The sequence below is a fragment of the Neomonachus schauinslandi genome, chromosome 2 (genome assembly GCF_002201575.2).
Source record: "Neomonachus schauinslandi chromosome 2, ASM220157v2, whole genome shotgun sequence".
NCBI classification, from domain to species: domain Eukaryota; kingdom Metazoa; phylum Chordata; class Mammalia; order Carnivora; family Phocidae; genus Neomonachus; species Neomonachus schauinslandi.
This window is the reverse complement of record NC_058404.1, coordinates 195836509-195908597: the sequence shown is the minus strand read 5'-3', so window position 1 is coordinate 195908597 and position 72089 is coordinate 195836509. Positions and strand designations below refer to the sequence as shown.

Genomic DNA, 72089 nt, shown 5'->3' with positions numbered 1-72089 from the left:
AACTCACTTAGTCCTCCAAGTGACCCATGAGTTAGGAATGGATATTCTCATTTTTCTCATATAATTAAACAAAAGTTCACAAGAGTCAGGGTGTCTGAGATTTCACAGCTGGGAAATGTTGGAGCCCATTTACACTCACTCTGTCTCACTTGCCTCTGGAGAGCAGAAGGGAGACTGAGGAAGCATCAGAGCCCTGTGTCATCACAAAGAATGAAAGAAAGTACTAGAGGGGTTCTCTGGAGTGAAGAAGTCTCAGATAGGATACGATGGGTGTCTGCCTTCAAGTTAGACAAAACAGGTAACAGCAGAAATGCTTTGGTTAAAAGAGGATAGAAGCTGTTCCCCTAAAAATTCCCCAGAGCAAGTCAAGCCAGTCACTGACTCAAGGCAGGGTAGCTCAGTGAGCAAGCAGGTAGAGCCTTGAGTCCAGCTGCCTGGGATTGAGCCCCAGCTTTGCCAAGCCCTGGGCCTATGGTCTCAGGCAAACCCCTGAAACTCCTAGTGGTCAAGTGTCTGTTTGGGTCCACTGAGAACATGATGCCAATATGGTATTCGACGTGTGAAGACATTTATTGAGGGAGTGTATTAGTGTCAAGCTGGGGTTGCCATAATAAACTACCACAAACTGGAAAGCTTAGGCAACAGAAATCTATTTTCTCACAATTTCTAGAGACTGCTGCGTCCAAAATCAATGTGGTGGGCATTCAGGTTTCTGGTGAGAACACCCTTCTTGGCTCTCGGCCACCTTCTCGCCATATATTTACATGACAGAAAGAGTGTGATCTCTCTCTTCCTCCTCCTCCTCTTCTTCTTCTTCCTCTTCTTTCTTCCTCTTCTTCTTCCCCTTCTTTCCCTTCCCCTTCTTCTTCTTCTTTCTTCTTCTCCTCCTCCTCCTCCTCCTCCTTCTTCTTCTTCTTCCTCTTCTTCTTCCTCCTCTTCTTCTTTTCTCTTTCCTCTTCATACAAGGGCACAGTCCTATTGGATTAGGGATTCAATTAAATATACCATTGATTTTATTGCTTTGTAAAAATCATCCAAGGAAAATCAACGTGGATGCTAGAAAAGGTTATTGCTCTATGAAAGGGAAAAATAACTCAATTTTCCTGACTTGAGGCTAGTGATCATATTATGCAATTGCACTTGTGTAGTTTCAAGTTACTTCCTTAAATCTTAATTACCTCCTAAAGAGACTATTTCCAGATACCGTCACATTGCAATTCAGCACATGAATTGTGGAGGGGATCCCATTTCAGTCCATAGCAGGGAAGGAATAGGAGAAAGAACCTGCCGAAGTCTAGGGGATCTGATATCTATGAAAGATGAGAAGAGAGGATGGATATTTGCAAAACAGTTTCAGGGAAGGTTTGGCTGGGCTAATAGGTATTCTTGGGCCAGTCACCCACTGGAGGAATTTTACATCTCATTGGAATGGAAGTGGAATGCCCTGCCATTCTTGGTCATTGGATTAGAAGTAGTCCAGGGAAAGTGTGGTTTTATCAGACATGGTAATGGATTCAGAGGGGCGGCAGCTGGGACTATGAGCAAATTGTACATCCCACAGTGAGAGTACCTTCCCCTGGTTGCTCTGTGCATAGAGAAGAAGGAGAAACCAACAATAGTGCATAGCTCAAAAGACCCTTGGCAGGATTAAATGAGTTAATATAAAGTGCATGGCTCAGTGCCTGGCACACGGTGAGCACTTAATAAATGTTAGCTCTTATTAAAATGTACTTATGCACTGTGGTCTTTAGGTGACACTGAAAGAACTCTAATTACATATTCATCCCAGGTTGGGCCTGTTGATCATCAACATCACTTTATACTTCAGTTAAATATACCACTGATTTTATTGCTTTGTAAAAATTTTCCAAGGAAAATCAACGTGGATGCTAGAAAAGGTTATTGCTCTATAAAGGGAAAAATAACTCAATTTTCTGACTTGAGGCTAGTGACCATATTATGCAATTGCACTTGTGTAGTTTCATGGATAAGCCCATCTCAAGTTATCCCAACTTAAGTTTGCTGTCTCTTACTGATACCCTGACTGCCATACACTGTTCCTAATAGGAATTTTTATCCAGGTGATGGACCCCTTGTTCCATCCCTTGCTGTCAGACAGAAAGGGTCTCACCTACCTTTCCAAACGGTAGCTCTTCAAGTCCACACAGATTAGATCTCAATGAAGACCTAAAAATCTGGACAGTGTCACTTTCACACTGAAGCTTTTGTGACAAATATTTTGAGAGGCATTTTGTGAAAAATCAAATTCGAACTAAGTGTTTTCCCTAAATACGCTGCTGGGCTCAACATCCTTTGTATGCCTTCCATTCAAAAAAAATCATCCAGGTCTTTTAACAACCTACTTATGTTTTCAGTCCTTGCCACTTTTTGAGAAAACACACTCCCTGTGTGCGTACCTTTGTGAGGCTACATGCTCTCCCTGAGTGTGTCGTAGCAAGCACGGTAGCCTTTAATTTGTCCTCAATTGACTGTGCTCAAGCTTCCTCTGATGATAAATTATACATCTTTAATGTTATTAAATTTTTCATTTTAAACAACCAGTAAGAAAGCCAGGAAGGGGGGTGTGGGGAAAAGGAGAAAGCAGAGAAAAGGAAAGACAGAAATCTGCAAAACCCCTCCCTCCACATATCACCTAGTTACCAGTTTTCTGAGTGATTTATAGTCTTCTTAGTGTACAGAAAAGTATTTTTTTTTACTTATTGCAATTACATACTCACTTTTATGTGCACCTTCCAGTTAACATTATAAATGAAAAATCCTCCATGCACATGACATGATACACCAGGGGGTGTCTCTGCCAAAAGCTACATAACCAGATCCTGTCATTTGATATGTAGGTTATTCTTACTTGATTTGTTTGTAAACTAGCCTGGTGATGGGTATTAAAGAGGGCACGTATTCAATGGAGCACTGGGTGTTATACGCAAACAATGAATCATGGATCACCACATCAAAAACTAATGATGTATGGTGATTAACATAACATAATAAAATTAAATTTAAAAAAAAGAAACAAAGCTACTGTGAATGTCTTTGGAAGATGTTCCATTGTCACCCTTTGTTGTTCTTTCTTTTCTTTTCTATTCTTTTCTTTTCTTTTTCAGAATTAACCCTGGCTACCAAAACATTTAAATAATCATCCATCTCAAGCACCATGGAATGTGTAAGAATTTCTGCATAATCCACATCTTAGCCAGCGAGATGCTGTCATCAATGCAAATCTTGCTAATGTTCCAATTCAGCTTTTCTGGCCTTGTTTGTGGTCTTGGCTAATGCTGAAAAAGTTATACAAACTGTTACTGACCTCAAGGCTTAGAATGTTAACAGTTTAGGGGCGCCTGGGTGGCTCAGTTGGTTAAGCGACTGCCTTCGGCTCAGGTCATGATCCCGGAGTCCCAGGATCGAGTCCCGCATCGGGCTCCCTGCTCGGCGGGGAGTCTGCTTCGTCCTCTGACCCTATCCCCTCTCATGTGTTCTCTCTCTCTCAAATAAATAAATAAAATCTTTAAAAAAAAAAAAAAAAAAAAGAGAATGTTAACAGTTTAGAGAGTGTCTTCTCCAGACCAGGATTTGTGCCAGACTCTGTGCCAGATGGGCTGATGTTTATAAACTTTTCAAACAAGATATTTCATTTTGTATATTTTATGATCAATAACATTTTTATTTTATATATAAAAATATAGCAAAATATGTCTTAATAGACAGTTCTGTTGCTTTCGGTATCACTATTACAATATTGCTTTAATACTGTCTTTGTTCATAAGTCTTTGTTTTGGGTATTACTTCCTTAAAAGGGATTCATTGAGGGGCACCTGGATGGTGCAGTTGGTTGAGCGTCTGACTCTTGGTTTCGGCTCAGGTCGTAATCTCAGGGTCGTGGGATCAAGCCCTGCCATGGGCTCTATGGTCAGCATGGACTCTGCTTGGAGTTTCTCTCACTCACCTCTGCCCCTCTCCCCCAACCCCGCATGCATGCACTCTCTCTCTTTCAATAAAATAAATAAATAAATCTTTAAAAAAGAGAGAGAGATTCATTGCAGCAGAATTAGGCAGCAAAAGACTCTACTCATTGTTAAGGACCTTAATACATATTGTTCAGTTGTTTTCCAGAATGTTCGTACCATTTGAATTTGATTGTATGAGCACTTTTTTTTTTTTTAAGATTTTATTTATTTATTTGACAGAGAGAGACACAGCGAGAGAGGGAACACAAGTAGGGGGAGTGGGAGAGGGAGAAGCAGGCTTCCTGCTGAGCAGAGAGCCCGATGCAGGGCTCCATCCCAGGACCCTGGGATCGTGACCTGAGCCGAAGGCAGACGCTTAACGACTGAGCCACCCAGATGCCCCTGTATGGGCACCTCTTAATCTATCAAGAGATCTGTATCAGTGTTACACATTACATACATCAGTGTTAAATATAAACATTATGCCTGGGTGGCTCAGTTGGTTAAGCGACTGCCTTCGGCTCTGGTCATCATCCTGGAGTCCCAGGATCAAGTCCCACATTGGGCTCCCTGCTCGGCGGGGAGTCTGCTTCTCCCTCTGACCCTCTCCCCACTCGTACTCCCTCTCTCATTCTCTCTCTCTCTCAAATAAATAAAATCTTAAAGAAAGAATAAAAAATAAACATTATATACATATAAATTACATATATATGTATATATCTAAATGAAGCATATACAATTTAAATATTTAATAATCACATTTATAATTTACAAATCATACATGCATACATAAATGACATTTATATACATAATTTGCATATACAAAACATATTTATAATAATATAAATTACATATATAAATATGTATAATATAAATCACATATATGTGTAAAATTTAAATATTTAATAATTAGGTGGAATAGTCATTCACTTTTATTACAATTAATTTAAAAATATTCCCACAGTATCTGAGCAATTATATCTATTTTTGCATGGTGATTATTTTACCTTTGGGGAGCATGCAATTTTCCCTCCTGCTCCTAGAACTACAGACCTTGATGACAAGTGTCCCTCCTCTCCTCATATTTGGCCATACCACCTTTCAGTTTCCCACTTTTCAAACTGAAGAGAATAGATAGCATGGAAACCACAGAAGGAGAATATCCAGCTTGCAGCTGCGTGGTGGTTATCGGTTCTAATGTTCCCATTCCAACCTCACTGGTGTGGTTTGTGGTTTTGGCCGATGCTGAACCAGTTACACACATGGTTACCGACCCAAAGGTTCAAGGTATCAAGTTTTGAAGCGCGGCCCCCTGGACCAGATATGATGTTGGCGGGTCTGATGCTTGCAAAATATTCAAGCAAAGTCTGAATGGAGTCAGAATCTATGAGCCGGAGTTCCAGATGCGATGGGGAGCTATTGCACCTGCATCCTTTGTTCATCTGGGCCTTATGATGGAGAACAAGAGACGGTGCTCGAGAGGGGAGACCCTGAACCCTCCGTCTGCACTCCTATGCCCGGTTCCCCCAGTTTTACACCTCCAAGAACTAGCTGTGCGGAAACGGCACTGGGGCAGAACACCTTCTCTGTCATTGTCAGTCTTTGCTCTGCACCCAGACAGAAGACCAGGAGTGTGTGCAGGGCACAGCCCAACTGAAGAGATGGGCCTGAGTGTGGGGTGTAGCAGACAAATCAAGTCCACCGCCTCTTCCAGATGCTTCCCGTGAGTCTCATCCTATAGCACCTTTTCCCACCTCAGGACTTTGCACCTCAAGTCTCTGGCTCCTTCTCAGCACTCGGACTTCAGCCTACATCTTACTTTGCCCCAGATGCGGTCCCTGGTACTGATAACCCTATGTAAAGGTATCTCTCCTGCACTGTGATGACATCATCCTGGGATGCTGTCCTCGGAGCAGTGGTCACCCCTAAAATTGTGTGTGCACGCATGCTCATTTTGCTTTCTGTGCCCCCAACTAGACTTCAAGCCCCAAGAGATCTGGAATGCCTCTTTCCCGTTCATCATTGGCTACTGATACCTCCCATGTTCTAGTAACTGTATAAATATTTGTCAAATGAATAAATGAATGAACTGACGGATGAGCTGAAGGAGAAAGCCCTGAAGAAACAGGGTGCAGGACTGAAACACTCTGCAAGGGGAAGAAGTCATGAGCGATCCAGACAGTGGGCTGTAGAGTGGGGGGAGGGGTAAGACTGGTCTATATGGAGGGATATGTTATTGCTGGCGGGGGTTAGCATTACCAGTGTATGCTAGTGATCAAGAGCAGACCGACTTCTACTTGTTTTCACTATTTTTTTAAATTTAAATTCAATTAATTAACGTACAATGTACTATTAGTTTCAGAGGTAGAGTTCAGTTATTTATCAGTTGCATATAACACCCAGGGCTCATTACATTATGTGCCTTGGCAAGGACTGGCAAGAGGAAATGAATACGTCAGGGTCTTTGGCAGGAAAGGTCCATTGTCTCTAGTGTAGTGACAGTAAAATACAATACAAAATGTGCTATGATTATGCACATATTAGATGCATATATGAAAATGATGCACGTGCAGGCACAGGGAGCAGAGCGAGAGAAATGGAGGACTGATTCAGTTTTGTGCGATACGGAGACTGTTGTAGTGGGAGATGGTCCTGGGCTCAAACCCCAGCTTCAATTTCCTCTTCTCCAGGGAGTCATTGTCAAGTTTCGAAGAAACAGAATACACCAAAGACATCAACTCTGTCTCCAAGCAAGGTCACATTTCCATTTAGTCCGTAACAATAGTGCCATCGAACCCCTAGCTTGATTGCAGGGTATCTGTTCCTCTCACCAAGACTTCCAACTCTCTCTTCCACCCCCAATCGGAGCATATCACGTGCTCCCAGTGAACAGCCCGCCATCACTGCCTTGTGGGTTGTCTGTCTGCTTAAGCTCAGGTTGTATCATACAGGTTTCTACCATAGCAGCACTCCTGAATCTCAAACGCTTTGTATGCAAAAATTTGTTGCTAGCTCACACGGAATCCACAGAGCATCCAGGGACTTGAGCACAGTTGTCCCCTACCACTTGTCCTTGCTGTCTATATGGCGAGGGAGGATAGGGGCTGGGCAGTGCACATGGAGCTACTATTTCGCTGGACCCTAAAGAAGCCCCGATCCGCCCACAATCCCACAAAATCTCTCTTGAAACCAGCTCCTTGGGCTGATGTCCTCCATGTCCCCTTTTCTGCATGCAAATCTCTGAAAACAGACTTTCAAGCACCAGCTCCCTTTCCCCAGTAATACAGCACAGTTTGCACACATCCTACATGCATTTCCTCTTGCCAGTCCTTGCCAAGGCCCTGCTGGAGACCTAGACGGTGCTGACTTAGCCTCTCCCACCGCGAAATGACTGATGGAGGTCCTGTATCAAATGAAAACCGGCTCACACTTCCAAACCATTGCTGAAGCCTCCACTTAAGCCTTCTGGATGTCGGGGGTGACTTTTTGAGAATGAGATTTGTAAATAAATGGCTCTCAGGACAGAGGCAGCAGCTGCAAAGGAGTCTTCCAGTTTCCTCATCCAAGAGCATAACAAAATGGTCACAGCTTCTCAGAGATCATTTTTCTGGCTCCTATCCAGGACGATTAAAAAAAAAAAAAAATCTAAGGTACTAATTTCAGCTAGAGCAGCCTGTTACTTAAAATCTTGGCACATGACAAAAAGAAAAAGAAGAAAGAAAGAAAAAGGAAAAAAGAGAGAAACAAGAAGGAAGGAAGGGAGGAAAAGAAAAACAGACAGGATGGAGAACAGACAAAACTCCTCTCCTTGTCTCACCTGGCGTTGGTTACAGCGTTGTAGAACTTGCCAGGACCTTCAAGATATCTAGTTCTATGACCTTTTTCAGAGAAGGAAATCTGAGCCTTGGAGAGGTGGAGGTATTTGTCTCAAATCACAGAGCCAGAAATAGATGAACTAAAACTTGGTGCTGCACTCTGCACAGCCCCATATTGTCTAGAGAAACACCAGCTCTGATGAGTATCTCTCCCAGATTTGCACCAGAGATTCCAGCCACCCGTCTGTACAAAGGGACGTGGTCTCTGTGCTGAGAGAACAGTGCTTGTCAGAGCCACTGGCTGCAGGCCAGAGAAGCAGCACTCTGGAAAGGGTTCAGGGGGACCAAGGGGGAAGGGAGGGAGCCTCCCAGCTGGGAGGAGTCTTGGTTCTCCACTGAGGAGCACAGAGGAATCCTTCACAGGGAACTATTGAGAAATCCCTCCAGGATGGTAAACGACTCCAAGTGCATAACTGTTGGCCAAGGATGAAATACTAATGTGAACAAAGTCAGTTAAATGCACTACTTTGTTACTTTCTTTTTTCTTCCTCCTTCCCTCCTGTCCTCTCTCCTCCCTGTCCTCCTTCTCCCTTCTCTTCCCATCTTTCCTCTCTTTCTTCCTCTCCTCTTTCTTTCATAAATCCCGAGGTGATCTATCTCTTCAGGTATCTAAACCCTAGCTGTTTAGCAATCCTAGCGTATCTATCAATTTTGCATGGACTGTGTGGTGGTGCCCACAGTGCAGAGACTTTGTGCGTGACTGAGGTCTTTGCCAATCCTTCACTATTCCTTTCTCTCACTAAGCAGTACATTTGTGTTGTTCTTTTCTTTTTCTTTCTTCTTTCTTCTTTCTATTTTTTTTTTTTCCTTTGGTGGGGTCTGGGAAGAGTAGAGGGAGAGGGAGAGAGAGAGAATCTTAAGCATGCTCAATGCTCAGTGCAGAGCCTGATTTGGGGCTGGATCTCATGACCCTGAGATCATGACCTGGCCTGAAATCAAGAGTTAGACACTTAATTGATGGAGCCGCTCGGGCACCCCAGGTTTATGCCGTTCTGAACAGATGCAGTAGCTAAAGCATGGAGCTAGTGGTTGGTCAAATAGACCTGGATTAGAATTCCGACTCTATCCCTGTCTGGCTGTGTGTCCTTGGGGAGGTCATTCACTGTCTCTGAGTCTCACTTTCCACAGCTGACCACAGGGAAAAAGCACAGACCACAGGGAATCATGAGGGTGAAACATGAGATGCTTCCCAACATCCAAGTTCTCTGTCTCTTGTTGATCTTTGAAGTTTGCCTTCCTGTTCTCTCTGGTGCTCACTTCTATGTGCCAGTTGAAAAAGATGATTCATTTATTCATTCATTAAGTAGCGACAGCATAGACCAGGCACTGGGTTAGGCCCAAGGAGTCAGGAATGAACAGAAAACACACAATTTTGAACCTAGAGATTTGAACCCAGCAGCCTGGCTCAGGCTGTGATTCCACCATCACGGGGCCCTGCCTCAACTCCATCAAGAGGGGAGACACTCTCAAGTATCTCTCCTCAGATCCAAATCACAGAACGACATCGAATCACTCTTTGTGTTTCAAAATAACCTGTGGCTCTTAAAAAAAAAAAAAAAAAAAAAAAAGTCAGGTTCCCAAAACCCGGCCTCATCCCTGTGACTCAGAATCTTTGGAAGTGGAGTCTTCTTAGTTAAACTTTTTTTTTTTTTAATATTTTATTTATTTGTTTGAAAGAGAGACATAGTGAAAAGAAACATAAGCAGGGAGGAGAGGGAGAAGCAGGCTCTCCAGAAGCAGGGAGCTTGATGCAGAGCTCGATCCCAGGACCCTGGGATCATGACCTGAGCCCAAGGCAGACACTTAACCGACTGAGTCACCCAGGCGCCTCCTTAGTTAAACTTCTTAAAAAGCTCCCTGGTGCCTTGCATGTATAAGCCATCATTAGAACACTGATGCAGGAGCGGACATGGAATTTAAGACAACCTTAGGAATCTACTGAAGAATGGGGTCTGTGGCCCATCGGAGGATGGAAGGAAACCCAGGACCATCCGTCAAATCTTGGGTCAAATATCCCCTGTCCTGTGCTATCTTCCCCAGTCCAGGTAACCACCAGGCCCCCTTTGGACCCTGTCCTCTGTCCCCCACTCCAGCAGGGTTTGCAGGTTGAACTGTGGTCTTCCTCCATCTCTGTCTTCTCCCCACTTGTGAGACAGTCTGAGCCATTTGTCCCCATTTTGCATACATCAGAAGCCTCGTGTGATGTGTTGAAAGAAGATGTGTCCAGAAGTCCTTCAGTAGGATCCTACAGTAGGATTTCAGGGTGCAGACAGAAAGACCCAAACTGAAAGGGGAAGACAGGACAGGATGGTCTGGGAAGGAAAGAAGCTGAGCGAACACTAGCCTGACTTTTCCAACTCCCATCTCTCAAACTGCCCCAGGGCTGAGAGTCAGAAAGAAGCCCCAAGCTGGAAGAACTCCTTAAAAACCGTAAATTCTATCCTTACCACCTCCATTTGCAAAACAGCTGCTTTCCCATCCAGAGGCCTGTGGGTGTGGCTACCGGGTGTCCATCGATCCTCCTTTTATCTTGTGCTCTAAACCTTAGACCCTTCAGAGATCTAGAGTCTGCATGTTGGGGCACATCAGAGCTCTGTCTAAAGCCCTGTGGGAGGCTGAATAATGGCCCTGAAGATGTCCACACCCTAATCCCCCAGAACCTGTGAATATGGCACCTTACATGGCACAGGGACTTGGCTGATGAGATCAAGGTAAGAATTTTGAGGTAGGGAGATTATCTTGGGTTATCTGGATGAGCCCAATGTAATCACAAGGGCCCTTATAAGATGGAAGCAGGGGTCTGAAGAAGAGCGGTGATGGGGGCCCACTGGCCAAGGAAGGAGAACAACCTCCAGAAGCTAGAAAGGACAATAGAAAAGATTGTCACCTAGAATTTCAGGAAGGGACAACTCCTTCCCCACACTTTGACGTTAGATCACTGATGCTGACATTGACTTCCAAGTTCCAGAAACATAAGATAATAAATGTGCATCGTTTTACACCATTAGTCAAGTGTATGGTAATTTGTTAGTGTCGATAGGAAATTAGTGCGAGTGTCTTGCTGGATCTTCTGGGTTAACAGAAACCCACTTGTAGGACAAAACCCCATTCCTATACAAGACAGACACTCTGGGACCTTACTGTTATAAAAAATGACCCAAAGACGGCCTGTGTGCTTTGGCACCTAGATTGTTTACTTCTTCATGGCAGCTCAAAAGCTCGTTAGGTCAAAAGCCCACTGCTCCCTAACTCAAATTTTTACACATCCGGTTATTTTTAACATAACCCAAACAAGCAGATTTTCAACCATGTGGACACTGCCTGCTTTGTGTACCCCGGAAAACCTCAGCCAGCAAGTTAGCCCTTGATAAGAGACAGCCTTGTAGTTGCAAGTCCTCAGGAAGATACTGCCCTTCAGAGTTCTCGGACTCAGTGACTCCTGGCCATGCTGATAAGTGACATCCCCTAGACTTTTAAGCCCCATTCAGATCCCCCTCTCCCCCAAGGTTCCCCTGCCCTCCTCCCCCTCTGGATGGTGATTCCTTTGCTTATGCTATGTAGACTCCCCCGCTACCCTGTCCAAGTGACACTTGGTAAACAATCTTTTTCCTTGGCCAGCCCCAAATCCCTGGAGCCCTTTATACCTAGAAACCCCTCTTAGGAGAAATGCCCCCATGCCCGGGACTTCTTTTGAATTACTGAACTAATATAGAAATCACACTATAAACTCCAAGGTGTCAAATTCTCTCTCTATAAGACTATGCGTATTTGCACGATTAGCTCTCTATGAAGTTAAATATAGAGCAGTCCTATTTCTAGTTCTATAACTTTTTCCCACTCAATATCTAGGAAGCTGGTATATGAGACATAATGATACCTATCCAATCACTTTGCCCATATGACTGATGGATAAAGACAAAACAAAACAAAACAAAAAAAATTGGTATTTTAATGTGCCTCCCACCATTAATTTGTTCTTTCAGTTACTTTTTTTCTTTATTTTTTCCCGTTACTTTTAATAGAGGTTAAGTTTATTATCTGTCTTTGCTTACTAAGGACCTCATCATTTTAGCATTTATTTCGAAGAGTTTGGTCAGCTAAGCTCAGCCCACAATGGTGAATTTTTGTCAAGCAGCACTGACAAGGCCATGGGTTAATTTTCACCATGGAAAGATTTGATTGATGATGCATATACCTTGCAGTTGTGATGCTGAACACTTCCCAGGTATATAGAGAACAGCATCATCTAGATAGGCAATAATGTCCTTCTCAGGGTGGGAGAACTTGAAAACTGTGTACAGTAGCTTAAGTGATGACTGTGAATGATTTGTTTGGTTTAAAGCTAAGCCACGAGTTAGGCACATGAAAAGTGGGTGTAATTAGGTCTGCTTCACATTATCATGTTTATTTCCCATCTATAAACTGTCAAATAGTGCAGCAATTTGGAAACTGGAATTGTCATGCAATGAGATGCATAGAATTAACACTTTTATGGAAGTCCTTCTGCATATACTCCCAATGAATCAAGAACAGTGTTGGGTTGTTTGCAATTAAATACAGCCTAAGATTGGATTTTTATTCTATTCTTCTTTTTTGCTATATACATAATATTTTATTTCTATATTTTATATATATACATATATGTGTGTATATATATGTATATATACACATATATATGTATGTGTATATATAAAGTGTGCAGTTTGAGATCATCAATTACATTCAAATATTTGTATCTGTCACTACTGTCTATGTCCAAAGCTTTGTCATAACCTGAGCAGCAACTTTGCACTTATTAAGCAATGACACTGCATTGCTTCCTCTCTCCCCAGCTCCTGAGAGCCTCTGCTTTACCTTTTGGTTTCTAAGAATATGCCCATTCTAGACCTACCATATAATTAGAACCATACAATATGTGTCATTTTCTGTCTGGTTTATGTCAATTAGCATAATGTTTTCCAGATTTGTCCATGTCCTAGCACAGGTCAGAACTTTGTTTTGTTTTAAGATTTTATTTATTTATTTATTTATTTATTTATTTATTTATTTATTTAAGAGAGAGAGTGCACACACGTGGACGGAGGGGTAGCGGGAGAGGGAGAGAGAGAATCCCAAGCAGACTCCCTGCTGAGTGTGGAGCCTGACTTGGGGCTTGGCTCCGTTCCTTGACCCTGAGATCATGACCTGAGCCAAAAATCAAGAGTTGGACACTTAAACGACTGAGTCACCCAGACGCCCCTTCCTGCTTTTTCATGACTGAATACTGTTTCATTGTATGGTCAGTCCACATTTTTTAATCCAGCCATCTACTGATGACCACTTGAGTTGCTTCTGCTTTTTGGTGATGTGAATAAGATTGGAGTTTAACAAATAGATGGGCATAGCTAAAATATCCCTTGAACATTAGAACTCTTTAGGTTTCTTTTCCAAAGTGCCATACGCACTCCCACCCCCCTGCCCTAAGGGGAAAAAAAAACTAATCATGTAGGGCACTGTACATCAGAAAAGTGAAGAAACTGAATTTTAAAGGAGTAATTTTGGTAAAAATGAGAGATATGGGAGCTCACTGCAAAATAGCCATTTTGTGTCTTTGGGAAACAGTTAAGAGCCTTCTCTATCCAAACAGGTAAATTTCTAAACTATTTAGTGGAAGAAATTTTATTTTTAAATTACCTTTAATCTGCATCTGTCATGTATAGAGAAGAAAGAAACAAAGAGAACATTCAAACTTTTCTTCTTCATTGTTTGAATATTTCAAGAAAAGGAACAGACCTTTATTATCCGAGTAATTGTCTCAAACATTGTGTTTGTTTGCCCATGGCTTGGATTTACATGATTGTTTATGTTTAGAGGCACAGAAAAACTCACTGACCGGATGTGTCGGTTTTGATGTTCACAATGGAAGGTGATAGCTGATGGACGATTCTACTACCAACAGTGAATTTCTATTCACAGATCCTGTGGACAGGTCCACAAAGGCTAAATTAAAAGAACAATGGATGCACATGTATCAAATGCCTACTGTGTCCCTGGATGTGCTCACGGCCTTTAGGATGCACAGCAATTCCTTAAATAAAATCTGATTCTCATTTAATATATGAGCAAACTGACCCTCTGAGATGGTTAATCAAATTTGTCCAGAGTTACCCACATTTTAAGTGATTATGGCAAGATTGAGAGACCCAGCATTCTTACTGGGAAGCCGATAAACATAGAGGGAAAAAAATGTAAATCACAGCTGAATTGGATACTTGAAGTGCAAATCAGAACTAGGTACAGTCTTTAATTGTGTGGAAAATGCAAATTGCTACTAAAGATAGAACTTCCAAATTAAGGAAAGTGGAAATGGAGTCTGCCATGCATTCTTTTTTAAATGCTGTGTACAGCTTTTAACATGCACTGTTAAATGTCTCAGCAACATTCTCTCATGTTTGACAAATAATCTAAGAGGTTTTGTAGGTCTGCCAGGGTTTGCACCCACATAAGACAAAGTTTTCCATGCTGACCCCCGTCCACAGTTTGTTCTGAGCATATCCTTTTTTCTCAGATGGTTTGGTTGGGCGCTGTCAAAATACAATGAAAGCAACACAGTGTGCAAAACTGCATCCTACTTATGGAACAAATGATTTATGCAAAATCACTTAGTCACCATCACATGCGATCAAAAGATTGGACTGAAAATAGTCCGATACCTTAGGTCAAAATAGTCAAAATTACATAGCAGGACCAAGGACTTACAATAATGACAACTTACATTAGTATAATGGACTCTGAGGTTCAGGAAAGCTTATACTTATATTAATCTCCCTTTTAAGTATGACCAAAGATCCATTAGGTAGGTGTTCTGTCCATCTGATTGTCAAGGAACAACCAGGTATGGTAACTAGTCTCCAAAGAGGGCCCCCTGAGGACCACACCCCCTATTCTTCAACTCCTTATGTAGTCCTTTCCCACACTGAATCTGGGCTGACCCTATTGAAACAATAGGATGTGACAATCGTTTAACATGGAACCCTTGCAACTTTGGCTATGGTCTTTTGCAACACTCACTCTCAGGACAGCCAAGTGCCATGTAAGAAGTCTCTCCAATGACCCTAAGTCTGCCATGCTGCAAGGAAGCCCAAGCTGGCCATGTGGAGAGAGAGAGACTGTGGTGCCTAGGCAGCCCCAGGGGCTGCAGTCATCCCAACGGAGACATCAAATGTGCAATGAAAGAAGCCTCTTGGACATACAAGCCTTCAGACAACGTCTGTCCTAGCCACTGCCTGACTACAGCAGAGCACCCAAGCAAGACCTGCCCAGCTGTTCCCAGAGCACCCCCAGAACTAGGAGGAATAATAAATTGTTGCATCAAACTACTACATTTTGGGGCGGTTTGTTACATAGCCTTAGGTGACTGGAGCACCAGGTCCCTTTAGCTGTTGTTGCTTTTCCCACTGCACCAAACAAGTGACTAAATAAGGAATGTAGCTTCCCTAAACCACTATCAACTAGATATCTGCTTTATGCAAATGACTGTGTAAGGCACTATCTTCCACCTGGGGTGCAAACTGTCCGGTGGGGGGTTCGACAAATGATTGGACAGGCACCAGGAAGTTGTTCTGAGTGCTCATCTGTGTTTTGCTATTAACTATGTGAGTGTGACCAGTGACTACTTCTCCACATCTTCACAGTCTTTGTCCATAAAACAAGAAGATTGGCTTAAATGACTTCTAAGGTCCCTTTGAACCGCATCAACAGATATCAACAGTTTTTTTTTTTTTTCTCCAGTTTTCGGATGAATTATCAAAAAGATGTAACTTGATTTTAATATACATGCACAGATACACACACACTCATGAGTTGGAAAAATCGAGCCATACACACCAAGATGTTGACAATGATTATCTCTGAATAGTCTTACTTGAAGGATCTGGTTGTCACACAATAGACATGTATTCCTTGGGTAACAACCTTGGGTTGGGTTTGTTTTCAAGAGAGATCATAAAAAAAAAGTGAGCTTAAGCCAAGATGAATGGCAAGAAAGTAGACTTGTCTTTGCATTAGTTATCTACACATAATAAATCGCTGCAAACTTAGCATTGTAAACCAACATACATGTAGCACCTCTCTTTCCATGGGGCAGGAGTTTGAATCAGCCCTAGCTAGCTTTGCTTCCATCTCACCAGGTAGCTCCTAATGTTTCAGCCAGGCTGCTTTGTCATCTGGAGCTTGGGGCCCTCCTCCAAGCTCACAGGCTGTTGGAATATGGAGTTTTTTGCAGAGGTGGGGCTGCAGGCTTTGTTTTCTTGCTGGACGTTGGCTGGTGGTGGGGGAATGGGGGGGATGTGGGGTGGAGCACTCTCAGCATTACTGGCCCCTACAGTCCCTGGCTATACTGAACCCCCTCCTATGTCTCTCACAACATGGTAGGTGACTTCTTCAAAGCCAGTAGGAGACTCTCTCTCCAGTCCACTGTTAGTCTCATATATCATATATAGTCACACCCTGTTGCCTTTGCCATATAAAGTAACCTAATTAAGATGGTAGATATCCCATCTTATTTACAAGTCCTGTGAGCTTTCAAGGGGTGAGGACTAGACAGGGCGTGTTCAGCAAGGGCTGGGAGCACAGGGGAACTGTTCATGAATTCTGCCTACTATAGTGTTTTGCGGGTATTTGTCTTAAGTTCCTGATTTCTATTTTTGCTTTCTTTGTGCTCTAGCCCTTTCTATGGGCAGATATGTTGAAGAAGGTCTCTTTTGCATTGAAAGGGAAAGTAGCCTGGAGGTGAAGTATGCTAACCATGAAGACAGACTACCCAGGGAACAAATATGGCTCTACCATTTACTAGCCATATCCCATTTAATAGCTCTGTGCCTTGGACTTCCCATCCATAAAAGGTTAATAGTAGTACCTGTCTCTTAGGCTGATGTAAAGATTAAGTGAGATAATACCTGCCTAGCTTTTGGTAAACACTCAACTATTATCCCATTACTCTCTAGAAGGGATGACACCTATCATGAGAGCTGAGTTACTTTGCAATATTAAGAGTGTTTATAGAATAAGGATCTCTTTTATTTTCACATTGTCCACTAGCCATGTAACACTCATAGAATCTCTGCAAAGAAGGCATCATTTATCCTGTTTTACAGGTGAGTACCAGAAATGCAGAGAAGTTAAGGGAATTGTCCAACATCACATAGCTATGGAAAAAGCTGAGCCAAACCCCTCAGTTTAGGTCTTTCTAATCCAAGGCCAGTGTTCTTTCTTTCCAGTGTGTCAACATGAGAAAGTGGTATGAGACTTATTCTTCATGATACCCTTTAGTAGAACTCATATCCATGGGAGAAAGCTAGGGAATAGAAGTTTAGGTACAGGAAGTGTGAATTTTAATAGCCAGTTTGGAAATGTGATGGGTTGCCTTGGAGGATACTAGGTTCTCCATTAGTGCAATATTCAGAGCATGTTGTGCAGTATGGCATAGTAGAAAGAGCCTGGGCACTTCTGTGAGTCATTTAGTTAGTACATATTTGTACCTTCTATGTCAAGAATTGCCCTATTTGCTGGGGATATGGTGACCAGCAAAAACATAGAGCTTGGATTGATTCTTTGCTCAGAGATTTGTTAGGACCAAATGAGGCAGTGTATTGTGAAACGCTAGAGAAGGTGTTCCCAGGACGCCAGCCAGGCCACGAAGCTGGGATATGGTGGAGGGAGTTTTCACATCAGATTGACTCCCGGGATGGAGTTACTATTTAATCCACAAACAAATATTTCCTATCTACCACGTGCCAAGCACTGTGTTAGGTGCCAGGATGTTGCAATCAAGCGGAAGGGACATTTATGCACAAGCTCCATTTGAAATATTTGACGAACAGTAGAGACACAATGTCCTATATCATAAGTAAGATGGAGCAGTGTCTTCATATTTGTGAGAACAAGGAAGTTTTCAGGAAGGTGGAGTTTTTGTTTGATATTGATGCATTAACATTATTTTGATAGTCTGGTAAGTCAAAAACAGAGACCTGTTACTTTGTAACGAATGCATCTACTATTATATTCAGCATTTTTGTGTATCAGCCGATAAAATAGACTCATTCCCTCTCATCTCTCATTTAAGTGGAAGAATTATCATAATCCTGTGGGTTGGTCAGACTACGCACATGAAGTGCAGAGAGACTAAAACATTTCTGCAAGTTGACTATCTTAGATTGGATGCCCTAGAAACAAAGCCTAGGGTGGGGATCCCTGTATTCTTGGGCAAGTCACCTACTGAGAATGGGATCACGAAAGAAATGGGTAAGGCAATGAAGGACACAGCACAAAGTAGGGAAAGAAGCTAAGCATAGTGTGGTGTCAGGAGAAGTCTGGTGTCGGAGTGATCCTGCAAGGAGTTCTAGAGCATGAATTGTACCACAGGGGTCGTTCTGCCCCAGGACCAGCAGGCTCCCTCAACCCTACTCTGTCAGTCATTAGTCACAGGCAACCCCCAAGAAAGCAAAGAAGCTGAGTGAGCTCAACTCCCCAGGCACATCCGGGTAAGGCAACTCCTTCAACTCAGGGAAATCCTCCAGAAAGCAGTAGAGGGTGAGCCCCGAGCAACCAACTCTTTTGGTAGCTGGAGGTGGGATACTTCCTAGTAATGGGATCTGGATGGGATGTTAACAGCAGTGGCTGGAAGAGGATAGGGAGGCCAAGGCAGTTGGTGCCTACAGACTGGTTCAAAACCAGTTTCGGTTTGTTTCCTAAAATCCTAAATGCTTTTAACCACTATGCCATATCCCCACAGAGTTTGTAGTGTTTTACCTACTTTATCTCATTGAATTCCCCCCCAAAACAGAATTAAGTAAATATCAACCCACTTATATTGAGAAGGATATTGAGTTTCTGAGAATTTGAACACAAGGCCACATGGCCAAGAACTAGCAAAGTTGGGATACACACCCAGGGCTCCTGGCTCTAAATGCTTTTTCTCTCAGGTGACCTAACAGAGGAATTTGGAGCAAAAGGAGTAAAGATATTGATATGAGCATGAATTGAAGAACCAAAGCCATTTCCTACATCTACGTATGTCAGCCAAGCAGCTCGAAGTTCTACTGAAGTGTTTGTAGCTGTGGTCCTCACTCCTTGTTTGCCATTTGGAGAGTTCTGCCATGTTGCTCCGTGCGAACTCAAGTGCAGACTTCCTAAATGAAGGTCTGCCAGGAAGGAACCTGCTTTATTGTGTGTCTGATGTATCAAGTCCCCAGCCACTCTTTCACCTGAAGACCGTCTGATATAACCCTATCCTCACATCCTGCGTTCCCATCATTTCACTACACACTCTGCTCTGCGTAATAGATGTTTATGCTTTACTTCTCCCTCCCCTCACTCAAGATTGCAGGGACCACAAAGTAGCAGAGCAAGGACACTGGGGACTAAGTTCCAGCTGTAACAGATCACTGTCTCTGGCAACCTGGGCAAGCCCTTTATGGTCTGAGTTTGAGTTTCCTCCTCTGTAAAATCAGCACCATGGCATTTCCTACTTCTCAGAATTGTCATGTGGATTAGAAGCAACATATATAAAACACTAAGCATACAGCGGGTGTGCAATAAAGGATAGTTATTGTCTGTGACAGATACACCTGCGCAGGAGACAGAGACACACAGGGGCTTGCTAAGAAAGCTTCCACCACTTGGAAAGCAGATGCCAAGGCCACAAGTGTCTGTCGCATAGCGATTTTTCAATGTGTTTTCAAGTCTGTTGCCCGCATCCCCTCCCTCCTTTCCCCTCCCCATCACCACTGTCTTGATTCCTCAAGCTGCCCTTGTCCAGAATGCCGATTTGCTTACATCCTTTGGCTTCCATTCCCCAGCATCATGGCAATTCCTCCAAGAAGCTTTTCTGTGGAAAGAACAGGGTCCTGTGGCCTGGGAGTTAAGTGATCATGCCCTTTGGGAAGATCCTTCTTCTCTTCCTACTCCTGAGTAGTGGCATTTTGAGAGACACCTCTGCCATCTCTCACCTTCTTTTGATGACTCTCAGTGCCACATTCCCCATCTTGGGGACAACTATCACCCTGGACCGAGTGATATCTCTCTATTTCTTCTCGAACAATGAGGGCAGGCCCATTTCTTCCATCTCTGTTTCCTTCTCTCCATAGCGGGGCTAGCAGACTCCTCCCAGGGACGTTCCCAAATGACACGACAAAGTATAGAACATACTGCACTGGCCAGTCCAAGCACAGTTAAGCGTCATCCCCTTGTCTTCATGGCCCCTCCATGCTTTTTATTTAAACCCAGAAGAGTTAGTGATTATTAGTTCCTATTGTGTTTTCTTTTACACTCCTAAGGGCTTAACACCATACTAAGCACATAGTAGGGCTCAAAGGAAAAATACAATTATAGTGAACACCTGAACTCTCAGTGGTGATCTCGGATTCCACCTCTTTAAGTAGCAGTCACCCTGCACATTGGACTCTTCTGCCCTGTATCTCCCTTCAGCTAAGTAACAGTCTCCCAGGATTGAAAGAGCAATCCTGAAAAGCAGGTTCCTTCCTGGCAGACCTTCATTTAGGAAGTCTGCACTTGAGTTCGCACGGAGCAACATGGCGGAACTCTCCAAATGGCACCCTGTGCTCAGAGGTGCTCACATTTTTAGGCTGTGAGCTCATAACTAAATACTGTCAATGGGATTTCAGCACTACCTGATTCCTGGAGGAAGGGAGCAGGCAGGGGTTGTCCCGACTCAGAAACATCAAGTGCAGTGAATATTCCAAACACAATAGCTGAGGCTCTGTTCTCAGCTGCCTCTCTGGAACGTCCCACCTGGAGGCTCCCAGGCCACCCGTGCTCCTGGGCCAATCGGGACAGGAACTTCACTCCCTCTAGTTGGCATCTCTGTTAATAAAATTGAAATGGTGTTTGGAGAGAGATCAGGTGCCCATCTGGCTCCCAAGACACTGCATTTGTGCCCCTAGGAAGGCAGGCCCAGGTCCCCCGTAGGGCCTTCTCCGAATTGGGGGTGCACAGATGAGACTGAAATGCCTGGGATACTGCAGTACAAGTACTCCTTGTATTTTCCTAAGGACTGGCTGGACTTTTGCCATAAATGCAGTAACAGAGAACCACTAGGACCCCTGACCCATGTAGACCTCCATGAACACACCCTCCGTCAAGACCCCGCACCCCAAATCAACAATTACTTAATTTATACCAACTGGTCATTTTACCATGGACCACCCCTACCAGGAACTGTGCTAACCCCAGCCACTAGGTCATGTCCCCAGTGCTCGGTCCTTGCTTCCTCCACTCCTGCCCACCACCTCTGATGCCAACACTGCATGCTTCAAGCATAGCATCCCCATTAGGGCACAGGCATCCATGGGTATTTTGCAAAAAAATTTTCTTTGGAAAGTCAGAAGACTCACATTGGAGTCTCCACACCAAATTCCTGGGCAATCCTGGAAACTCACTTTAACCTCTCTGGGCCTCTCCTCTCTTCAGCTCTTAATGAGTGTGATGAAGCAAGGTCCAACGGTGTGCTGCGGAGGGAAGCACTCTCCAGATTGCAAAGTGCCATGTCAACGGGAAGCCTGCTATAAATATTTTGGCCACACCCTCTGGGGAGTTGGTTGTGTAATGACAACCTTAATGTGTTCAGAGGGGGGACGTGTTCTTCCTGCTGTGTTTGCAGGACCAGGGGTGGGGCCTGAGCCACGCCAAGGTCAGGCTAGGCTGCAGCTGCTGCCCCTAACCAAGGTGACTCACTTCCCTGATAGCATCGCTGAGAAAAGGGCAGGCTCTTTCTTGCCCCTCTCCTTTTGCTCAGGCCCACCTCTTGAGGTGGAAGACATTTGGCACCAGGGAAGGAATCTGTCAGGTTAAGTCAGGAAAAACTGTGTCCAAGTCTGGGCCTTTCCTTTTGAGTTCAGAAAGAGTAGGGCAGGATCAAAACCAAACACCACAAATCTGTGTTTGGCTCTAAGTGGACTCCCAGCCTTGGCTTGGAGTCCGTGTGACCTTGGCAGGTTCCTTATCTCCTCCATGCCTATTTCTTCCTCCTTGAACTCGCCATAATAATTACTACTTCCTGGGGTTGTTTGGGGGCATTTTCAATGAGTTCTTATATATAATGTCCATTTCACTTCGCTGCGTTAAATATAAACTCTGTCAGGAAACGGGTTTACTTTGCTTCTTTGTATTTCTTTTTTTGTTTTGTTTTACATAATGATTGTGTTTTGCTTTCATAATAAGAAAACATATCCAGTGTATTTAATTCTGTAAAAGGCTGGCTGAATAAGAATGCCTGCGGAAACCAAGACTCGGGGGACTTGCGTGACCACCTCCAACAAGTCAGCTGCTCAGGAGTAGAAGTGAAATTGAAATCAGGCCTCTCTCCCCTAGGTGCAGGTACAAGGGCTGCCTTAGGCTCTACCTCCACTTTGTGCTTTTCTCTTTGCCATTTTGACCCCTGGGAGTTTAAATTTCCTTTCCATTTCAGGATTACACATTCAGAGTTGATTTTAAAACACACACATATTTATGTCTCAATGCATATGGAATTATGTGTCTATAAATGCATATCGATCTTTCAGGAAATAATAGATAAACAGACTCCCAACCTAAGCAAAAGTCTGTCTACACCATGAGTCGGCTTTCCACAAAATCTACAAGATGGGAACACATACAGTTTGCAATTTCTCTTTTCTAAGTGGGTTTCCAGAGACCCACTGCCACCTGGGGTGAAGTACACAGCCCTGAGACCATTCTGAAGGCCAATGGTTTCATCCCCTTTATTGTAGGTTTTGCCCATTGCTAAGATCAGAAATGTATGCAAGCACTCTTCGAGGCAAAGATGTGTGACAAGGGAGCTTCTTGTTAGTATTAACTACTTCTCCAGTCTTAATATTGCTTTGTCCACTCTGAGTTAACAGGGGGTTAAAATCCACGCTCAGGGACCTGCTGAAGTTGGGAGTCGGTGAACCTGCCACTTCCAGAGTAACAGGGGATCTCAGTGAAGACAAATCTCACAATGCAAGTAAAAAATAAATCTGATGACCACAGAGAGACATTAAAAATTAAAATGAACAATGAAGAAAGGAGAGGGCAAGAGAGAAGCATAATAGCCATGAAAAACATTTCTTTTTAAAGTAACAAAGGAATATAGATTCTGCAATAAGTACAACACAGACAGCTATTTTGAGTCTGGGGCAAGTTAATTATATTAAAAAAAGACAGGGTCTCCAGGACTTTTTTTTTTTTTTTTTTTTGCAGTGAAATATTTTAGTTCCTTCATATAGAGACATATTACACAATGTTAACAACCATGAAAAACAATACAAAATGCCCTCAATTTACCAAGTAGAAAAATATAACTAGTATATATGGCAATTGTGAATCTAATACTGTACAGAAGTAATTTATGGATTCTACAAATAAATTATAGCTTAAATGCCCTTTTAAAATTCTTTTTTTTTTTTTCCTCCCCCGATATACACCAGAACTTACAATAGGAAAGGTTCCGAGCCTGGGTTATTGCAGATCAGTGCCAGTCAAATGTCCTGCCCACAAGCTCGAAGAATTTCTTATTTGGCTCGTGAAAATATTCGTGCAGTTTACTGAGGAGTCTGGGGTCAACTTGGGGGTGCGCCCGGCCTTTGGACTCGTGCAAGCAGCGGTCCCGTCCGCCGTCCCGCAGGCAGTAAAAGCCCTTGGTTTTGTTAAAGTAGAAGTTCGAGGCGTTGATCTGCGGCGACAGCTTCAGGAACCGCTCGACCTTCTGGATCTCCGGGAAAGGGTCCCTGATGAGGCGGTCGCCGTCGACTATGTGGATGCGGCGCAGCGGGAAGAAGCGCAGCCAGTTCTGCAAGTGCACGTGGTAGAGGCTGCGGTTGAGCGCCTTGTAGCCCACGTTGAGCCGGCCGTCGCGCACCAGGAACTCCTCGATGGACGGGTAGGGCTTGCGCTTCTGCACGTGGTTGTAGAACACTTGCGTGTAGTCGGACAGCACGCGCTCGGACGGGTCCCGCAGGATGAGCAGCAGCCGGATGCCCGGGTTCATGCTGTGGACGCGCTCAGGCACTTTGGGCGACGTGAAGTACGCGGGGGTCTTCTCCACCGTGAGCTGGTGCGGGGATGAGAAGGGCATCTGGCCCAGGTACCAGCCCAGGCCTTGGCTGTAGTGCTCCTCCCAGTCGAAGAAGTGGACCTCGTTCTCGGCGGCCGCCACGTCGGGGTGCAGGCTGAGCATCTCCAGCAGCGCGCGCGTGCCGCCCTTGCGCACGCCGATGATGATGGTCTGCGGCAGCTGCTGGGCCGAGCCGTTGGGGGCCGCGCCTTCTCGGCCCTCACCCTGGAGGCTGGCGGCTCTGCGCGCGAGCTCCGGCTGGCCCTGCGCGTCCCCGGGCGCTGCGGGGCGGGAAGGCACTAGCTGGAGCTGGGCCACCAGCAGCACCGCGCCCAGGAGCAGCGCGGCCGTGCTGGACACCATGGTGGCTTCACTGGGCCCGGCGCCGCTGGGTCATGAAGCGCTGCCGCGGGTAATGCCTCCTAATCAGTGACACATGGGTGTCGCAGGCCGCCAGTTACTAGGAAATAAAGGGGAAAGATATTAACCCCACATACATACAGGGCTTACTGGAGCTGACAACTCTGTAGTCTTGGGTACAGCAATCACCTCTCTGGGGCTCTCTCCGTTTCTTTATCCTATCGTGCAGGGAGTGGCAAACACTTTTTCTACAGGGCCAGACAGGAAATGTTCTAGGTTTTGCAGGACACAGTCTCTATGGCAACTCCAAGTATGCTGTTTTGCTCAGGTGGCCATAGACAGTACACAGAGGAATGGGTGTGGCTGTGTTCCAATAAAACTTTACTTATGGATATTGAAATCTGAATTTCATATAATGTTCATGCATCATTAAATATGATTTTCTTTTGATTTTTTTCAATAATTCATACGTTCAGCTCTCTGTGTGCACAAAATCATGGACAGATTTGGCCCGGCGGTCAGAGTTTGCCAATCTGTGCTGTAAAGGAAAGGGTGGGAAAGGTCTTTTGGACCTCAGCAAACATCACTGAAATATCTACTACCTGCCAGTCCCAGGCAGAGGGGCTGGTGATATAGAAGCAGACGTTGTTCCTGTCCCCAGCCACCCAGCGGGGGCTCCTGATCTAACACGGCAGGCGAACCTGTATGAAAGACTGAACAATTAGCTCCCATTCTTTACTCCTCCCTGCATCCAATTCTTGCTATGGCCTCACTGTGGGGTGAGTGTGCTCCCCAGCGATTTCATTTGGCTTTGGCCAATGGCTTGTGAGTGGAAATGACAAGATGCCATTCCCCAGCCTCGGTCTCGAGAAGCTTTGTGTGTTTGCACTTGCCCTCTTGCGCTTCTGCCACGACCGTGAGCAGAACGTGCCCCGGCCAGCCACTGGGTTCCAGAGGAAGGTGAGAGACATGTACAGCAGAGTCACATGCAAGCCCACTGTGTGCAACACAGCCATCCTTGCTCGGGAGGGAGAATCCACCCTTGTGGCTAGAAGCCATTGCATTTTGGGGCGGTTGGTATTGCAGAATAAATGTGGCCAAGGTTAACTGATATCACCTGACTGCAGGCTTCAGTGCTATGTATGCTCTGATTATAGTTTAGGCAGGGTGGTATGAGGACACATGGGCACTCATTTTGCCTGGAACAACTTGGGATGGCCTCATGGTAGAGAAAGTGTTCGAAGTGAGCCTAGAGGGGTAAACACGGAGGGGGCTGGAAAGAGCAGAGCTCCTTCGCGTGTGCAAAGTCGTACCGCTCATGAAGTGGTTTTGCAGTCTCATCAGTCGACTGGCACCGTGACCCTACAGTGCAAGGTAGCAAGCAGGACAGGTATAGATAGGAATCTTGCCCAAGGACACGAGAATTCAGTCCACTTCAAAATTCAGAGCCCAAATTCAGAACTCTGAACGCAGGGCTCTTTCCACAAACGGCCCTCTTTATACCTTCTCTTTATCAAGCTGAACTTTATAACATTTAGGCATTGAAGTCCCACAAGGACACAGCCACTGCTGGGCCAGATGGCAGCAGCTTCCCAAGGACAGAGGAGTCACGTCCGTGTTTCAGGGAACTGATAAACTACCATCATTAAGAGGTGTTTGACGGTCTCCCAGGAAGAGGGCACTGGAAGTTCTTGAAAGTAATCTGTCCTAACACAGTTAGGGAAGGGTGAGTGACAGGCCTGCCTTGGGGACTGTGGGCTTTAGAGAGCCAGTAAAAATGTTCTCCATCAAGAGGGCCCATCGTCTTCTTTATGCCAGGTTTAAAATTCACTTTATTAGTTTAAAACTTGTGTAGAATGTATAAACGAATAATTTTTATGGTCTTCCATTTTTTATAATCAAACCAATTGCATTACCTCCCTCAGATATCAACTGTATTAGCTGCTTTGAAAAATGTGTATTAAAATGTCTTAACTTAAAAAAGCAATTAAAAACTGGACATTTTTAGAGAATCACAGAACTGGAGAAGGGACTTGCAAGATCAGCTGGCTTAATTATTTAGGGAAAAAAAGAAGGATGGGATGACTGATCAAGATGTGGTCCAAAGTTTTCTATGATTGAATGAGCTCAATTTAATGGAACTTTCCCTTACTCAGTTGAATGCTTTAGTATGTTTCAGTCAAATTTCATTTCCTTCTCAGTGTGGGTCTGACCCATATGGGTTGACCAAATGGATGCCACTGTGCTTGCCTTTTACATGTTTGGGGTGTGTATGTACACCTGTGCATAGGCATGCTTGTGTATGTCTGTGCATGTGTGTTTGCTCTTGTATGTGTGTGCACATAGGCAGGGGGGAGGTGGGTGAAGTACAGGGGAGAGTAACCACTCCATACTAAATAGCTCTTTTCTTTTTTTTTTTTTTAAGAGTGGGGGAGAGAGAGACCGAGGTGAGGGGGGCAGAGGGAAAGGGAGAGAGAGAATGTTAAGCTAGTGTGGAGCCTGACGTGGGGCTCGATCTAATGAACCTCAGATCATGACTTGAGCTGAATTAAGAGTCAGGTGCTTAACGGACTGAGCCCCTAGATCACACTACTGTCAGTGATGAGTATTGCTGACCCCATCTCCTAGCTCTGTATTCAGACTCAGAAAACAACCACAGATCCCAATCCTTCAACACCTAAGGGGACAGAATCGGAGGCCAGATCTGAAATTCATCTTTTTTTACTCTATTATGAGGCATATTGATTAGTATAGTGCACATCTGAGTTTCTTTTTTTTCCTAAAAGGAAATTATCAACAGAGAAGAACCTAAATACATACATATGTATATATATGTATGTATACATATATACATATATATGTACTTTTTACAAAAAAAAAAAAAACAAAAAAAATGGGCAGTTAGTAATTTAAAAGTTCCCCACTTCTGCTTTAATACTTTCTAAAAATGTATTAAATGTTTAAAGCCTTCTACATTCCAAAAATATTTGAGGTATATAGAAAAAAAAAACTTAGCTAAAATCTCATGCACACACTATATATATAGAGAGAGAAGTGTGTATATGTATGAGCTACACACACACACACATATGTACAGCGTGTATACGTACAGAACTCTAGTTAGGTTTTATATATATACACAGATAAGACATGCATATGTATATACACACACATATATGGACATCTAAATACATATATAATACATATTACACACACGCAGTGGTCACTGAGAGCCAACTTCCTCCTGTGGTAGTTGGATAATTTGACCTCAGTGGCACGGCCAGAATTTCTGGGCCTTTTAGTAACACTCTCAGAAAAGAGAGGACCCTCAAGCTCAGGTGAACCTGTGAGCCAGGACCCCGGAGCCACACTGTTCCTGACGTCAGAGCACATGAGAGCCGGGAGGCCCAAGCCGGCTTGTCTAAGGCCACGTAGAAAACCCAGGCCTAGACCTCGTGGCTCCGGAATTCCAGTTCTATCTATCTGCCATTATTGCCTTCTCCCTAGCATGTGGCCTTCATAGACTAATAAGGGCAATATTTTGGGGGACCTAAAGAAGGAAGACCCTCAAAAACCTAGCGAGCCGTGACAAAGTCCCAGGCCACCGAGTCCAGAGTCCGCTGACACAAAGGATTGGGATAGAGCAGCATGGAGTCAGACTCACACATTTGTTCTGTTCAGTAGGGGAGTCAATGGGAATTAGCCAGGCTCTGGGGTCAGGAATGTGGCTCTGGGTCTGACTTCAGTCAAAGCGGCTTACCCACTCTTAGCCTCAGTTTCCTCATCTGTAAAATGGTAATAAGTCCAGCCACCTCAAATGGTTTCCTTGAGACTGAAACGAGGTGACATATATCTATAAGCACTCTTCAGTAGAAATATTAACGTGAGCCACATATGCACTTTTTCACTTATCAGACAAATATCCAAATTTATTGAACTTAAGCTACCTATCCGACATTTTAACTAAGTTATAAGATTAACTTTCTGTTCTTACCAATACCTTCTCCCCTCCATAATGCCAAGCACAGCACCTTCCCCACGGTAGTCATGCAGCAGATGAATTATATAAATAAAAGGATAACATACATTTTTACTATATTCCCAGGAAAATTCCATTATTCATAGGCAATCAAGAGATGCTCATGAAGGCAACAGTCCCCCTCCCAAAGGTGACAGTAACCACCATTTATTTCTATGTGTCTGACAGTCACATCTTGCCCTATGACAAAGCATCTAATATTATAGCTTTTATTATAAATGTTCAAATGACCCAGGAGCCACATTAAAAAAAAAAGAAATATTTTTATCTTAACCCAAAGATCCAAAACAATATCACGTAATCCCTATATAAACACATAATCCCTATATAAAATTAAGGGGTATTTTGCATTTTTTTTTTTTTTTTTTTTTACCAAGTCTTCAGAATCCAGAATGTGAGTATCCATTTACTCCTATAGCACATCTCAAGGCCATGATGTGTGGCTGGTGGAAGCTGGAGGGACAGCACAAAGGTACCCAGCACTGAGCAGAGTTGCAATTCTTAATTTAAGTGAAGAAAGGGCTCTCTGAATAGTCAGATCCCCCCACCCCACTCACAAATTAGGAGGAAGGCAAGTTTGAACTTAACAGGCAGCACAAAGGCAAACTGATCATCCTCCCTCCAGAAGTGAACCAGGTAATATTGACCAAATGGAACCTTCTGGAAGCTTGGAGCCCTGAGCTGGCATGGGCCGGGAGAGAATGCTCAACAGCACCTGGAACCCAGGCCACCTGCCTCACCAAAAGCAATGCTCCCATCTGCAGCACTTGTTACTGAGCAGACACTAGGCTGGCAACCTCGCACCAGGACCCCTGTGATGCTCACGGCAAGTCCTCAAGAGAACTGATTTCACTACAAGAAAGTGAGGCTCAGGGAAATTCAGAGGTTTGTCCAGAAAGGTAGAGGCTGAACTAGGATCCAAACTCAGTCTGAGCAGACAAAGCCAGGGATGTCGCTGCCCCTTTTACTCCTTGGCGATGCCTGGAGTTAGGCTACAAGTAGTTCCTGGGCCTGACGGTGAGCTTCTCTGGTCCTGTTGAAATTCATGCCTGGTAATGGTCCTTTGATGAGGATTTCTTGGAAGGAGGAGCAAAACAAACCCTCGCCTTCCCTTTGTGGATGGGTTAAAAGGTCCCAAAAAGAGATCTAGCTCCCTCTCCGTTCACTCCCCTTTATCAAAGATGCTATTTTCTTGGTCCTGCTGTGCTAAACCAAGCCCTGAGCTGCAAAAATTCAAAAGGCAAGAGTCTTCCCCGTCAGCAACACCAGGCTTCCTTGGGCCCCACCGTGAAGGTGTTGATCACATGCCAGGGACAACATTTGCTGCTCCCTCTTTCTAGGATGCTGGGTCCGAGGCTTTTTGGGGCTGGCTCTTTCCTGTCATTCCAGTTTTATTTCAAACACTGGCTTTCTCTACAACATGGGCCCACCACATTCTTTCCCATCATCCCGTTTTATATTCCTCATGTACTATCCAAAACTATATGTGCTTGTTTGCAGTCTGCCCCTCCGCCCGACAATGCCAATGTCAGAGCCTCCCAACAGTGTCCTGACTCTCTCTCTGCTGCATCCCCCAGGGCCTGGCATGATTTCTGTGCACAGGAGGTGCTAGAGATCCTACTTGCTGAATGAACATGTCAAATGTAGCGGAAGTTCAAGCAAATGGCCCAAGGCACCGAGAAAGGCTTTTAATTCAATAGAAAGACATCCTGAACAGTGTGTCTACGAAAAACACTGTATCAAACGGTAGTGAGTTCTTCATCCTGAGAGAATCAGGCAGAAACCAGGTGTCAAGATTCCTAATGGTGACTGGACAAGATCACCTGAGAGTCTAGAAAATATTTTAATTAAAACAGGAGGGGAAACAGTGAAATAACCCTTCAAGATATTTTAATTTTCTCCTTAAGTCTTCTTATTACATAATTCACATCATGACCTAGATTTCAAATGTAATTAACCACAATGTATTCCCTCAGTCCCCCCACTGAAACATATTTGTGGAGAAAGTGAAATAACTAGAATATGCCACGAGTGGTAAATTCAATGCATCAGAAATGGCACTGCCTATGTAATCCCTCTGTCTGCAGGACACCCTTCCAGCCCCTCCACAAGAACGAGTCACAGAGCTGGCACAGACCAGAAGCTCCTCTAGGGTAACAGGGATGCTCGAAACACTCAACCACAAGTTGTTTAAGGGATTTAACGAAAGGGATGGAAAAGAGATTACTAACTGGGCGCCCGGTGTGTGCAAGGGGCGAGTCCGAGTGCATAAATGGTCTCTTCTAATACTCGCAACAAAACCAAGAGGTAGTTATTCCCATTTTATCTTCCTTTTTTGAAGCAACGAAAAGGTAACGTATAGCAGTGGAAAAGCAAAGGCACTTTTGCAATTGGGCAGAAGTGGGCTAGTGTTCTTCTAGCTCTCTGAACTCAGATAAGTGTCTTCCTTGTCTGGGGCTCAACATGCCATTCTGCAAAATGGGCAAAACCTACTTCCACGTGGATGCCATCAACATTAAGTAATATTACCCTTGCCAAATATATAGCACAGGGCTTGGCACCCAGCAGACTTTCAGCAAATGAGAATGCCCGGCCTTTCTCCCCGTGACAGATATGCAAACATGCTATTAAGGTTCAATGACCTTCTCAAGGTCATAGACCTAAGAAGTGAGAGAAGGAACACTCCATGGGCCATCTCTAAAGCCCCCTGTGCTTCTTTTTCTTTGAATGGCGCTGCCCCCCTGTGGGCAGTGGGGCATGCATTCCAGGCAGAGGAGGGAGCTTCCCCAGGAAGATGAGAAGAGGAGAAAGGACTAGAGGTATTACACTGCCAGACAAAAACGAGCATCCAAGGGTGCTGAGTGATTTAATTTTCTGGAATGTACTGAAACCTCAGTAAGCACAACAGAACTGTCATTTCCATATCCAACCAAACTTCTGATCAATCAACAGTGCTTTTGTTTTTGTTTTTTGGTGCATCTTTAGCAGTCAAAAACATCTTCACTTTCACCTTTAAACCACTACTTAAGGGCACGTTGCCGTAGTGTCAACTTTCCATCCTTGGCAGGTCATCTTGGAAACTGAGAAAGAGGAAACAGATTCAGCTTGTGCCTGTCAGTCTACGAAAGGACTGTGATATCTCAAGAATTCCATAAATATTTATTTTCTTGAAACTGCCTGCACATGACACTCTTCAACAAATGTTGACACCCACCTTTGTCTGTGGATTTGCTTATGGTAATTGCTGTGAGGCCTACCTCACATGGGGTGGAAAGGGTGCAGGGCAGAAAAGACCCAAGGTCAGTCCACATCATGTAAATAAGTTTCCCCGGGTCACACTTACTGTCTGGGGAAAGGAAGTGTAGTTGGCCCCATTTTCCCCTCAAGAAAGAAAAGGACTTTTTGAACACTGACTCCTCCATCCTTTCTATCCTGCCTAGCATCCACAGCAGTGCTGGGAGTTTCCATATTCACAAAAGGCTACCTGGATAATGAACAGAACTCCACAGGACTGAAGGAAGGAGGTACCTCGGCAAGCCAGGGAGGGCCGCATGCTGTGGCAGGGATTTGGGGCCAGAAAATTTCTATCGCATTGCTGTTTCTGAGCCTCTGAGAACTCCAGGATACCATGAGGATGATAAATGCAATCTGTCCCATAGGAGGTCTGAAGCCAATCCACATAACATTCTTCTCCAAATGAGAGGAGAGATTAGGGCTGAAGGACTTGGATGGGTAGTTGCAGGTGGGGGGTGAGTTCAGCATCCTTTCCAGGAGCTCTGGATGCCGCACTGCCTAGCACAGTGCTTTCCAAACTCAGACATGCACACCAGTCCCTGGGAGATCTGGTTCAAAACGCAGTTTCTAATCCAAGAGGTCTGGAGAGAGGCCCTAGTGTCCGTGTTTCTAACAAGCTCCCCGGGGAACTGGGCTGCCCACCCTCAGCCCTTAGAATGGCAAGGACCCGGTGAGTTCCAAATGCCTGGGCCCATTCGGGTCCAAATTCTGATCGCCTTGGCCTGGGGCCGGGGGCGGCCAGTGTTCCTTTGGTTTTTGTTTCTTCCTATTGTTGGGGCAGTTTGTTTTTAATTCCAGGATCGGTAACCACTGTGGTAGACAAAATAGACAGGGATCGGCCTGGCCACAGAGGTGGAATTAGCTGCAGAGGGGGGTGGAGGGGACATACTGGAATGAACAGAGGATTTAGAACCAAAAACGCCAGCTCAAATCTCAGCTCTATAATTTCACATCCACAAGATGGCATTGAAACTTGGAGCCTTAGATAGAACCCATTGGCTCTATATACTAATTGGGAGGATTAACTAAAACGGTCTATGTGGAAGCTGAGGATATTGCCATATTGCCTGGCCCATGGCAAGCCCTCAAATCAGGGTAGCTATTTTTGTCCCTTAAAAAAAAAAAAAAATGCAGGCTGTGCAGTATAAATGGGATCTGGGGATGATAATTAGTCAAACGCATTTGTTCATGATCCAAAGTACTGCAGTGACTCAACCAGACAGAGGCTCGAGGAAGAGAGGGCAGTGACGTGGAGGAAGGATGCAGGCTCTCTGTCTGTGAAGGGCCACACGGTGGGCCCCCGTAAATGCCCCTCGCACCCAGGAGGAGCGGCCAGGTGTGCGGCCTCGGCAGGGCCCCGGGGAGGGAGGAGGAGCTCCTCAACATGTTTAATCTGCCTGGCTGTGCACAGAAGGCAGTGGTGACCTAAATAAATCCTTCATTAGAAGCAGAGACACATACAGGCAGCACAGCGGAGCTCTGGGGCAGGAGGGCAGACGGGCCTCTCTTATTATTCGGTGCAGCTGATGGGAGAAGGGGTCATGCTAGCACACGGAAGACCCGAGACCCGCCGCCTTAGGGTACCTGGGGACGTGCAGCTTCAGTCCCTGCTCCAGGTGCGACCCAGCCTCCCCACGGGGGGCCGCGTGACTGTGGGCGCTTCCACGGCTGGGCAGACAGTCATCATCACCCCGCAGGTGGCCAGCAGCCATGAATCCCTAGCATTTCCCCAGAAATAGCCAGCAAAAAGACCCAGAGGCAATCAGAAGCCCAAGGGCCACGTGCCATCATCTTGTCCCATCCTTATTCCCCCGCAGGAGGGGGAGGTAAGGTAGGAGGAGCGTGGGAACCCCAGGGTCAAGCACGCAGGGGCTAAACTGAATTGGAAATCCGGGTCACCTGATCCCCACCCCACTGGATGCGAGACACATGGAAATCTGTGCTTGTCTCATGGGAGGGCAGAGAACATTAGAATAATTTGCTGCTGAAAATAAATATGAGCAAACCAAAGGAAATTCTTCCCCTAGATGAGCAAAGTGGAGGGAGGATTTATCTCATTTCTTGAGCCTGCTTCTCTGGACTGAGTATCTGTGTTCCTTCAAAATTCGTATGTTAAAGCCTTAATCCACAATGGGATAGTATTTGGAGGTGCGGATTCTGGGAGATAATTAGATTTAGATGAGGTCATAAGGGAAGGACCCAGGACAGGATTAGTGACGGGGTAAGAAGAAGAGAGACCAGGGCTGTCTCTCTCTGCCATGTGAGGACACAGCCTGCAAGCCGGGAAGAGGGCTCTCGGCAGGAGCTGAACCTGGGGGCATCTTGATCTTGGACTTCCCAGACACCGCCACAACTGTGGGAAACAATGTTTGTTGTTGATTTAGCCACGTGGTCTCTGGTATTTCGTTATGGCTGCCTGTGCCGACGAATACACAGCCCTTCCCGGTAAAAGCAAAGACAAGGAGTTTTCCTGGGACTGCTGTGTATTTCCTGGAGTAACAGGTGACATCTAGGCACAAAGCTGGCTGGTCGGTGGGGACGGCAGCAGGCAGTCACGTATGGATCTGTCTTAAGGACAGAGCTGCTCTCAACCCCCCAACTCGTCTCATTGGAGACAAAGGACCAGCGTGACCCGATTTTTGAAGTTTTCAAGATTCAACTGTGGATATTTATGTGAAAACTCCTGATTTTTATGAAGGTCCCAGACAGGTATTAGCTGCCAAGTAAGTGAAGGTGGGGGGTGGGAAAGACTGATAGGTAAGCCTGCAGACACTCACTGGTGATGCCTGAGGTCCAGAGTCTGCCCAGAGGTGATTGCTTTTGCAAGGCACCCACAATGTTCCTAAAATTGTTCTGAGTTACGGGGGATATCAAAAGAATCCAGCCGCTGTCCTCAAAGCACCCCGTAAAGTAGAAGACACACTTTTAAGGACAGTGATCACCATGTTCAGTGTCCGGCTGCAGATCTGGCCGCAGCTATGGGACAGACCAGCAGTGACACTGAGCTGGAGGAAGAGCAGGGGAGCCCCTGTACGACCCCCCAGAAAAGGCAGCCGGTGTCCGGGCAGCCATCTGGGAGGAGACTTAGGGTCTGCTCCTGCGCTGGGGCTGGTTTGGAGGTGCCGTCTGTGGGACACGGTGGCAGATGTAAGGTTGCTCCAGCCAGCAGGTGCGGTGTCTGGAGAGGCTTCGGGCTCAGGGATTTAGAAAGACAGGGAGGGAAAAGAGCCGTGGAGATGGAAGGAAGCGTCAGGTCCTGAGCCTGAATCCCAGTAACATCACTTACATGCTCCAAGTTGGGGTGACTTAATGGAAAATCTTGGAAACTACTGCTCATGTGTGGCCCAAGAGTTTGTCCTTCCTTTTGAATATGCCTGTTCTTGGTTTAACGGGATCACGTAAAAACAGACATTTAAGTGAGCACTTGGCGTTGACAGGGACCAGGAAACACATCAGCGGATCAATGAGGAAGCCGGCCTTGCCTGGGAGGAGCTGAGGGGGAAACGGGCAGGGGGACAATTAAAGCAAGCTGCCGTAGCTAGTTTTGATTTTATATTGCCCATGTTTCATCCTGTCCTGAATTAAATCACTGCTGTCCACGTGATGGCACGGGATAAAGCGAGAGCACTTTTTTTTTTTTTCCCTCTACTGCACACACATACACACACGCAACTATGATTTCTTTCTATCCCTCACTTGACAAACTTTAAAAACACCAATTAAGCTGAATATTCCTTTATTCTGAAGCTCTGGGTTCTATAAAATGAGCCAGTATCCCTTCTGCCTCTGGAGCTTTACCTTCTCTATAAGGAGTTTACTTAAACGGGGAGTACCGGTCTATCTCACTCTTGAAGGGCCATGTAATCTACCCAGAAGAACACCAAGACCTTGCACTTGACACAACCTTTTCTGTGATCTCTTGTTATCTTGTTCCAGTATCTTCAGATTCAATATCATACTACATGTTAAGTTAAATCATCACCAGCCTGATCATTTATTCTTTCTGAATGGTGATGCAAAATGATTTATATTTTATGCTTTTAAAATATTATTCATTTCTTATGACTTAAAGTACATAAAACAACCTGGCATTAGGGGAAGACGTTCAGGAATCATCATGATGAGTTATTAGAGCTCAGATGGGGAAGGCTGGTGGTTAAGAGGGTGGGTTTGAATTCTGGCTCATCCCTTACTCCCCCCCTGGGTGACCAAGAGCAAGTTATGTGACCCTGTGGGCCTCGTTTCGTCACCTGAAATGTAGGGTTGGTAACAGCATCAACTTTGTAGATTGTCATGCGGATTAAAGGAAACAACACATGAAGTGCTAAGAAGAAAACCCTTACCAAATGTTATTATTGTCACTGATCTCCAGCTTCCATTGTTCTAGCTGAGAAAGGTCCTACTCAGGTAGTCTATATCGCTTCGCTAACACAGATCATTCTGGGAACATAAGATGCACCTCCACAAAGTCTTCTTTGCTTGAAAGGGCCAATGATACACACGAGTGAACAGGATGCTGAGCTGGGGCTTCAGGAGCTGAGATCTAGCCCCAAGTTCTGCCCTGACTTCTGTGTAACCTTGGTGAGGATGCAGAAATACTCGATGCCTTGTTTACAACAGGAAACAATCTGGTCATAAATCCGAAGATCCCCTGCCCTCTTATATCTACCTAAAATAAACTGCGAAGGCTTTAGAGAAATCAAGAAATACAAATGTTCGTCATGGCAAGATACTATCATACACAATTCCAAAGAAAAGGATTACTATGAAAAGTAAACCATATAGTTTTGTCACTTGTGCTGGCAATCAGTCTAACATTTCATAGGTTAAAGGGAGTAACATATATTAAATTTCTACACTGCTGAGGTCTTTTGGATAATGGGAAACAAGAGAGCTTCTAGCAGGAAAAGACTGTTCCCGTGGGTCAGATCCTCCTAACAGCACCTGCTGCCTTGCTTCTATTCAGATCATATTCAGCGTTCCTTCAATGACTATTAATTGAACCTAAGACCCGATTAAAAGGTGGATCAGCTAGATTTGGGGACGATCTATAAAGAATGCTGAGCCATTACTGGAAAAAAAACAAGATGAAGAAATGAACATTATATGAAAAGTCTCTCAGTGACAATAAAATATACAATTAGAAGAAGCCCTTCAGCCTGGGGTGGGGGCAGAGGGGTTGCATGTAGATAGCTACGATTTCCTTTAACCCAACCCCAAAGGGTCAGCTTAATGACCTTAATGACCTTAATACCTTCCAGGCTGGATGGAGGCAGTTTACTCTAGGGTTTTGCTTGCTTAGGTGAGATATGGAAGTTTAGGAGTGAACAGAATTGCTTAGGACAACAGAGGAGAATGAGAGCTGCCACAGGGGTCTGGCTACTTGGTTCTTAACACATATAACACTCAGCCTCTCTCTAAATAAATGAAGAAGTAACCTTCGAAGAATGTTACGATGTGAGAAAACCAAAGCATCAGTCTGCCCAGAATACCCACAATTCAGAGTCAAGACCTAAATAGACTTGCTGTGTACCCGGCACTGGAAGTGGAGACAAAGTTGACATCCTGTCCCTTCCCTCAAATACCTCAGGTTCATGCCAGAGTCCAGGCATGAGGTGGAAATTGAGGGAAAGGAGGCACAAAGAGTGTGGCAAATGCACTGGGGATAGGTCTGGAAGGGAGCTATTGTTAGAAGGCTGCTTGTTAGAAGGGCAGAAAGACACACAGCCAACAGAATAATGCACATACACGCATCATACATAAAATCATTTGGCCACATTCATGTGTCGTGTGAACCATAACAGACCTACAATTAGAAATAGTTTATGTTTGTGTTTCAAGATCAATGAAAAACGATGTGGGAATGCATGACCATGTCCCATTGACTGTACTTTTCTCCAACTCTCGGTGAACCAGAAAGAAAAAGCAGAGTCATCGGTGGGGGAGGGAGTGAAGGAGAAACGCGACTCTGCCTAGAGCTGTCAGTTGGATTTGCAGGGACCCGAGTAGGGTTCACTCATGGGGTACCCCAGGCAACTCCTCCCAGAAGGAATCCATTGCCCCAAATCTGTATGAGTGTGCATGAGTGTTTGCAAGTGCTTGTGTGTTCACGCTTGCACACGTGTGTGATAACTCCAACGATGAACTGAGTTTTCAAGGCTCCTTGCTACTCGAACACCCCTTCAAGGCCATTAACGCATTAATGAAGCCAACACACTCCTCGAGGCCCTGCAATCTGCCAGCCCATGGGATGCTTCTAAGACAATGAGTTTCCAGAGGTGTCGAAAGAACAAAACTGACTGAAGCCACGTTATTTTTCAACTCTGACAATCACCGTCACCTCCTGCACCCACTTGTCTGAACACACAGGCAGGTCTTTGTACTCCACGCTGGCACCAAACCCAAACCAGCAGGCTTATTAGTGTCCAACATGCCACGGAAAAGGAGTAGGTTTGACAAGGAACAATGGTTCAAGTTAAATGAGGCTTTGAAGATCATGCTGAGATTTCTGGTTTTGGCTTTCCATAATTTGTCTTCAGATGCTTAGTCGTTGAATAATGTGAGTCACCAAACTGGATTGAATAATATGAGTCACCAAACTGGATTCCAAGAGGATTTCCTTTTACTGTTGCTATCCTCCTTATTCCCTCAGACGCTACCCAGGAGTGATACCAGGCCTCCTGCGTGCTCGCCCTCTCCCTGGCATTGTCCAGGGACACAGGAAGAAGACGGGTCCCCTCTAACCCCCCAGGGGGCCCACTGTGTAGGAGGAAACATACGGAGACAAATACTTCCAACCCACTGAGACACAGGCAGCTATGGGATAGACACTATTTTAGCAACTTAAAAATCAGCCAAGAAGAGAGTAGTTTGGGACATGCTTCTTGGAAGAGACCCCTGAGAAACATTCTGAGGTCTGGTGAGGACAAAAACCAAGTTCAATGCTTTTAACCGAAGTCCAGTATAAAGCATATGAACAGGGACATAGAAAAATGAATGAATGGTGAGGGAAGATCAAAGCAAGTGAGTTCAGATCTACTGGGATTTAGCCCCTGCCTTAGTTATTTGCCCGTGGAAAAGTTACTTTCCTCTCTGGGCCTCAGTTTCCCCAACCAAAGAAAGGGAATGCTTTCCCTACCATCTTGAGTGGCTATAAGAATTAAATATTACAGGAAAAAAAAAAAAAAAAAGAAAACCTCGCCCACTGACACAGGGTAGGCTGACCCTTAATGCATAGGAGCTCAATAATATTTGCTCAACCAGCAGTAGTTTGATGATATTAGCTTGAAGAGAAGAACAGGACACTAAGAGCAACGACTTAGGTTTTAGAACAACTAGGCTGCTTAAATAATTGTCATGAGAAAGAACTGCATCATTTCCCCAATTGGCAAATCAGAAAAAAAGAATTCCTCGGTGAAAGCAGAAAATTCTGCTGTGAGGAGAGCTATGCAGAGAGATGCAGATGATAAGAAAAAGCCAGGATTCAAAGCATAAAGTGGCTCTTAGTGTAATGTTTTTAAAGGACAACTATTATGAGATAATTAGCCTTTGTGCCATCTTTAGGAGAGGACCATAAAGCACGATTCAAGCGAGAAAAGGCAGCAGGTGAGGGTACTTGTGAACACATGGGCTAGTTGAAATCAGCAGGGCCTGTGGCCTGTGTAACCAGGATCCTAACAGGAGGCCCAGTGCCAACCCACAGCCCTTCTGCTAATTCAGCTGGAATCGGGAGGCGAAGGAAGGGTAGCTGGGGATCACAAGCCAGCAAGGCAGGCTCCACCTTCAAGACTGAAGGTGTAAAGATGTCCCTGGAACAGCGTGGGGCGAGGCTGGGGAGGCTAAGGTGCCCACAGCCCCGTTGAGCGTTCTACAAAGGACAGAGGACATTTCCTCGGAACACCTTAACTCCCCTGTGGGGGACAAAGCATAGCTGCCCATCTGAGCTCAAGAAATCTGAACTAAAACATCAGCCTCCTCTCAGAAACTGCTATTTCTATTTACAATACTGGCACTTTTACTTCCCCGCTCCGGCAGCAGAGACCCTGCCACCCCTTCTCAGCAAGCGGGTCCCGTGTCCTTCAGCAATCCTGCACGCGCACACCCTGGACCAGGCACGAGGGGTGCGCAGCTCCAGAAGCAGTGGAGCGTCCTGCTCTCCGGGGAAGCTGTTTTCCGAGGGCTGCAGCCGAGCCAGCACGTCATCACACCAGTGTCACACCAGTGTCACCTGCGTGGGCAGGTGCGCTCCAGGACAACCGAAAAGGCAGGGCCTCACTCGGGCCACGCTAGGCTAAGTGAGATAAACAGCCCCTCCCCAAGCAGCGCCTCCTCCCTTAGGTGCTTGTCCCGCGTGGGTTGGTGGCAGGCCTCTGCTCACTGAAGTCTCTCAGAGACCTAGAAAGACAGAACACCTGCTGTCTCAAATAATGCCCGTCACCAAGCCAGAGGGGAAGAGAAAACACACAAAGCGCGAAGTGGCTCTCAAAGCCCTGGAGCCAGATGCGACACACATCACTTCCCCTCACTTCCCCTGTGCACAGCAAGTCACACGGCCACGCTGACCTCCAAACAGGAAAAGTGCAACCCTCGTGTCTGTCCATGGGGCGACCACAAGCATAGCTATTCATCACACAGTGGGGGCAGTGGGTCGGGAGAGCATCCAGGACAAGCCCGAGGGAATGAGAGTCTGAACCTGGGGAGGAAGGCAGAGGGAATAATGCCCACTGCTCGGGGCGGAATGTCCACATTCCTGGCTTATCTGGGGGAACGCGGGCTGGTTGGTGGTGCTGTGCTCTGAATGTGAGGTGTTGCAGCCAACAGAGAACAGCAGGGGTGAGGTTTGAAAGATAGGAACCCGAATGCCATGCTGCGGGACGTGAGTTTTCATTACTTTTATTATAAAAGAAACTAAATGGCAAAAGGAAAGCTCTCCTTTGGTCACCCACGATGCACATTAAACATTCCGTACGAATCACCACATTTCATCCCCACGACTCTGAAACAGAGGGTATTGGGGGCCTTAATTATTTCCTGGGTGCGAACTGTCTGCCAGGCATTGATTCAGTGTTGATCCAGGTTTGGGGGCTCTAGACAACACCTCTAGCCTCCTACAATGTAATCTATTGAAACAGATTAAGCATTAAATAGATAAGTGTATAAAATCCATAATTAAAAGTCATGAAGGATACGTGAGGTTTAGAGAGGTTATTACCTTGCCCAAGGTGATCCTGCCATGAAGCACTGTGTCTGGCCCCACATCTCTCCCCGTGTTTAAGGGTCCTGAACTGAAATGCTAATACGGTAAGTAATGGGGACTCATGGGACGTTCTGCATCAGGGGGCAGGACAGGGACCTGATTAGGTTTTACAAAATTTGCTTGGGTCACAGGGAGGGATTAATAGAGAAATACTGCAGATTGCAGAGGATGGTAAAAGTTACGGAGCTGGGAAGGAAAATAAAAGTGAAAGCAGATGAATACAAGATCTGTATTTCAGCTGAAGACAGCAGTAAAAGAGACATTATGACACGGAGCAGGATCAATCGCGACTGCAACGTACAAACATGAGTGTAAGAGTTGCTCAAAGGCAAGGGAGTCCAATCCGGGGTTACTGTATTCGATTAATTGCTGTCTTCACTGTGTCAAATATCTGTGTTCGTCTTGTTTCCTCTTCTGTAATTCTGACCTATGGGCATGTGACCCAAGTTTTTGGCTAATGGGACCTACAGGGGAATCTTTTTTTTTTTTTTAAAGATTTTATTTATTTACTTGAGAGAGAGTGAGCAATCAGGGGGAGGCGGTGAGGGAGAGGGAGAAGCACACTCCCCTCTAAGCGGGGAGTCCAACTCAGGGCTCGATCCCAGGTCCCCGAGATCATGACCTGAGCTGAAGGCAGACGCTTTACCGACTGAGCCAGCCGGGCTTCCCCCTACAAGGGAATCTTGCACAGGCTTTTGAGAAAGATTTCCTTCCCTGATTAAAAGAAGAGAGTCTCCCCCCTCCCCCCCCCCCCCCCCGCCACCTTGCTCTCTACCTAAATTAGAGCAGGATGATGAGAGAGGCCACCCGGGGTCACCATGGCCCTCTCACTGCCTGGAGGGGATTAGCCAGAAGGAAGAGGCAGACTAGAAGGTAATACAGGGCTGGATCCTTAAGGCCATTCCTGCTTTTCAAATACAATCAGCCTGACCAGCACAAAAAGCTACCGGGTGCTACAAAGTACTGCATTATGGACGCGTAGTCCATACCAGGCTCCCAAACAGGTGTTTTACAGGCATTATATAATGTGATTCTCACCACAAAGGTCCGTGAGGACGTATAAATCCAGTGAACACGTAAGGCAAGTAAGTTTAGAAAAACAAAATCATCTCCCCGAAGTCAAATAATATACTCCCTTCTGGAGCAGGGGGTGTCCTCTTGCGCCCAGAGTCACCATGAACTCCACAGGATGCTCTCCCCTGGACAAAGACTGAGGAGGATGGGCCCATCCCCACGGAAAGGGTTGGTTCCTATGCTGTGTGTAGACGGGGCTTAAAGACCGGAAGTGCATAGCCACTTCACGGGGAGCAAGAGGACAGAAGAGACGCCCCCTGAAACCCTCTTTAGAAGAACTGACGCTTAATGAATGGAAATTTAAAACCAAACTAAGAGCAACAAAGCCCGTTGCAGTCAGAGGACCACGAGAGGCACCATGGCCAGTCCCTCCACAAGATGGCACTGGGTCCCCTTGTCTTCCGTCTTTATCTGTGATTTTTGCTGTCACAGAATGGAGAGAGGCTGGAGCTTCACTTTTTATATCCCGTTCCCTGTTCTTCCCAGTGTCCCCATGACGGCTTTGTGTCCTTCCCTCAAGGCTGAGGACATTCAGGTGGGGTCCTGAGAAGCTCTGGGGAAAGGAGAGGGGGTGGCATTTACTTAAATGACAGCATGGGGTTTAGGCAGAGGCTCCTGAAGACTGAGCCTTTACAACACGTCGCGGTCTTCCATGTTCTTCAAACTCCTGTCTGTTTTTAATAGTTTCTCTGCTGGGGCTTCTCCTCCAATTCCTTTTTTCCCTTCCCTCTTGTTGGGGATCCCCCTTGTCTCTCTACTGGGTGCCTGTCCTAACAGCTCCTTCCATATCTTCTCTACATTGCAGCTTCTCATCTCTGGGCCCAGAAAATGGAATAAGTTTTGCTTAAATTATATAAATTAAGGCGAGAGAAACAAAGAGCAAAAGACTCAGACGCTCTCCCATGAATATGACATGTGGGATCAGTCCTGGTCTCTACACATGATACTGGGTGTGCAATCTAGAGCTTATGGCTTTCTTCCGTCATCTTAATAACAGCATTCTTTTTTTTTTTTTTTTTTTTTAATGTTAACTATGATTCAGGCACCGTGGTAATGCTTGCCATACTCATTTGGTTTGATGTGCACTAAATGATCCTCTGTGATAATTTAAATTATGCCCATTTTGCAGATGTGGAGATGGAGGCTTAGTGAGGAGAAGTAGCTCGGCCCCTGCCGCGTGGCTGAGAAGCAGCACAGTGGATTCTAACCAGATCTCTGGCTGGGTAAGCCTGTGTGTAAGCTGCTGTCCTACCTACTTTCTGGTCCAGGCTGCACACAAACACACGGCTAGTGAGCAGCTCAGGTTAGATGAAGAGTTAGTAACGTGCTCTGCAACAGAAACTAATGATCTGGGCCTGAGCGATAGCTCAGTACTGAAGAAAGCATAAAACTGCTTTGGAACATCCACAGAAGCCTTGTTAATTTAGTTCCCCACCAGGTTATTACCTAAAATGGAAACACAACATTTTCACTGCCATCCTCAGAACAACCTACTCCAGCAGGCTTAGGGGAGCTCTCTGACTCAATTTATCACCTGAGGTCACCTACTTGGAGGAACGAGTCTGGAAGGCCCCATAACAGTTTTATTAGCTTTGAATTCAGCAGATAAGGGAGCATTGCAGGTGCGGGTTTTCAAAGCACAAAGTTTCCTTCAGTGGCCTCAGTGGAGGCCTCATGTGGGTCTCGTCTTTGCAATCCCAGCCCCACAGGAACCTGCTCCAAGCAGTATTTGTGAAGAATAAGGCACTGTGTTGGTGGACTCGCCGCTACGCCGGTGGCCTCACAGGGTAGAAACACCTTCTTGCAGAGAGTGTTGGGAATAATCCGGTGCACGCCATCACCACTTGGGAGAGAATCTGTCTCACTTATTAAATGCACTGAGAGATCTGGTTTGACCCGCAATTCTTTTGCGTCTTTGAGCAAACAAATAAGCTTGCTTTGATTTGATCAGATGCTTAGCTCACCAGAGAAAACCCGTCCGTCCTTTTCTCCTCGGACCACACCCCAGTCCAAGGTCAAGATTACAACACCATCAAGATTACTGTGCTCTCCCCTCTCTAACTTCCTAGAGTTACGGGACTTTCACCAAAGTAATCGCTCAGAACCGTCACCACAAGAATAGGAATGTTTAATAAAATACAGGACTTCCAGTTAAATTTAAATTTCATAAAACAATGAATAATTTCTTCACATTCAGTATCTGGGATACACCTGTCCTAAAACATTACATGTCGTTTCTCTGAAATTCAAATTTTACTGGATGTCCTGTACTTTTACTTGTAAGATCTGGCAACACTACCCAAGAATATACGTTTTCTTGAGCATTATGCTAAGCATTTTATATTGGCAATCTCCTATACTTCTCATTAGAATGTTGACAAGACTGAAGCCCAGAAAATTGTCTATTTCTCAGGATGACACAGTCAGGAAGAGGGAGATCAGAAATGCAAACAGATGTGAATTCAAAAGCCATGCTCTCTCTGCCACAAGAATAACTCCAAAATCTAATCCCAGAAATCTGTCACTGTCATCTTCTCCCTCCTTCCTATCCAGGACGCTGGGAAAAACCTGGTGTAAGACATAATTTAAATAAAGTGCTAGGGCGTCTCCTTTTCCCGGAGGAGGCACCCAGCCTGCGCTCACTCCTCGCCACTGGAGTATTTATTTTTCTGAGCACAGCGAGGCAGGCATGCTTTTCATTTCAGCTGCATCTGCAATCACCTTTCTCCTGCTGTATTTAACTGCTGATACAGGACTCTGATTTACTCTCCTCAACTAAGGAGTGGAGACATTTACATAAAACAGCTTACTGCAGGGTGTACCTAATCTGCAGGAATTCTAGGGGAAATTCAACAAGACACAAAATGCACCTCGGAAAGTGCTGAAATGGAAGTTCTTGATGAATGAAAGGAGATGCGAATGTTTTAAATCTAAATATATTTCTTCGTTTATAGAAAATACGGGCTCCTCGGTCCTCCAGGGACTTAAAGAGTCTCCACCTTGAGCCATCTGCTCACGGCAGGTGGAGAATCTGTGGATCTGGGGTCTGCCGCCCTCCTTCTGAGGATCTAAGAAAAGTTGCCCAGACCTCAGTTTCTTTAAATATGGAAATGAAGATGCTAAGAGCGCCCCATCTCCCTTGAAGGGCTGGGTATGAAAAGGAGAACATGGATATTATCACAGTAAACAGAAATAAGGAATTATCAGTTTCATTCTTTTCTTTTTTTTTAACTTTTTAAAAATTCTTTTGAAATCTTTTTCTTTCTTTGCCTGCCAGAGTGCTTTTGCATAGCCAAGATCTGCTAGGTGAAGGGGGACCCGTGTAAACGTGCTAGTTACTCACCTGCGCTGACCACATGGGGAATCCCTAACTGGGACAAATGAAGCCTCAGCGAGGGCTTGGTGGGGGCTCTACACATGTTGACTATGTCTTATCATCCTTCTTTGGCTCTTCTCTTCATGCCTCTCTCTTTCCTTAAGTATTTCTTCCCCCACGAAGCCTTCCCTAGTTCCCCCAGGCAGAAACGTTGCCTCTCGTTTCTATTCTGAGCAACCACTTGGAAGGAGGCACATTGTTCTAGGAGCTGTTGGGAGAAACACCAGGCACTTAGCTAGGTCCTGGTGTGGGTCCAGATGTGTGCTCGGCTAGGGCACCAGTTCTGACGGGGAGTCAGACAGGGTGAGTAACAAGAAGACTCCGGAGAATCATTATGACCACAAATCCTGCTGTGAGAGAAAGGACTGCAATGAGAGGAAGAAACACAGTGATTCAGGGAGGCATTCTCCAGGAAAGGCTGCCACTGACCCAGGCAGGGGCCCAAGCACTGTGCCTTCACCACCTCGTATGCAAAAACGTACTAATTTATCTGACTGCCAGACTAACGATAAGTTCCTTAAGAACAAGACCCATTTTGTTTTTTCTTCTGCACAACCGCCCTCGGTGACACGAGTCAACATCAAAGCCTGGGACAATTTGGGGGAGGGTGTATCAGAGTTTCAAAGGGCACGAGTACGTTTCACACATAGAATCAATTTTTAAAGTACTTCATTTTTGTGATGCAAAATGAACTTTCGTAATAATACAAAATGTCGGGCGCCTGGGTGGCTCAGTTGGTTAAGCGACTGCCTTCGGCTCAGGTCATGATCCTGGAGTCCCGGGATCGAGTCCCACATCGGGCTCCCTGCTCGGCAGGGAGTCTGCTTCTCCCTCTGACCCTCCTCCCTCTCATGCTCTCTGTTTCTCATTCTCTCTGTCTCAAATAAATAAACAAAATCTTTAAAAAATAATAAAAAAAAAATACAAAATGTCTTTGCCAGGTAAAGAAATTAAAGCTTCAAAATATCTTCACTGGTGATGGGGTCCCCGTTTCAACGAAGTAGAGCAGCACAGATGGAAACTCTTCGTACCACATATCAGATGCTCGATTAAAAAGGTGCTGCATGTCAGAGTTCTGTGTGCCCAAATTCAATAGTGAAGACAGCCCCCCCCCCCCCCCCCCCCCCCCCCCCCGGATGCTTGCTCACCTTAGTTACCTACTCTGTTGGGATCATTTATTAATGTCTTCCATGTTGGTCTACAATTTCCTTGAGGACTGGTCCTTGATGGGTTTTGTACAGTAATGGATTCCAGCACTTAATCCAGTGTCTGGCACGTGGCAGACACTCAATAAAGGGGCTCAGTAGTCGATTTCATTAAAATTAAGAGAGCAGTCTATTATCAGAGGTTTACCTAAATAGCAACTCCGAGAATATAATCAAGGGTCCAAACGCCCACATGCAGAAATCTTTTATGTCAGACGGTGACATTTCACTTTGAATATGTTGAGTCAGAGACTGAACTCTGAGATCCCTGGCTACCTGCCTCAGGTTTTACCCCAGAACCCGGATTTTCAGATGGCCTTCCCCTGATTTATCCTTAGCACATCGCTATCTAACATAGGGCAGATCGTACTTATTTATTTTGCTTTCGTCTGTCCTGTCCGCTAGAAGCTAAGTACGATGGCAAGGATTTCCATCTGTGTTATCCGCTACGGTGTCACCAGCGAGCGCCACGATCCTCGGTCCGCGGTCGGCACTCAGTACACGTGTTAAAGGATCTAAATGTGATCATTGCAGCTGCCTCCTAAAACAGGGACAAGAACAGTACAAGCAAACGCTCCACAAACATGAAGGTCAACTCACTGGATTGCTGTCTACACAGCACACCTAATACACCCTTGCCCCAACATTCCCGGGAACTGATTTCACTGAGTCTCATATTCTCACCCATTTCTTTCCTATCCCCAGAAACCAGAGGCCATATACTGGAGGCCTGCGGGACGCATACAAGTCCTACCTACACAAGTGTTCTGCTTGGCCCACATGGTATTATTTCAAAATACTGACTTAGCTGCCGGCACTTAAAATTCAGTACATTCTACATAAAATTGTGAACTTACAGCCCATCTTGGAAAGAGAAGGAAGGAAGGAAGGAAGGAAGGAAGGAAGGAAGGAAGGAAGGAAGGAAGGAAGGAAGGAAAGAAAGAAAGAAAGAAAGAAAGAAAGAAAGAAAGAAAGAAAGAAAGAAAGAAAGAAAAAGAAAGTCAGATGTGGCAGAACTGGGCCAGAGGTCCCACTGGCAACCAGATGTTGGGTCCCAGCTCTGGTGCAACCCCCTCTCCTTGTCCAGGCACAGGCCCTAAGGCCTGTTTCACTCAGGCAGTGACTTGCCTGGCCACTGAAGGCATTTCGGTGTGCGACCCCTGCTGGAAAGCTACCAAAAAGCAGGCAGCATGGAGGGAAAAAAAAAAAAAGTAAAGATGCCAACTGGGATCTATTTCTGTTATGTTCAAGCTATTCCTTGGAAGAATAATGTATTCATTTTTTCTAGAACTCTGGAGGTACCACATAACTATTGACAAACTATGGCCCAGTAAATATTATTCTAACGGCCTGAAAAAGCTATGAGCTTAATTCCCTGTGGGTAGAGGAAGCTGAGAAAGCTTCATGCCAGAGGCAGGCCTGAGGATGGATCAGGAGAGGCTGTAGATCAGCTGGTTACAATTCTGGCTAACTCAAAGAGAAAAAGGAATTTACTTGAAGACTAAGGGTTACCTCTAGGAATTGAGGAGAAGCTGAAAATCCAGGTTTGTTAAAAGGGTAGGGATGAAGGGAACCTTAGTGTCAGGGAGCATGGCAGGATCATGCCATGGGAATAGAACCCAGGGGAAATCCTGACATATTCATGCTGTTGCTGACGCCACTTGATTCATGACTCAGGGTGGTAAATGAACACTTAGCTGTCCTTGCGTCCTTTAGCTAGTCCCTCAAGATGCCAGGTCCCAGGTGGTATCATCCTGAGCTTCAGGTCAGGGCCCAGAGAGATGAACAAGCAGAGAGAAAGCTCCACCTCCCACTGAGAAGTCCCTCCATGGGCACCTTCCAAAATGCAAAAGTCTACTATGGATAAGGAGGATTTCAGGTGGTGATGGGAGGAAGAGGGCAAGGCAAACAGTGCAGTGGAGCAGAATGAGAACAGACAGACCAGAACTCCAATCTGGAATCCTCTGTACCTTCAGAAAATCAGTTAACTTTTCTTCTGATCTGCAGATTCCAAATCTTTAAAATAGAAATCATGCCATCTGCCCGTGCACAACACAGGGTGGCTGTGAAGATTCTGTTCAATCACTCATTCACTTATTTCAAAAATACGGAGCCTTTATTAAGTGACCAGGCACTTAGCTAGGTCCTGGGGGCAAATTTGGAATGCTGAAAATGCACCAGAGAGCCAGTGCTTTATGCTGATGACAGATTTAGACAAGGGAGACCAAGGGCATCTCCTACAGCTGAGCATGTATCACTTTTCCCCAACTGATACACTCCTCTGCAACTTTCTTCCTTTTCTGATTAATCGGTATCAGGGCCCTTCCTCCAAGTAGATATAAATAGATGCATAGATAAGATAGATATAGATAGATATAATTTAGGACATATAAAATCCATGAAGTTAAAAAGAAAAAAAAAAAAAAAACCTCTAAAAAATTAACTCTGATCCTGAAAACAAAAAAAACCGAATCGTTCTGAGAAGCATTGAGGCCTGGTACTGATGGATTTCAGGTGATCACAAGGAGATACTGGCCCATTGTATGAAATCCTCTCCCCCATTTAATGTTTAGCATATGCAATTCACACAGACATACACAAATTCTAATTAAAATTAACATTAAAATAGACCAAATGAACTCTGCAGAGAAAGCATGTTCAGTAGCCCTGAACTTTTTCCACCAGGGTTTTAGAATTGCCAAAATGCTCTTCACATACATTTTCTTACTGTCTCATAATAACCCTTTAGTCTCTATTTTTCAGAGGAAGAAGCTGAGAGATTCTTTCCCTTTTGCTTCAGGCCTGGGGCAAGAAGCTGGCTCCAAATCCAGCTAGCAGGCTCCCCAGCCTCCACACTTAGAAAGGGCAGCTTCACAGGAAGCACTAGGTCATTGCTGGAGTTGAAGGAAGATAAACCAAAGTGATGGGGAACAGCCGCCTTTTTTCCCAATGCCCACTGAAAAGTTACTATTTCCTACATAGCCACTAGAACATTACTACTCTCCAGCTTCGCCTTCACCCCCTCCAAGACTGCAAGGACTCTGGCCTGGAGACAAGCCCTGCAACCTGCAGCCTGAGCCTTGACCCTGGGTACTGGCTCATCGCCATCAGGGCATCAATCCATTTTAGTGTTGCTCTCCCCAAACTCTAGCCTCAACAGAGAGAACAGGACTCAGTACTCATGGTGGGCATGTGCCACCCTGGGTAGAGGCCGTGGTGTAGGGGAAAGGCAGTCCATATTTCCAGCCCTTCCAGGCACCATCAAATGGTGATTCAAGGTAAGAAAATCCTCCACATTGCTTTCCCTTCAAAGAGCTCTTTCAGGGCTTTTCCAGTAAGGCAGTTCCCTCTTTTGACAACAAAAGCGCAAGTCTCAACTGTATTGTGGAGTCCAAGTAAAGCGTTCCTGAACATCTACACTGTGCAAAGCAGGACTTGAAGCTGGAGGACTCCTGGCTTCGTGGTAGGGGTACCAATTACAGAGCTGAGAGCCCTGGGCTTTTCCTGATCCCATTTACAAGTTCAAGGTACCACTTTCTCACCAGTTTCCTAAGGAAAAAAAAAAAAAAAATTCCCATCTTAAAGCTACAGTGCATCCTACACCAGGCAGCTTCACCAATCCTCACTAAATGCTACTGTCCTAATTAACTGCTAGGACTTAGGAATGCTTAGTCACGAAGTTGTTGATGCCCGCCCCGCGGAACTCAGCTGAGACTTAGAGGGACCCACGGAAGCCCCGAAAGTCTCCTTGAGAAGCTGATCTTTTTCTTCCTAGCGCTGGAGAAAACCTTATGTAACACAATGGTCCATTTCAACATGTTACTTCTGCAATCCTATGGGAGTAAAAGAATGTAAGCCCTGGAAATACAAAGAGTAAAGCGGGGATTTGCAGCAAAGCGTCCATCTCCTGGAATTTCAGGAGGTCAGGCTTATTCTAATTGCGCCCAATCTTTACTGAAAACGCTGAAAGCAAGAATAATTCCAAATGCCAAAGGATGGGCTTTAGAAATACAGGCAGGCAGAAGTTAGGTTATGTCCCCCTTCCCCCTTTTAAGACGGAATTCCTGGAATTAACCCTTGAGTGGAAGTTAGTAATTGCATTTCAATAAAATAAAGTGAGATGCGGCTGCAAAGCGCGAACGGAAGAGTTAGGACCCAAAGGATCATGCGTGAGCTCCTGCTGCAGCCACAAAAGCCGGCCAAGGAAGGCGCCCCGGACGCTAGGGACTCCTCCGGGGACCCGCTCCCCGGGCGAGCAGCGGGCTGCGCAGCCGAGCCCGTGGTGCCGGGGTTTCGAGAGCTCTGACTGCGGGAGGAGGAGCAGGTACACTCCATCCCCAATCCCTTGGCCATTCCTTGCGGCTGCTCTCTCTTAGCAGGGTACCGCTTTGGGGAGCGCAGTGTGAAGAGTGGATTTGGAGTCGCCTCCCCAGAATCCCCCCAAAAGCATCTTCCTGCAAGTAGTGGATAAAAATAGCCGGCGGATAATGCTGGGGGAGGAGCGAGATGCGCTCAAGGCAAGGCAAGGCAAGGCAACGTCTGGTCCTGCACAGTGGAGACCGGAGGAGCGATGCAACCCCACTCCCAAAAGAGGGGCCTGGGTGTGCGAGGAAGCGCGGACGCCCGCCCGCGGAGGAGATGAAATGGAAGGCGCATAGCACCCGCACACAACAGCGGAGCGAAGCACACCCCACACCCGCGTCCTGAATCCCCGCTCCTGCTCTCCATCCTATTCCCGGTTCTGGAAGCCGGCCCTCCCGCTCCCGGGACAGGCTGGGGCCAGAAGGGCGAGCAGCGCGCGGTCAGCCGTCTAGCTCGGAGAGCGCACCTGAAGACTTCAGGCTTGCCGAGTCTGCTCCCGGATCGGAGAGGGGGTCTACTAGCTACCTCCGCGGGTGGGCGCCCCGCCTCCCCGCACCCTCATCTGCCGCCACCATCCAAGGTACTCGAAATAGAAAGAGAGGCAGAAAAAAAAAAAAAAAAAAGGTAAAAAGTAAAATGAAAAAGCAGGACGGTGTAGAATTGGCATTCGGAAAACAGGCTACCTACAGTTCATTGCCTTAATCTCTCTCCTCCGGAGCATCCCCACCCCTCGGGAGATGTCCCAAGTCTTCTCCACTCCGACAAAATGCAAAGGCAATCTAGACCTAGGTTTCCTCACCCGGGATGCTCTCTCGACCCACTGACTTCTGCTGACTGTATCCCTGCCCCAGTTCCCAGCCAGAGTGGTACCCGGGCTTTGCTGCGCGCTGCGCTCCGGCTGCCCCGCACCGTCCTAGGGAGATGCGGCGGGCAGGAGCGAGCCCGATTCTGCTGGGGGAGGATCCAATCCACGAAGTCAGAAACCCGAATACCTGTCCATTAAACACACACACACACACACACACACACACACACACACACACACACACACACAATCCCTCGGGATTTGCAGAGCTGAGAGGGCAAAGCAGGAGGTGAGAAGGATGGAAAACCCCGGGTCTCTCCTTCCTTGTTCCCCCTACATCCACTCCACTTGTTCCAGCCTCGACTCACCTTGGGCTCTGCGCTCTCCCTAAATCCTGGACGCCAGGTGAGGGCACCCCGACGGTTCCCCGTCTTGCCACTCCCCAGGCTGGGCGGCCTCCGCCCCAAGCGCGCGGCACTCACCTGAGCAGCGCCGCGGTCGAGCCCGTCCGGCGCCCGAAGTCGGCTCTCGGGCTGAGCCATGGGAAGCGCCGAGGAGCACCGACGGCCCGCGGAGCGAGCTTCGGGGCGCCTCGGAGCAGGCGGGCGAGGCAGGGGATGCGGGCACCCACGGAGACCCGGCAGTGGCGGCGGCTGGTGGCTGCCCGCGCGCAGGGGACTTTGCAGGCGGGAGGCTCGGCGATCAGTCCCGCGGAGGGGAGGAGCAGGAGGAGGAGCAGGAGCAGGAGGAGGGGACAGAGGAGGCCGGGCCCTAAGGGAGAGCTCGCGGGGCAGAGGAGGATCGCGAGCGCCCACTGCTGCCCGGCCCGCTCCGGTGCTGCCCTGAGTCGGGCCGGCTCCGTGTGGCCGCGCCGGGTTCTCGCCTCCCGCGGACAGGTCTCGGACGAGTTGATCTGGCCCAACGGCTCCGCGGCTCCTCGGGTTTCAGTCCTGGGGGAGGGGACCAGCGCGGCCGAGAGGGTGGGGCCGGTTGTGGGTTGGGTGATGCTGCCTCCTCCGCGAACCTGGGACGTCCTGTCTACTCCCTCTCCCCTGCAGGGGGAAGACTCGGTGCGAACTCGAGCCCACCTCTTCCCGCACTCTGCTGCCCAGCAGGGTCCCCGGGGCTGCGCCCCTCCCACGTGCGTCCGCACGGCCAGTTTCCTTGCCGGCAGGTGACCCACCTTGGGTGCTGGTGCTCCCCGCGCCGCCCTGGAGGCCAAAGGAGCCATTTCCTGGAGCTCACACCGCTGCCCGCCCCGGACGCCAGCAGCCAGGCAGCTGGAGCCGGAATCCGCACAGGGAGCCGGCTCCGGAGCGTCCCGGGTCGCCATTGAGCACACCCTCCCACTTCGGTTTCGCGCCCGGGAGTGGATGCAGATTTACCGGGAGAGCGCGGAGAATTCACCTCTGCTTTTGTTAGCACCCCAGGGTGGTAAACGCCAGCTCTGAAATGAAGCAGGTTTTCTCTGTCCCCTCCCCCTATCCTGTAGTTGGAGGTTTTGGGGGAGAACTCAACCAGCATCCAAGTAGTTCAACTTCAGATTTAAGATTTCCAGGGGCGTGGGGTTGGAATCTCCTTGCTGAGGCTGGATGGCCTGCTTACCTGCTTACCTGAGCCAAAGGAAGCGACCCTCAAAGGCAGGTCAGCAAACATGTTAGAAAGAATGAAGGAGTGAGGAAAGAAGTAAGGAAAGAGAAAAGAAAACTGCCAAATGAACATCAAAGTAATTTATTTTAGGTGAGGTTTCAGTAGAGCTGCCATATCTTAAATATTGGAAGATAAATATTTGGAAGAATTTGACTTCATCATTTAATCTGTAATTAATTAAACGAAATCTGTCCATTAATTTTGCTTAGTTTAAAAATACTTTCCCATTTATGGAATGGTTGCCATAGGAAATTGACCCCTTTACTCATGTGTTGTTACCTACTGCCCTTTAAGAAAGCAAAGCAATGACCAGCATTTCTGGCTATCTGATAAATCCAATAGCATCTGGGAGGCCAAGACCAAGACTTTTTTGGAAAATAAGCTTTTAGGGGTTTTTGTGACCCTGGCTACTTCTCTGAGCCAGCCTAATGTTGATATGTGTATTTGAGGTATATATATATATATATATATATATAATTTTTAAGTCACTTTAAAGCCCCACTTTGAAAAGCCTCAGCATTTAAACTTATATTAGCTTTAAAAGGAGTGCCCCCCCCAAATCCTATGAAGCTGTGTAAAATCATGTAGGAGGTTGTGCAGGTCAAACGGTAGTCTGAGATAAACCCTTGCCAATTACTGGTATCCTTAAGCTCCTACCAGCAGCTAAGCCCTGTGCAGATCATGGGTTCTTCAAAATAGGGAGCAGCTTTGATGTTCTAAGTTGGTATGATTACTTTTCCTTGAGAGTTCAAAGCGCTTCTGTTGCATAGTCTGAATCTCACTACTCATTTGCCAGATGCAAAGGGAGGCTGGTTGTGATTCCATTAGCATGCTGGGAGCCAAGGGCAGGTTAACTGATCTGCTTGGTTCCCTACTACAAGTCCTGAAAAGGAATGAGAACCTTAGGCCCCTAGCCCTGAGTCTCTGCTAGAAACTTCACTTGCAGGACGCAACTCCAAGTAGATCTGGCAAGTGATTAAGAATTTGAGGACTGGATTTTTAGGTTCACTCATTTTTTAAAAATTTCAGCCAATGTTCATTGAGCAATGATTAGCGTTCTTGTGTTTATAGATAAGTAAGAGAGTATTGTTTGGCTCTTTTGTTCTTAGTTAGCTTTATGTCTCTGCCAAGACATTTGTCCTTTCTCTTAAACAGCCTCCTCTGACCTCTTCTGGGCATGAGTTAAGTTTCCTAACCAGGCATTTATATACTACCATAACTCGGTTCTGCTGTAACAACACAAATATTGTATTGAAAATATCAGCTTAGAGATTTTGCTTACCCATAGATTAGAAATGCTTTGAGTAAGGGGACCATGCTGGGAACCACAGAGAACTCTGTGTTGTCTCCCCAGGACCTTGCATGGTGTCTGAAACATAGTATATTCCCTCAAGGACTGCTGGATTAGGTCAGATGTGTTTCCCTATCAGAGCTGTCAGTGTCAGAATGGAGGCTCACAAGAGACACAGTCGTGGTCCACTTGAAGATGGGCTGCCATTCGTATATGTGTGGCCTAAGACCCTCTTACTCAGTGTCATCAGCTAGAAAATGAAAGGGTTTTAGTAGATGATCTGTAAGCTGCTAATATCATAAGATACCAGAATCTTTGTTGAGCACCTAGTATGTGTTCAACACTATGCCAGATACTGAGCAAGAAGTGGACAGTGAAGACACCACCATGGCCCTCTGGGAGCAGAAAATCTTATCTCAAGGAGAAACCAGACTGACCCCCACCACCCAGCTTTACCAAAACTCATTGGCATCAGTTAAGCTGCAAACTATGTTCTGCAGAAGACAGAGGCTGAGGGAATAAAATGGAAACAAAAGCAAATGAGCTATGACTTCAACCAATAATTAGTAATAATACTGGTTGGGATTCATCAAAGGCTTTTGGGCCAGGTACTTGGGCAAGATGAATTACAGGGTGTGTACATTGTGTCCTTGTACCAGACCTCTTAGAAATTATGATTTCCTCATTTTTTTTTTAAAGATTTTCTTTATTTATTTGAGAGAGAGAGCCCAAGCAGGGAAAGAGGGAGAAGGAAAAGCAGACTCCTCACTGAGCAGGGAGCCCGATGCAGAGCTTGATCCCAGGACCCTGGGATCATGACCTGAGCCGAAGGCAGACGCTTAACTGACTGAGCCACCCAGGCGCCCCTATGATTTCCTCATTTTACAAAAACAAAGGCACAGAAGTTTAAAGTCATGATAGGAGTGAGTGGGAGTAATTAGGGCACCAGGGGTGGAGGTGATTTATCCAAGGCAGCTACCCTTCCAGTAAAAACTAGACTCCTAGTCTAGTGCTCTCTGTAATTAAATGGTTTGCTTATGTTTGCTTTTGTTACTTCTGTTTGCTTTCTTTCCCCCAAATATGTCATGGACTAAGGAGTTTAGAAGAAGGGGAGAGAGAGAAAAAGAGAGAGTGTGCTTCTCCTGAAGATGTAGGATCCACAGTCCTTCTACCTGCCTGGGCTCAGTGTGATTTTATCTGTAACTCCTGCCTGTGGAGCTACCTATCCTGTAGAGTCTTTCCTCCCATAATGACAGTTTGAAACTTTCAGGTTAATAGCATGAACGTTAAGGAGTCCAGTGGGATTCTTTATAAGGAGAGGAAATTGGGATCAGGTTAAAAATCCAATTTTAATAAACTGCCCAAGTCCTGATTTAGATGGTACTGTAATGGCTCTTACTGCTGAATCACCTGAAAAGTCAGGTATATTTTTAAAAGGTTCTTGTTATAGGGGGAACTTGATGGGTATTGTCTAATTGTACATTGTGCATTCCTGTCTTTATAGAAAAGATCGTGTGTAAAACTGATGAGAAGAGATATGCAATGCCACCATCCAGGGAGCTGGCTGGGCAGAGGTGGGGGGCGGGCATAGGGTTTGAAAGATGATTTTCACTCCTTTGACCAAAACAAAGAGAGCATGATTACACTGTGTGGAAATGGTATCCTCAAATAACTCCAGCTAATTTGATTGCGCTCAGGTCTAGAATTGTTTCCATTTCTTTGGATTTGCTAATTAGCTAGAGCGGCAGGCTTGGGAGAGAGAGAATGAGGGTCATATCCAGAAAACATGTAGGATCAAGGTTCCTTCTGACTCACCTCACCCATCACGTGCCTCCCCCACCAGCCTAACTCCAAACTTTACCAAGGTCCTCAAAAACAATCCACCCATCTATGATTAAGGGATCATTTGATGCTTTTCTGAAAACAGGATGTTTATCCCCTTTATGACACCAGATTTAGTCTCTGCCTGTGTGGTTGCAGGGTTGAGTTATAACTTTGACCTTTGCGGGACCTAGCCTCCAAAATTAATTAATTAATTAAAAATTAAGTTCCATGACTGCACTGGCATAAAGATGAATATATTATTCCTATGTATTTCCATATTTGTTGAGGCCTGGAAGCTCTAAAAGAAATTAAAATAGGGCGCCTGGGTGGCTCAGTTGGTTAAGCGACTGCCTTCGGCTCAGGTCATGATCCTGGAGTCCCGGCATCGAGTCCCGCATCGGGCTCCCTGCTCGGCGGGGGGTCTGCTTCTCCCTCTGCCCTTCCCCCTCTCATGTGCTCGCTCTCTCTCAAATAAATAAATAAAATCTTAAAAAAAAAAAGAAATTAAAACATTTTTGAGAGGCTCTGAAAGTACCCTGGGCTCCTGTGACTTCGAAGGAAGAAATGGGCTCTGTACAGAATGAAAGCCCAATTGATTCAGGGAAAGTATACATGATGAACGCAGTTTCCCACACATATCTTACAGCCCATTTGTTGTGTCGGATAAACAACCCTAGACGACATAGTGCTTTTATTTCTGATCCCGTGTCAAATTTTGCCCCAAATCACACACATTTAGTGCTGCAAAAATTGCAGTATTGCAGGCCTGAAGTGGTCCCCTTGTTCAAATTATTAGGACCTGCTGAGTGCTGGAATGCCTTCAGGGCCCTGGGAAATTGTGGCACTCCCTTTGATTTTAGGTTTGTGGGGACCAAAGCTGACCAATGCTTTGATGAGCAGGTCTTGCCGATTTTCTCTTTTAGACCTTATTCAAGGATGCTGGAAAGTTCAACTCTCAAAATAATAATAATAATAATAATAATAATAATAATAATAATAATAATAATAATAATCTTTTCCTTTCTCTCCAGCTCGCCAGCCCCATCAGCTGAGTTGAAACCTCTACTGTGTGCTGGCTATGTCCATCCAGTATCGCGGCCCTGTAGTGGGTATATTTATGGAGAGGAATAAAATTTAATCCCTTACCTGAAGGTGCTTACAGACATGCATGAACAGAAGAATTACAATTCAGTTGGATAATTCTCATGAGCTCCTGGTTCTCTGAACACTAGGAAGATCTAAGGAACATTTGGACTGTGACTATCCAACTCTCACATCCTCCCTGCGCTCAGCTTCAAGCAGCACACCTTTCTAACAGCTCTCTCTTCTGGGAGTACCCCCTGAAGTTCTCCAGGGTGACCCTATTGTCCCTGAAAACTGACAGTGTTGCCTTCTCTTTTCTAAGCTTTGTTTTGACTCCAGATTTAAAACAGAGGCAAAGCAAGCATCTCTTGAAAGATGCTAGAGTTCTCTTTCCCCAGATTTTTGGAATACTGTTCCTATAAAAAGGTTTAAATGACATTCATAAGAGCTAGCTATATATATATATATATATATATATATTCTTTTCTTCTCCTTTAAGGTAGTAGTATTTTGTAGCATGCTTTGGAGCTCAGGCAACTTAACTCTTAAATTAAAAAATAAAAAACAGCATTTCATATTTTAAATGATCAAGTTAGCATATCTCAGTCTATTTGTAGGAATATTTGTTGTAAACTACTGTAAAATTGGATAACTTGTAAAAAGTTAGGAAAATCCATCAAACAGTATGGGAAACAAGGAAAAGGTATGTAGAGGTAAATAAAAATCATGACTTTTATTGATTAGCTTTATGCTAGGCGATTTGAATGCAGTCTCTTTTTATCCCTGTTTTCCATATGAATACAGAGAAGTTAAATAAAACCCTTCCCGAGGAGGGTCACACAGCTAGCAATGCTGGATTTAGAACCAGGTCAGAATCAAGTCCTTCTATGCTTTCTTTCTGTCTCATGATATAATTTTCTCTTGCCTCTTCCCTTCCTGCATGTGTTCACTTTATACAACTAGAAAGAGGTCTCCAGTGTATTTTATATTTTATCTCTCAATGAAGGAGCAGAGGTCTGGGTTCCTCTTCATGCCTTCAAAAGGTACTTACATTCTAGAAATGTAACTATCCATAGGGTATTGAAATCCAATATTCATGATATTGTTATAATTGCATTTAGTAAACTAATCGACAAAATGAAATGCCAAGCTCACAAAGCTCAGTTCTCGGTATAATTGTTTTTTCTCTCCCCACATACGATCAGTCCTTAAAAATAAAAGCTGCTATGGAGATGCAACCTCCCAGCAAACTTTATCTCACCTTGGGGCCCTCGATTGCACGTGGTGCCTCAGATCTCAGCACTGCTGTCGCAGCTCATTTATTCCAGCGTCACCAAGTTCTGTAGCTCCTATTCGTTGCCAGCACCGGAGATCAGAAGTGAGCTGGACACAGTCCTCATGCAGTTGGAAATCAGAAAGGTGTCGGGGTATCCTGCGGCGGCTGTAATGCCCTTCCTAGCTCTTGTTCCTTATGTACCCTCAGCCTACCTTTATGGATTTACCTCTTTCTGGAAGCTGCCGTGTTTGGCAGGAAAACTCTGCCTACCTAGGGAGACAGATGGACTAACTTATTGGCAAACTTGGGGAGAAAAACTGTAGATGCTTCATCAGCTCTGCCCTTTTTCCTCTTGGGAGCAAGCTCTTTGCAGGGAGCATCCAACTTGCGAGGCTTCACTGCTCCTCCGGGGTCCTCGCTGTGGGAGAGAGGTCAACTCTGGTCTGGGGGTGTCTCTTCCTCCCTGGGGAAGTGCGCCCTGTTCGTTCTGGAGTTGAACCAGTTGGGCCTCCTGGCTCTCACAGGATTACATTCTCCAACCTAGCTTCTATCTGTGAGACCAGACTTCCTCAGCTCTCACTTGTCTTAGTCTTTGTTGCATGGGCAGGGAAGAGGGGGGCCATTTTTGAGGCCAATTTAAAACCCCAAAACTGATTAACTCCCTTGATCCCTTTCTTTCCTGGTTGCTAATTCATTGACCCCTTGCCAACAATCAGAGCTCATTTTGTCCTGTCCTATTCTCTAATTGTTACCATGGCCGTGGTCTTTTCCTGGGGTGGTTGTAAATCTATTGTGTTCATAGTCTGTCTTTTCGCCCTATTCAGGCTTAGAAAAAGAACATGAAGTGAACTCCCCCAGAACTGAGTAGATATCACAAATCCCAAGAGGGCAGGTTCCAGAATCAGATTGCTGGGGTGGTGCAGTGTTAGCTCTGTGATTTCACCCTAGCTCCTTAGCTTCCATTTCTTCCTGTATAAAGGAGGGAAATAATGACACCCTTCTCTTGTAAAGCACCTGGCGCATACTGCACACTGAAGACATATGCACTGTTATTATAAAGGGGAATTAAATCAGGGGCACCTGGGTGGCTCAATCAGTTAAACATTTGCCTTCGGCTCAGGTCATGATCCGAGGGTCCTGGGATTGAGCCCTTGCATTAGGCTCCCGGCTCAGTGAGGAGCCTGCTTCTCCTTCTCCCTCTGCCTGCAGCTCTGCCTACTTGTGCTCGCTCTCTCTCTCTCTCCGTCAAATAAATAAATAAAATCTTTTAAAACAAGGGAATTAAATCAGATGGTCCTTGCTTTCTTAGCAAGAAACAGTGCAACAAAACCCATCTACTTTCCTAATAAGCACCTGAATGACCTCTGGAGTACAGACCCTTTAAGGGAACAGTTCTTCTTGTGAACAGACAACATCTGCCTAGAAGTCATTGTTGCTTGAAAAATCAGAGGAGAAAAGAAGGCAAGTTCTAAAGAGTTGGGCTCAGACAAAGCTGAGTGTGAATCTCTGCCATTCCAGTCCATTTGCATATCCGCTCCGAGCTCATTTTTCCTTTAGAAAACAAACAGATGTGGGGCGCCTGGGTGGCTCAGTCAGTTAAGTGTCTGACTCTTGGTTTCAACTCAGGTCATGATCTCAGGGTTCTGGGATCCAGCCAAGCCTGGGCTCTGCCCACTGCTTCTCAGTGGGAAGTCTGCTTGAGGATTCTCTCTCTCCCTCTCCCCCTCCACCCCATCCCCCCTTGTGTTCTCTCACACACTCTTTCTCTCTCTCTCTTTCAAATAAATAAATAAATCTTTAAAAAAATAAAATAAAACAAATGAATGCAATGGTACTTTTTTTTTTTTAAAGATTTTTTATTTATTTATTTGAGAGAGAGAGAATGAGAGACAGAGAGCATGAGAGGGAGGAGGGTCAGAGGGAGAAGCAGACTCCCCGCTGAGCAGGGAGCCCGATGCGGGACTCGATCCTGGGACTCCAGGATCATGACCTGAGCCGAAGGCAGTCACTTAACCAACTGAGCCATCCAGGCGCCCCGAATGCAATGGTACTTATGCAGAATGCGGTACTTTGAGATTGAGGTAAGATGACACAGCTACTATGTGGCACATAGCAGGTCAATATATATCGAGTGGCTGAATACGGAAAATACTCATTCTGTGCCTGATTTTAAATAGTGCCATTGACCAGAGTGTTGATGTTGCCTGAGGCTGACTTACACTCACCTGAAAAGCAGGTGACGCTGAAGGAGCACAATGGAGCAAGAGGAAGAGGGCCCCACGGAAAATCAAGCAACTAGCTTCTCTCCTTTGGAATAATTGAGAATCCGAGCTGTTTCTTGTGGAGAGCACATCACTCTACCTTTGATTTGGCCAGTGTTAGTTTCCCTCACAGGTGGGATATGCCATTCATGCTGGGGCATGCAGGAAATTTTCCATGCTTTTTCATCCATCATGCATCCAAATGGAGGCAGAATAATGACCTCCAAAGATGTCTGTATCCTAATACCTAGAAGGTGAATATGTTACCTTGCGTTGTGTTATGAGTTGACGGGTGTCCATGCCAAAATTCAAGTGGTAAAGTCCTAAGTCCCAGGACTTCAGAATGTGACTGCATTTCAAATTAGAGACTTTACAGAGGTAATTAAGTGAAAATGAGGTCATAGTATGGGCCCTAATCCAAGGACTGGTGTCTTTATAAGAAGAGGAGATTAGAGTGCAGACATGCACAGGGGAATAGCCATATGAAGTCACACGGAGAAGGAGGTCATCTACAAGCTAAGGAGAGAAGCCCTAAGGGGAAATCCACCCTACCCTCTGACTTTGATCGCAGACTTCTAAGTTCCAGAATAATGAGGACATACATTTCTGTCGTTTAGGCTACCCAGTCTGTAGGACCATGTTAGGGTAGCCCTAGACAAATAATGTAGTCTCATAAGGTACTTGGTTGTTGCTCTGTAAGAGAATGTAGTCACTGGGTCACTCCTACAAATAAGGACGTTGTCTCCCTAAAGTCATATTACCCCAATGCTCTGTTTCTGTTTCTTTTGCATATATGTTACTCTTTATTCCAAGTGCTAATTCTTAGTACGTTTTTTCAAGACATTTAAAAACAATCATATTTACCACATGTACATCAAATAATGCTAATATCTCAATGGAAGTGACAGCAAGTGGGTGTATTAATTATACACTGATGCATAACTACTTGCCCCCAAAGTTCATGCCTTAACACAACACACATTTATTATCTCATGGTGCCTGTGGGTCAGGAATCCAGTCACGGCTGACCTGGGTCCTCTGGCTCAGAGTAGCTCAGGTTCTAGGCAAGGTGTGTGTGTGTGTCAGTGCTGTTTTTACGTGGAGGCTCAGTGAGGGAGGATCACTCACTTACTCAGCTGTTGGCAGGATCTGGTTCCTTGCAGGCTGTTAGACTGAGGGCCAGTCCTCCCTGGCCATTCCAGGGACCTCCTTCAGTTCCTTGGCTACATGGCGTCTCCGTAGGGATGCTCATAACATAGCAGTCGGCTTCCTCCTACTGAACAACTGAGACAACATAAGAAGGCACTCGAAATGGAAGGCATTATCTTTCTATAACCTAATCTCAGAAGCGACATCCTGCCACATTTGTCATATTCTATTTGCTGGAAGAAAGTCAGTAAGTCCAGCCCACACTGAAGGGGTTGAATTCACCGGAAAGATAAACTTCAGGAGGCAGAGATCATGGAGGCCAGTCCATCCATGAGCAGGCAATAAGGGTCATGACAGAAGCATGGCCAACAATAACATCAGATGCCATCCATTGTGAGATAATCCAATTCCATAAATATAAAATGTAAAAAGAAAAAGAAAATCTTAAAGTCAATGAAATACAGTGTGTTATTTCTTAAGATCCTGGGAACATCACCTTTAAGTCATGTTTGATAACACTTTTTTCCTATAACTTCCACATGACCTTTCTAATTACATGTTATAATAGAGAATAAAGAAAGTAAAAAACACGGAATCAAATTTTGAGGCATCTATTGATTGGTAAGTCATCCCATCAGTCAAGAGATGGATACTGCTATGTCCTAGGAATGTGTACCAACCTTCAAAATGTTTGATGTGTTCAGAGAAAGAAGATCATTTTAACTTGACCATTAGGGACTTTCAGCTTCCAGCTGGCTGGTCAGGGAAGGAAAACCTCACAAAGAGGTGGGACCTGGGCAGGAGTCCCAGAATCAGGGGCTTGGTTTCAGCAGAGCAGTTTGAAATGGCAAAATTCTCTACTGAGTTTATTGCAAAAGTGAGGAGAAAAAGAAGCATTTGCAGACAGAGAGTGAGTCACTAGAGAGGACCGTGTTACATTTATACATCCACCTCTCTCTACTCAGGAGTTAAGCTACATTTTAAAGTACACTTTTCACTTGTTTTATCAAAAGTAATATTTGTTCATTATAGCTAATTTGGAAAATCACAGAAAACGAGAAAGGAGGAAAAAACAAACAAGACAATAATTCCACTAGCCACCCAAAGGCAATTCCTGGATTAAGACTGGGTAAATGATAAGGGAAATAAAAAATGAAATTGAAACTGCCAGTTTGTTGTATTTAGAGTTCTAAGTTTAACTTTATTAAACATAACATTTCTTGTACATTTAGATGCCCAGTTTCTTAGAAACAGGTGCAAGTAGGGGCAAGGTGTCTGATTTTAAAAATCCAATTACTGTATAATACTTCAGTATTTTCTTAGTGAAGGAAAAAAAAAATCTTGTCTGATTGTGCATGGAATTCTGAAGAAGGTCAAGTAGACCTGTAACCCAATTATTATTTGTTTTTTTTGGCGGGGGAGGAGGAGGGACTGAGGAAGAGGGAGAAAGAGACTCTTAAGCAGGTTCCATGCCTAGTGCAGAGCCTGAGGCAGGGCTCAATCTCACAACCCTGAGATCATGACCTGAGCTGAAATCAGGAGTCAGATGCTTAACTGACTGAGCCACCCAGGTACCCCTAACCTAATTCTTGAACCAGAAATAAAGAAGTGGTTCAAGGCACATGGAGAGGTTTTCTTTTACCACTCAGGTCAAGACAAAGAACACTGAGGTCATTCCTCAAGACGCCAGTGCCTGTCCTCATCATTACTCTTTCTGTCCTCCCCAAGGTCATGACTCTCCTGACTTTTAAAACTGGGGACTAATTTTGCAAACTTTGGAACTTTATTTAAATGCAATCATACAGTATTCTTCTGTGTTTCAATCTTTTATTCAATGGTGTTTATGAGATTCATCCATGCTGTTTCATGGAGCTGAAGTTCATTGTTACTGTATTATATTGTATGCGAATACTGAATGTTCTTAGTCATCCTACTGTCGATGGTATTTGGGTTGTTTCCAATTAAGGATTTTTCAGATCATGCTTCTATGAACACTCTAGTGCATGATTTTTTTGGTGCACATTGCTCTACACTTGGGAGTGGAATTGCTGTATCACAGGACTTGCAAATGTAGGACTTGAGTGGTCAATATCAAACTGTTTTCCAGAGAGGCTGGGCCAACTCCTTCCCCACAGGAGTGTGTGAGTTTCCATTGCTCTGCTTCTTCTCAAGCATTTTGTGCCATCAGTCTATTTAATTGTAGGCACTCAGTTGAGTATGCAGTGGTGTGTCATTCTGGTTTTAATTTGGATTTTTGTGATGACCAGTGAGGTCAATCACATTTTCCTGCATTTAAGGACTATTTGGATATCCCCTTTTATGAAGTGCCAATTCATATCTTTTGCTCATTTATTTCCCCTATTGGGTTATCTTTTTGTTATCAACTTATAGAAGATCTTTACATATTTGGGACAAGTTATTGGGCCTCAGTTTTCTCATCTAGAAAATGGGAAAGAAAAGAATATCTATCTCACATGATATTGTCACCAGGATTATATGAGTGAATCCATGTAAGAGTTTAGAACCATATGTGGCACTCAGCGTGTGTAATAAATGCTTTATTCTTATTAGCCGAGACCACTGCTAGCAGGTTGTGGACACAGAACTCCAAAGAGGCCTTCCTCTTTCTGTGAGAGTTGAAATAAAATAGAGTTACTTATGTCAAGGTATTTACGATGGAGCCAGGAAATCATTAAGGAGGTGGGCCTTATGCATGTTCTCACTGGATGGAACCATGAACTTTTGAACTGGGCCAAATGGCAAGTAATCCAAGGACTCTGCACAAAAACTTGCAAGTTGCCACAGTAATAGCCTTTTCCTTAGTGAATGAAAGCTTTAGCAACCAATTACAGGTAGCCAAGATTAGTTTTCTGCCATCAACATCAATCCAAATTCTTTGTAAACGATGTATACAAGCATTCCTTTTTGTCTTTAACAACCCTTGACTTTTGTTCCCTAGTGGACACGACTTGGGTTTCTACCCAAATCTCTGCTCCCCAAATTGCGATTCTGAGAAATCCAATAAATGCTTTTGTCTTACTTCAGATCTGCCTCTTTTCTTGGTGGTCGCTTCTATTTATGTGACTTCGTCTCGCATGGCCAGAAGGACTGGCACTCACCACCTTCACCCCTCACGGGGCCCACCCAGGACCCCAAAGGTAGCTTTAGAGGGAAACACTGCTATCATTTTATTACCATCACCACACTATTTTTAAAATATTAAAATTGTGCTTTTCCTTTGAGGAGAACAGGTTTTCAAGTTTTCAAATTGAAAATCACTGGAGAAGTATCTCACAGCCCTTACACATTGCAGTTGGCGTTTGGCATGTTAATTCCAGAGGTTTTAACCGAATGATTTTGCACCAGGAGGTTAAAAAAACAAAACCTTGCCGAACACAGAAATAAAATATATTAAAAATTAAAGGACGTGCAATGTGAGCAATGAAGTATTTTGGGCAACGTGCCCATTCCTGCCTCATCCAACTTCCCTTGGTTCACCAGCCACACTTAGGAAAAAAGGGACCATTTTTCTGTTCTCCCGTACTGGGAATTGTTTTGCTCCTGGTGGCCAAGGCAATAAGAATTCCTTATAAGCAAACAAATAAACACACTGTAATCAGCCTGCTTTGCTCCCTCCATCTGTGAAATTTTCACAGACAGATTAAATAAATAATTTTTTCAGGAGTGGAGCATGAGGAGGACCATAATTTAGGCCTTTACAACCCCAAATGACATGCAATCTTTCATTTATTATTCCTCATGGAGAATGGCTACTAATATCTTCTTTCTAGGTCCCTTAATTAAATTCAGCTTCTTATATGTTTCTCTTGATTCACTCCCTTTCGTCCCTGGATTAACCTACTTCTTCACAGTTGTAATTTCTCAACTGTTAAATTTCATTTACCTCATTTAAATTTCTGTAGATTTCGCTCCCCGAGTGGAAATTTTGTTTACTTTTTCACTCCTCTTCCCAGGCAAGGAAACCATCCCGCTCAGACCAGAGCTAACTAATTTATGAACACTTAACACTGATACGGATTAGACTGCATAAAAGTGTGAGCATAGAGAGATTTTAGAAAGAGAGAGGGATTGGCCCAACACAGTCAAGAGTAATTCCCCTCTTCCTTGAAGCCCCTTCTAAATAGTTGCGTCTTCCACAAAATCTTGTCCTCTCAACACCCTCAGAATGACTCCTAGGGCGCTGTAGGAAACTGTGCTACTTTTGCTGATCATTTGCTTCCTTTTCCCTGTAGAGCATACATGCCTGTTGCAGTGTGGCTCACAGTGCCCCCTGTGGCAAGATTTGGCATTGACACGCTGTGGCCAGTGCCAATGCGAGCAGCAGATTAGCCTACCTGGGGCGGAAGCTTTCAAAGGCATCACAAGTTTCCACTAGCACTTTTGTTCTTCTGTCCCAAGTCCCAGAATGAGAAGGTACACAGAACCACAGGAAGCAAGCTGTGGCCTCCTGCATATGACGTGACCAAGAAATACATGTCTGACGGCTGGGGGTTGTTGGTTACTTTCAGTCTTTCTTTGAAATGGTTTGTTTTCTTGTCTTCAAGGTACAGTTCTTGAAAACAGGGGATGAATTTTCTTTGTTGGCATCTGCATAATTTGGTCCCTGGCAGTCAGTTGGAACTAAGAAGTGTTTGTTGAATGACTGAAAGACACAATGAAGCCCTCCAGTGAGAAGCATCTGTCCTCTGCTATGGCAGCTGTGACCACTGGGAAATGTTTCTCACTCTGAGCAGACATCTGATCCTCCAAGACTTCCACTGTGGACATTGGTTCTATCCCTTGGGCTCATATAAGACCCTCCCCCTCCAATATCTTGTCCATAAGACAGCCCTCTAGTGTTTTAAAACAACAATCTTATCCAGTTCAGGAGCTTGCCTTTGCAGATTAAATATTCCCAGTCCTCATTCTTTTTGTTATCTTCCATGGTTTCAACCTCTTTAACCTTTAACCAAAGGACTCTCCTTTGCAGGTACACTAGTTTGACCATGTCCCTCCCAGAATGTGGGATCTGGAATTAGCATCAGCCTTCATGTGTGGGCCACAGAAGCACAAAGTGAGAAAGGGTCATCTCCTCTGGACGAATCCTCCATCTGGACTAATTACACTGAGTCTAACACAGCCTTCGCTATTCTTGGCAGCCACATCACACTGCTGACTCATACTGAGTCAACCAAATCCCTTAAGCTTTATTCACAAGCCTTTATTACCCAAATTTGTCTCAACTCGTGCAGTAGGTTTAGGGGACCCCAATATAGCTCCTAGTACTTGTATTTGTTAAGTTCTCTGCCTCATTTCATCTGGTCCATGGTTCCTGTCTATTTGGGAAAAGAAAGGATTTATTCCCGGGGATGGAAATTCATCTACGAGCCAACAGGAAGGAGAAACAACCTTGTCCCATCAACTCTGCCCACCCAGTGAGATCTGCTGTCTGGTTCAGGAGCCTGTGCTTAACTGTATCACATATTATGGTGTCTTTGTTTAATTTCTCAAGGAGAACAGTAGAGTAGCATTGAGATCCAGTCCCAACTAGCAGATCTATTTATGTATGACAGAGGCTAAGATGGTTCCCATAATCTCCACCTCCTAGTATTCAAGCCTTTGCATAATTCCTTCTGCTTGAGTGTGATGTGTCCTCTAATTTGTTTCAAAACACTAGAATATGGCAAAGGTGATCGAATAGAGGTGATTGCATGCACACAATTATGTTACATGAGATTATAATTGTCTTGCTAGGAGACTGTCTTGCTGGCTACAAAGAAGCCACACGTGTTGTGAGCTGCCCTTCAGGGAAAGTCACATGGCAAGGAAATGAGAGTAACCTCTAACTGATAGTCAGCAAGACACTCAGGTTCTCTCTCTTATGGCCTGTAGGAAACAGAATGCTTCCAACAATCACGTGGGGCCAGAAGAGGACTTTCTCCCCAGTTAAACCTTGAAGTGAGGCTGAAGCCCTGGCCAACACCTTGATTGTAGCTTTTAGGTGAGACTCTGAAGCAGAGAACCAAGAGAAGCTGGGACTGAACTCTTGATCCCCAGAAACTGATAAAATCGATGTGTGTTGTTTTTAGCTGTTAAGTTTGTTGTAAATTGTTAACTCAGTGATATGTAGCTAATATACTTGCAATTAGGTGGTAGAAACCAAAATCAGGGGCGTCTGGGTGGCTCAGTTGGTTAAGCATCTGCCTTCAGCTCAGGTCAGGATCCCAGTGTCCTGGGATCGAGCCCCACATTGGGCTCCTTGCTCAGTGGGGAGCCTGCTTCTCCCTCTCCCACTGCCCCTCTCCAGCTTGTGCTCTCTCTTTCTCTCTCTCAAATAAATAAATAAAAATGATTAAAAAAAAGAAAGAAAACCAAATTCAGTTAGAAGCCAATGCACCATGAAACCCAGAAAACGCAAGCCCATTGTCTCTTTTTGATGAGCTGGACTGACTTACAGAGACTTTCATGATTCCCATGTACTATTCCACCAGGATGTAAAAAGCCACCTTAATATCCAATCTCAGAAATAGAGTTTTTTGGTTCTTGTTTTGTTTTTTTTTTTAGTATTTGCCCAGAATAACCTTCTGCTCATCTATCTCATTCAATGGTCCCGGCTCTCCTCTTCTTCTACCTTCTGGATCCTTTGGTTCTACACCCAGATCTCAATATTTGTTTCCTGCTGTCCTGGTCTCCTAACTTTGATTCTGGTTTTGATCCCGCCTTTACTCTCATTGAGAGACACTTCCACCTTGGTTCTGTTATCTTCCAGGTCTGGCTCTCCCAGAGCCCCTGCCAAAGAGGAAGTATGCATTATTCTAGGCCCCTGACTGGTGAAATACCTCCAGCCAATAGTGTGGCCTTCAACACATAGTAGATATGATGACGGTGAGGTCAATAAGGTCACCGCAGGCCACTTTGTATTTCCACTGGGGCTTTATCCTCTGTGGGCTTGAGCCTTATCATCATCATCATCATCCTCATATTAAAATTCTGTCACTTCCATACATGTGCTAATGGCCCTGTGGTGAATGACCAGGGCAATGGTTTGTAGATCATAGGAAAGCACTAGCTTGAATCCTGCTTGTCATTTCTGATGGCTCACAGACTGAACGCTGGGGCCTGAGGGAAAAGCTGATGACTCAGCCTTTGTATTTGTACTGTCCACACTATTTTTACATGTGGCTGAGCTTGCCAGAGATGGAAAGGGCCCCTGGATTCCCTTAGTCTTAATGCATCCTCAATACTATGTTTGTAAATACAGAGAATCCAGGAGCCCGGGTCCCACTCACCCAGTCTAGGTCTTTAAAAGCAATGGATCTTTGAGCTTAGGCACATGGGTCCTCCTCATAGACTTGACCTTTCAGGTTCAGGCAATTTTCCTTAATGTATTACTGCTGAGGCAAAATATATGCAATGAGCAACTTGAGTCATGCCACAAATGGGCCTAGAATTATAGAAAGGTCAGAAATGGGACTGAGTTAACTACTAATTCACACCCCTAAGTTCACCAACAGAAAAATAGAAACTCAGGAAGATGAAGTACCTGGATCAAACTCAGGCAGTTAATTAACAAGTGTCTAGACTTGATTTCAGACAAGGTAGCCATGGTGTTCTTTGAAAGGCCATAAAGGAAAGTCTGGAGGAGAAAGTCCATTACTTCCAATTGCTTGGAGCAGAGGTGAGTTAGAACATGGGAGGCTGGACCTGAGAGGGCAGGCACCAGATCCAAGGAAGACAATTCTCCATCTCTTTGTCTAGATGTTGAGGAGTCCATATAACAAACAGGGAAGAGAATAGCATTTGTGAACTCAAGGATTCCAGGGTCTAAGAAGAGCAGGTATCATTGCAGGCATCATGTCCTTCCCCCAGGGGTTTCTGTGTGGACAGAGCAGTCCTCTTAGACAGAGTTTTGATATTAAAAGACAGTTTATTTTCTTGTTTCTGTGCCTGAGCATTTAGTGAAGGGCTTATTGATTTTCATTATTGTTAATTCCAGCCTGGCCTCAGCTGTACAGAGGGGAGTTAATAGAAAGGTTTTTTTGTCTGGGCCAGAGTGTTTGAAAAAGATTACTACCCTCTGAAGCCAGCAGGATGGTGATAGCGGGAACCAGAGAAGGGTGCAAAGGAAAGGAGAATCTGAAAAATGAGGTCAGAGCCTCAGAATCAGCTGGCTCTTCCTCCCAGATATCCTCTTTCAAGCGTCAACACTGGAGGGACTGGTTTTTATTTTTTTTCCTTACAATCCACTTAGGGCCTAGAATAAAGGATACCAGGGTCTCCATGACTTACCATCCACCCCCACGGTTCTCTCTCTGTATCCCGGTATCCCCGTAGCTTTTGACAGAACATAGAAGCCTACACTTGCAATCTGCCTTGTTTCAGAGTTCGCTGTAAGTGGGTCTGTCCATCCTACCAGATTTCATTCTTTTCAAGGCAAGGGAAGTATCTATTTTATTTCCCCCTCCTCTAGCCCCCACCCACAGTAGCTAAAATAATGACTTGAAGGTAGCAGATGATCAAGAAATATGTGTTCTGGGGCGCCTGGGTGGCTCAGATGGTTAAGCGTCCGCCTTCGGCTCAGGTCATGATCCCAGGGTCCTGGGATCGAGTCCCGCATCGGGCTCCCTGCTCCTTGGGAGCCTGCTTCTCCCTCTGCCTCTCTCTCTGTCTCTCATGAATAAATAAATAAAATCTTTAAAAAAAAAAGAAATATGTGTTCTGTTAAGAAGCAACAGCAGTATGTTGAGTTAGGCCTATAGTCTCTGAAGTCAAACAACCTGGATTTGAGTGCACTGAGTGCTCACCTTGTGACTTCCACCAGGATACGTGGCTTCTCTGTGACCCTATTTCTTAATCTGTAAAAGGCAATGTTTGTTGTATCTACTTGTTGGGTTAGTGTGAGTATTAAGAGAGTTATTTCATGAGAAGTGCTTAGAACATTGCATTGTCTGGCATTTACCCAAAGCCCTCCCGAAGTTAGATCCTTCAGATCCTGTGGTCCTAACTCTGTGCATGATGCTCTGTGTCCCACCAGAGCGTGGCATATGGCGGGGGAGAGTGGGGAGCTCTAGCCTGACTCTGTCAACACTCCCCAGCCCCCACCCTGGCACCACATTCAGCATAACCTTCCCTATATCTCAGCTACCCACTCCCTAACATGCACGGATGTGTCTCAAGGCCATGGTAGTTTTGCCTCAGTTTCCTTGTTTTAACTCTGCCATGGGTCTCCCAAAGCTGTACTGTAGAAACATCACCTCTCTACAGATATCCATCTCCCTTTGATCTCCTACTTTGCTTTCATTTATTCCATAAAGGGTTAGGATTGGGACTGCATCTCTGAGTCTCCTTGTTGACCACGCTGAGAATTTTAGGTTTCGTTTTCTGATGTATCGTGGGGAAGGAGGTCTAGGTCTCTGGGGCCTCGGGGTTTATAACTCTGTAGAGAGGATCCCCTGTCCTGTTCTGAGGGGTTGTTGATTGGGAGGGGGTTTCCTCTGGAGGAATCGGTAAGTAATAATTTTGTGTTGAGCACCTGGGCACATTGTATTCTTTCTACGTCAGTAGTTCTCAAAATGCGGTCCAGGACCAGAAGCCTCAGCTGCACCTGAGCGTTTTTTAGACCTACCAATCCTCAGATATCAACCAAGACCTTCTGAATCAGAAACTCTGGGGGTGTGACCAGCAATGTGCATTGTTACAAGTCTCCAAGAGATGCTGGTACATGAAAAATCAAGAACACTTCCTCTGGACTTCAAATCACCACTTTGTGGGATGAAACTACGGATGACCAGGGAAATCCCTGTGAGGTGTCTATTCCATACCTTCATCAGGTAAGAGACTTCACAGGATATTTC

The 72089-nt window shown here is 45.3% G+C and overlaps 1 protein-coding gene across 2 annotated transcripts; it reads right to left on the bottom strand.

Annotated features, from left to right (window-relative positions):
* Positions 1 to 23287: 23287 nt before the first annotated feature.
* On the bottom strand, positions 23288 to 52267 carry HS3ST1 (heparan sulfate-glucosamine 3-sulfotransferase 1). Of its 2 annotated transcripts, none has more exons than XM_021677589.1 (2): positions 52184 to 52267; positions 23288 to 24390 (listed from the first exon to the last, which is right to left on the bottom strand). In XM_021677589.1, exon 2 carries the CDS (start codon positions 24291 to 24293, stop codon positions 23346 to 23348), a length of 948 nt encoding a protein of 315 aa, XP_021533264.1. In that variant the 5' UTR covers positions 24294 to 24390; positions 52184 to 52267; the 3' UTR covers positions 23288 to 23345. The 2 variants fall into 2 exon arrangements, with proteins under 2 accessions (XP_021533264.1, XP_021533265.1); XM_021677590.1 differs by lacking the exon at positions 52184 to 52267 and adding an exon at positions 37120 to 37145.
* Positions 52268 to 72089: the final 19822 nt, after the last annotated feature.

What these genes read in the sequence shown, in the direction of transcription:
- HS3ST1 (XM_021677589.1), bottom strand. Translation starts at nt 24,293, where the DNA reads ATGGTGTCCAGCACGGCCGCGCTGCTCCTGGGCGCGGTGCTGCTGGTG.